This window comes from Nicotiana tabacum, chromosome 1 (assembly GCF_000715075.1).
Source record: "Nicotiana tabacum cultivar K326 chromosome 1, ASM71507v2, whole genome shotgun sequence".
Taxonomy (NCBI): Eukaryota; Viridiplantae; Streptophyta; class Magnoliopsida; order Solanales; family Solanaceae; genus Nicotiana; species Nicotiana tabacum.
In genome coordinates this window covers 91,084,303-91,156,391 of record NC_134080.1, presented here as the reverse complement: position 1 = coordinate 91,156,391, position 72,089 = coordinate 91,084,303, and positions in this window count along the sequence as shown.

Here is a 72,089-nt window from a genome sequence, read left to right as displayed (position 1 = left end):
TTACAAAAATAACATACGTAAAGGAAACCTGCCATCAAGGCATAAGTACGTATACGTGCAAAATACAGTGGGCAAGCCGGCAAGGCTGCTATAGAAAATTATACATCCAAAACTGAAAGACTAAAAGGCCACATAAAACCCAACTAGACACACTGTCTACAGACCTCTAATAGAAACATAACTGTACAAAGACGGGACTGAGCCACGTCATACCCATATACATATATATGTCCAAACGCATTGTACCAATATCAAAAGCAGCTCCAGATAAAATAGAGCACGCCAACTCTAGTTGATCAAGGATCCTAAGAATGGGGACCGTCAACTTGCCTACCTGCACCTGCGGGCATGAAACGCAGGCCCCGTCGAATAGGGCATCAGTACTAAAAATGTACTGAGTATGTAAGTCATAGAAATTAGTACGTAAAAGACATAGATGAAATATGGAATACTTAAACACATCTTTAAATCTGAATAACTTTGTAAATTCTGAAACATTTATAACATCATGCACGTGCGTGTAAATGTCATGACATGCATAGGTATGGGTGTACATAGTATCATCAAGCCACTAAGGGCATCCCATCATATCATCTTGGCCACTGTGGGCAATATCATCAACATATACCAGCTAATCAGGTGGTGGTGCGTATATAATGTCGTAACCTTTTCCCATATCCCATATACATATATATACGTATATAATGTCGTTTGAATCATTTTTCAGCCACTGTGGGCAACATCATCGTCATACACCAGCTTATCAGGTGGTGGTGCATATATAACGCCTTAACCTTTTCCCATATCCCCTATACATGTACTTACATATATACACGTATATAATGACATCTGGTCATGGGTCAATGCATATGTATAAATGAGTGAAATTCATGAAAAATACATAATAATCTCGATATTCCTTGCGGATAAACTTTTCCAACTGCATATTATTCTTAAACCCATGAACAGAAGATAATAATAATTCTCATGGGAAATCAAAAGTGTAGACACCTCTACTATTTCTATGAATAGAGTAATTTATATAAACTGTGTATTTGTTCGTTTCTTCAGTATAATTTGGACCATGCCAAAAGAAAGAAGGGAGGGTCTTAACATACCTGTTTCCTTGAAATTGGAACGAACTTGTTCTGCTTCTAACATTTTTTGTATACCAAAAGCAAATATGGATTAAATCTTAAACGTTGAACTTGAACGTTTGCTTCAGCTTCTTTTGTTTTTTGAATCAAAATGGCTTTAAGGCAAATCTTTGTCCCAACGTTGGTTTTGAAGCTTCTGTTTCTCGTTTGATCAGAATGTAACATTTAAAATCTTGTCTTTTAAATGAAATATGTTTTCTCATTTTTTTGATTAATAAGGTCTTGATAATACTTTGATCTTTAAGCTTTTTTTGACACATGGAAAGCTTAATCAATGACTCATTTCAAGAAGGGGGGTGCCACGTTCCTCCTTGGGGGTGTGATTTTAATTTATCCACTTATTAGTTAACCGGGTAATATTTCGTTACCCGGTAATTAATCTATTACCCGCAAAATTTAAAAATTATTACAAATTACTTAAAATTCTATTTATTTTCAAAATACTTCATATATACTTTATATATTACACTATCATGGTCATATAGTACCTTGCATGGTACTAATTTATAATTATCGGATATTATCGTTCGACCCGTATTTTATTCCAAATTGGCCATTCCCAACGGAACTCGCTTTTGTTAATCCGTGTACCCCTTTATCCTTCATAACGCTTATTCATCACTTGTTATAAATAGCGTAAGTACGTTGATGTCAAGATGACCTCATCCCCGAGTCTATGTCAATTAACTGAAGACAAAACATTATACGTACGAGAACGTGAGATGTAACATCCCTCCCCCTTAGAAACATTCGTCCTCGAATGTTTAACTCTCCAGGATTTATATAACCTCGGTAGAGTTGCCTTTGTAGCAACACTACTAGCAATTCTCCTTGTAGAAGCTTAATAACACAACGACATAGGACCACAATTATAAATAACGACCATGGCCTCACATGACCAACGACAATAACCAACATAAGAATTTATACATGTACCTTATAATTATGATGTCTCTGTCGGACCCTTCTTTGGAGGAGAAAATAAGTAGGGATATCTAGACTTCATGTTTTCCTTGGCCTCCCAAGTCATCTCTTCCACATTGTTGTTTCTCCAAAGCACTTTCACGAAGGCTACCTCTTTATTTCGTAGCTTGCGGATTTGTCGGTCCAGAATGACAACTAGAATTTCCTCGTATGAGAAGTCCTCTGTAATCTGTACATCATTCTTGGGCACCACTCGTGTAGGATCGCCAATGCACTTTCGTGACATAGATACGTGAAAAACTGGATGGACAGACTCCAATTTCGAGAGCAATTCTAACTCTTAAGCTATTTGGCCCACTCTCCGAATGATCCTATAAGGCCCAATATACCGTGGGCTAAGTTTGCCTTTCTTGCCAAATCTCATCACACCCTTCATAGGCGATACCTTTAAGAATACCCAGTCATCAACCCCGAACTCTAAATCTCGAGGTCGCACGTCAGAATATGACTTCTGACAACTCAGAGCCGTCAATTGTCGATCCTGGATAAGCTTTACTTTTTCTATGGCTTGCTGAACTAGGTCTGGCCCGTGTAATCTAGATTCTCCAACGTTGAACCACACTATAGGCGACCTACACTTTCATCCATAAAGAGCTTCGTATGGAGGCATCTGAATGCTAGAATGGTAGCTATTATTATATGCGAACTCAATAAGCGGCAAATGATCATCCCAGCTACGTTTGAAGTATAGTAAACAAGCTAGTAACATATCCTCCAGTGTTTGAATAGTACGCTCAGCCTGTCCATCTGTCTGGGGGTGAAATGTTGTACTAAGACTTACTTGAGTCCCCAATCCCTTTTGGAAGGATCTCCAGAAGTTAGATGTAAATTGAGTTCCTCTATCCGAGATAATAGATACAGGGACACCATACAGTCGTACTATCTTCTTGATATAAAGTCTCGCATAATGTTCTGAGGAATATGTAGTTCTAACGGGCAGAAAATGGGCTGACTTAGTGAGCCTATCAACAATCACCCATATCGAATCGAACTTACGCTGGGTACGAGGTAAGCCTATGATGAAGTCCATATTGATTATTTCCCATTTCAAAGTCAGAATCTCCATATCCTGCAATAATCCACCAGGTTTTTGATGCTCAATCTTAACCTGCTAACAGTTAGGGCACTAAGCAACAAATTCTGCTATATCCATTTTCATTTCGTCCCACCAATATATTTCCCTGATGTCATGATACATCTTTGTCGCTCCAAGATGGATAGAATAACGGGAATAGTGAGTTTCTCCCATGACCTATTGACGTAGCCCTGCAACATTAGGTACACATAATTGTCCTCGATATTTGAGAACCCCATCTTCTGTAATTTCAAACGGTGTCTTCTCCTTCTGAAGGGTGGTATCCCTATAATGAACTAACACAGGATCCTCGTACTTGCGTTCCTTTACTTCAGTTACTAAAGAGGATGTTGTCGTATCCTAAAGAGTAATTCCAATGTCACCTGAGTCTAGTAACCGAACTCCAATTCTAGCTAGCTGATGAACTTCATGGGCTATTCCCCTCTTTTTTGGCTGCAAATACGACAGGCTACCCATAGATCTACGGCTGAGAGCATCGGCAACTACGTTCGCCTTCCGCGGATGATATAAAATATCAACGTCATAGTCTTTAAGTAGCTCCAACCATCTCCTTTGACGAAGATTCAATTCCTTTTTCTTGAAGATGTACTGGAGGCTCTTATGATCTGTACAGATATCAACATGAATGCCATACAAATAGTGCCTCCACATCTTTAGTGCATGTAATCACCGCAACTAACTCTAAATATTGGGTGGGTAGTTTTTCTCATGCTTTCTTAGTTGTCTAGAAGCATAAGCCACAACCTTACCATGCTGCATCAGCACACAACCCAATCAAACGCCTGAAGCGTCGCAATAGATAACATAACATTGGTCCCTTCTGGGAGTGTTAGAACCGGTGCTAAAGTTAACCTGTCCTTTAATGACTCGAAACTCTATTCACAAGCATCAGTCCATTAAAACTTTGCTCCCTTCTGAGTCAACTTTGTTAAAGGTGCTGAAAGGGAAGAAAATCCTTCCACAAATCTCCTGTAATATCTTGCCAAACCAAGAAAGCTACGAACCTCCATCAGTGTTGTAGGCCTAGGACATGTCTTCACTGCCTCAGTCTTTTGTGTATCCTCCCGGATGCCTTCACCCGAAATGATATGCCCATGGAAAGTTACAGAGTTCAACCAGAATTTGAAAATTTTGCATATAACTTCCTTTCTTATAGAACTCTGAGCACAGTATGCAGATGACTAGCATGCTCATCCTCTGAATGAGGATATACCAATATATCATAAATAAATACAATTAGAAACAGATCTAAGAAAGGCCTGAACACACGGTTCATCAAATCCATGAATACTGTTAGGGCATTTGTCAGACCGAACGACATAACCCGAAACTCAAAGAGCCCATATCTAGTCCTGAAGGCTGTCTTCGGAATATCTTCATCCTTAACCCTTACCTGTTGGTACCCGGACCTTAAGTCTATCTTTGAAAAACACTTGGCACCTTGCAACTGATCAAATAAGTCATCAATCCTCGGGATCGGGCACTTATTCTTGATCGTCACCTTATTCAATTGCCTATAATCAATACACATTCGTAAGGAACCATCTTTCTTCCTTATGAACAACACAGGTGCTCCCCAAGGAGACGTACTAGGTCTGATAAAACCTTTTTCAAGCAAGTCCTTTAGTTGTTCTTTCAACTCTTTCAGCTCTATGGGGGGCATTCTATAGGGAGGAATAGATATTGGGTGATTATATGGTAGTAGGTCAATAGAAAACTCAATTTCTCGATCTGGTGGGAGACCCAGAAGCTCATCAGGAAAAACATCGAGAAACTCATTCACCACAGGGATGGACTGAATGGTTGGTGACTCCACTTCCACATCCTGAACTCGAACTAAGTGATAAATACAGCCCTTTTTGATCATCTTCCTTGCCTTGAGATAGGAAATGAATCTTCCTTTCGGCGATGCTGTATTACCTTTCCACTCCAAAATAGGCTCCCCCAAAAATTGAAATTGGACTATCTTTGATCTGCAATCAACGTTGGCATGACAAGAAGCCAACCAATCCATACCCATTATAAGACCAAATTCTACCATATCTAACTTGATTAAGTCTGCTACGGTAGGTTTGACCATGAACTATTATTATACAACACCTATATACCTGCTTAGCTATCACCGAGTCCCTAACAGGTGTAGACACCTCAAAAGGTTTAACCAATTCAGGTTTTATTTCAAACTTACTAGCAACCAATGGAGTAACGTATGATAAGGTGAAACCTAGATCAATCAGTGCATATACATCATAGGAGGAGACTGATAATATACCTATAACAACATCAGGTGATGACTCTTGGTCCTGTCGTCCTGCCAACGCATAAATGCAGTTCTGAGGGTTGCTCGAGCTAGATACTCTGCCTCTGCCTCTACCACGACTCATTGGTGCTTGGGGACCTTGCCTAGGGGCATACTGATGATGACGATCCAGCTACAGATCCCGCTGGCTGAGCTATGCTTGCATCACCTCTTATCATACAATGCCTCATAATGTGGCCCGGATAACCACAAGTATAACAAACACCTAATACCACACGGCACTGCCCGGTATGCTTCTTACCACATTGAGTACATTGTGGCAAGCGTGGCCTCATCTGATTTGACTCACCCCTATACTGAGAACCTAAGGCCCTAAAATTCTGACCATGCCCTGAATATGTAGAATGATCAAATCTCTTACCGCCAAACTGAGGGGGCGCACTAGCCGAGGGTTGGGATGGATATCTTGAACACCGCTGCCTCTAACCACCGCGAAACTCACCAGAAGGACCCAAAGACCTTACTCTCTTATTATTGGCCCTATCATGCTCATGATCGGCCCTCTATTTCTATGTACGCTCCTCTAAACCCTGAGCGTATGCCTAAATACGAGAAATATCCATGTCTGGATTAAGTGAAACCGACATACAATCGTTAAGCAAGTAGGGCTCTAATCCCATCATGAATTGGTGAACCCGATTCTCCATCTTAGAGATAATAGTAGGAGCATACCTAGCCAACGAATCAAAGTGAAGACTGTACTCCCGAACACTCATGTTTCCCTGCCGAAGGGTCAAGAACCTATCTACTCGGGCTCGCCTAAGCTCTGGTGGCAGATAATGACGAAAAAGAGCTTCTGTAAACTCCTGCCATACCGCTTGAGGGGCATTCTCACCTCTGGACAATTCCCAAGACTCGTACCAATTAACAACAACATCTCAGAGTATCTAGGAAGCTAGATCAACTGACTCAATCGCAGTGGCATTCATTACCTGTAACGTCCTTTGCACTCTATCAATAAATACCTGAGGGTCCTCATTCGGGTCCGCTCCAGTGAATACCAGAGGGTCTAAATTAATAAAGTCACGAACCCTCGCACTCACGGACCTATCTTCATGACCAATACCTGTTTCCTAACGTCGAGCATGTGCAACTACTAATCAGGTCAATAACTGAACAACATCTCTTATCTCCTGACCCGACGTATCTGACTGAGGTGCTAAATATACAGGGACAGATGCTGAAGCTGGTGCCCTTCAAAACTCTTCTGGAAAAGGTGGGGTATGTGAAGTCTGAGATGGAACCTCACCATGAGATTCACCCCGAGCCCTAGTAACTCGTAGCGCTCGACTAGTAGTCTCACCAGCCACGAACTTTCCCTTCTGGGCGGTCGTATTCTTTGGAGGCATTGCTGAAAATATAATGTATCGTTGGAACATGAATTCTTGTATTGCACGATCTGAGATAAAAAGAGAGGATTACATCCTATATGTCATATAGCCTCCTGTTTATAAGTGTGGTGCACGACACACCCATAAACAAAACTCTACTAGACACGGTTTAGAGACAACCCTAGGACAAAACTGCTCTGATACCACTTTTATCACGACCCAAATAGATGGGCCGCGACGGGTGACTAAGTCCTATCTTTTAAACACCCCTAAGCATGCATCTAAGATAAGAACCTGTATAACATCTGCTATATTAAAAAAATAACATACGTGAAGGAAACCTGCCACCAAGGCATATGTACGTATACGTGTAGAATACAGTGGGCAAGCCGGCAAGGCTACTATAGACTATTATACATCGAAAACTGAAAGCCGACAAGGCCACAAACAACCCAACTAGACACACTGTCTACAGACCTCTAACAGAAACATAACTGTACAAATATAGGACTGAGCCATGTCATACCCATATACATATATATCTACAAACGTATCGTACGAATATCAAAAGCAGCTCTAGATCAATTGGAGCACGCCAACTTTAGCTGATCAGGGATCCTAAGAAGGGGGAACGTCAGCTTGCCTACATTCACCTGCGGGCATGAAACGCAGGCCCCGTGGAATAGGGCATTAGTACGAAAAATGTACTGAGTATGTAAGGCATGGAAATTAGCACGTAAAAGACATAGATGAAACATGGAATACTGAAACACATCTTTAAATCTGAATAACTTTGTAAATTCTGAAACGTTTATAACATCATGCACATGCGTGTAAATGTCATGCCATGCATAGGTATGGGTGTACATAGAATCATCAAGCCACTGAGGGCATCCCATCATATCATTTTGATCACTGTGGGCAATATCATCAATATATACCAGTTGATCAGGTGGTGGTAAATATATAATGCCGTAACCTTTTCTCATATCCCATATACATATAGATACATATATATGCATATATAACGCTATTTGAATCATATTTCAGCCACTATGGGTAACATCATCATCATATACCAGCTGATAAGGTGGTGGTGCGTATATAACACCATAACCTTTTCCCATATCCCATATACATATATTTATATATACACGCGTATATAACACCATCTGGTCATAGGTCAATGCATATGTATAAATGGGTGAAAAATACATAATAATCTTGATATTCCGTCCGGATAAACTTTTCCAACTGCGTATTATTCTGAGACCCATGAACAGAAGATAATAATAATTCTTATGGGGAATTAAGAATCTAGACACCCCTACTATTTATATGAATAGAGTAATTTATAGAAACTGTGTATTTGTTCGTTTCTTCAGTATAATTTGGACCATACCAAAAGAAAGAAGGGAGGGCATTAACATACATGTTTCCTTGAAATTGGAACGAACATGTTCTGCTTCTAATGTTTTTTGTATACTAAAAGTAAAGATGGATTAAATCTTAAACGTTGAACTTGAACGTTTGCTTCAGCTTCTTTTGTCTTGTGAATTATAATGGGTTTAAGCCAAATCTTTGTCCCAACATTGGTTTTGAAGCTTCTGTTTCTCGCTTTATCAGAATGTAACATTTGAACTCTTGTCTTTTAAATGAAATTGGTTATCTCATTTTTTTGAATTAATAAGGTCTTGATAATACTTTGATCTTTAAGCTTTTTTTGACACATGGAAAGCTTAATCAATGACTCATTTCAAGAAGGGGGGTGCCACGTTCCTCCTTGGGGGTGTGATTTTAATTTATCCACTTATTAGTTAACCGAGTAATGTTTAGTTACCCGGTAATTAATCTATTACCCGCATAATTTAAAAATTATTATAAATTACTTAAAATTTTATTTATTTTCAAAATACTTCGTATATACTTTATATATTACACTACCATGGTCATATGGTACCTTGCATGGTACTAATTTATAATTATCAGATGTTATCGATCGACCCGTATTTTATTCCAAATAGGCCATTTTCAACGAAACTCGTTTTCATTAATCCATGTACCCCTTTATCCTTCATAACACTTATTCATCACTTGTTATAAATAGCGTAAGTATGTTGACATCAAGATGACCTCATCCCTGAGTCTATGTCAATTAACTGAAGACAACTTTTAACGTACGAGAACACGAGATGTAACAGTATACCCAAGCAAGCTCCTGGCAAAGGAGCCAAAACCAAATAAAGAAAGATATAAGCCGTACATCAAAGACAGGAGGAACTCCCCGAGGCGCAACCCACCTCATAATGATCGAAGGATAGACTGAGGATAGGATCGTCGGGGACTCACCAACAGAGCCAGATTCGATAGGAACGCAGAGACAACAGGGGTACCTCACTTGTCAGAATACATTTTCAACGTCGATGTATTGGACATCGTGTTCGCCATCAGTAAAATCAGAGATGCCAGATGGCTCATACCTGTACAATCGGGTCCTTCTCAAAGTAATCACAACTTAGTGTGCGAGTTTCACAACACGCACGGCCACAGGACTGAGGACTGCCACCAACTCCGAGAAGAGGTAGCTCGGCTACTTAACAAAGGTCATCTCCAAGAATTCCTTAGTGACCGAGCCAAAAATCAGTTCCGGGAAAGAGAGCAGCCAAGAAGAACGAAGCAAACAATTCACAACATGTCATCCACATGATCTTGGGAGGCGTCGATGCCCCGCAGGAACCCGTAATGAGAAGGACAAAAATATCCATCACCAGAGAAAAGAGAACCCGGGATATATTCCCGAGGATGCCCTCACCTTCAGCGAAAAGGACATTGAGACCTTATCTCATCCTCATAACGACACACTGGTAATCTCTTTCCTTATGAATTCTTTTCAAATAAAATGTGTACTCGTAGATCCAGGTAGTTCGACCAACATTATCAGGTCGAGGGTGATAGAGCAGCTCGGCCTACTTGACCAAAGCGTGCCTACCACCCGAGTCCTCAACAGATTCAATACGGCAAGTGAATCAAAAAAAGGAGAAATCACCCTCCCGGTCATCGTGACCGGCATGACCCAACACGCCAAATTCCATGTAATTGAAAGAGACATGAGGTATAACACCTTATTCGAACATCCATGGATACATTACATGAGGGCAGTACCGTCCACTCTACACCAATTGATGAAATTCCCGACAAAGGATGGGATTAAAACCATCTATGGGGAATAGCATGCGGCAAGGGAAATGTTTGTGGTGCACGACGTGGCACCGGTACCCGTACCTCCACTTGCAAAAGAGCCAAAGGGTATCAAGCCACACCCCCAATTAAGCCCAGTTAAACGAAGTAAAGGATCGTACTGCGTCCTTATCTCGAGTGATTGGAACATATCAGTCCTCAAAACATCGCCAACACCTCACACTAAGGTATAATCATCTGCCTTTTCATTTCATATTTCAGACTAACCATTATGCTGGAGCTCGATCGAAGCAGTCAGAACGTTAACCCAGCTCGAAGACCTTGAGGTTTTAAAGCATCTGTTGCACTCTTTTCCTTCGACCGAGTTTTTATCCTGAAAAGGGTTTTACCCGCAAGGTTTTTAACGAGGCAACATCTGCATGCTACTTAAGGGAGACTCAACAAGTGTCCAAGGCTTATTTTGCAATCAACCTCGAACACTGAGGGGTATCCCCCCCTCTCCCAAAGGTCATCCGCTCGAAAAAGCCAAGAGACGCCGAATCCGGTCCCTATAGGAAAATGATGTATCGGGCTAAACCGAATGAATTGTGTCCGTATAGCTGGGCCCCCGATGGCGAAAACATGTGCACTTATACCAAATAATTGAAGAATATTTTTTATCAAATCATCTCGCGCTCCAAAATAGTCTCAGCGCCTTCGCATAAATAACTCCTCTGCCGAAAACGTCCCGAATACTCAGGGACTAGCGTCAACAATTCAACACCTAAACGACCTCCGGATCGGGACTCCAAAATCATAAGCCCTCAAATAAGGCAACGCGGAAATCGCGAAATGTCTCCAATGCCGAAAGTACCCTGAATACTCGGGGACTGGCGTCAATATCTCAAAACAAAATGCCCGATCTCAGGGTCGGGATCTCCAAAATCATAAGCCCTCGACGAGGCAATGCAAAGTTTATGAAAAATGGCTCCCGAGTCAAGAAACTCTCAACGACTCGGGGATTGCCGTCAAACACCACCTCCATCAACTTATCAAAACCCGAGGCCATAAGACCCCTAGTGGGTAGACTCAATCTCGTAAGACCTACATAAGGCAGCGATCATATTTGTAAGACGTCAAGCAAGGCATGAACAATACTTGTACCAAGTATCCAAAACTGTAAGACCTCAAAAACATGAAAAACTTGTAAGACCTGACTAAAGGTGTAAACCCCATCTCAAAGTTTCGGCTATATATCGAATTTGTAAAACCCATAAAAGGCATACCCTCGATATAGATGCCGAAACTATCTCATTCAGGATAAAAAAATGGCTCCGACCAAACACAAGTGAATCCGGTCACGTGGTTGTACCAGCCGAACTAATGCGACTCGGGGACGCCCGACTGTCGCTACAAAATCACAGGCCATTACTTTGAATCTACTTCGAAAAAAACCGGTTAAACAGGCTACCCTCGGCATAGGCAAAAGAGCTTCGACCATGTCAGCTCCAAATCACAGGATTCGAGCTACTCAACCTCCGAGCCAAACCTTCCGAGGTGCTTGAGCATCGCCGCAAGTTGCTCGAAATCGAGGTTCTTCCCGAACCGACGGCAAGCCAGGAAAAAATTACTTTAAAAGTCCTTAACAAGAGGAAAATAAAGCCTACATAAAAGGTCGCATCGACCAAGTGCGTAAGAGCCATAGTTGCCAGCCTAATGAGCCTCAGGGCCACACACACAAAAGGCCGCATCGACCAAGTGCATAAGTGCCACTGTTGCCAGCCTAAAATCTGAAAACATGAGGGTCAAAATGAGCTCGAGTCGTAACCCAATTCGAAGATTGGATCAAAAATAATTAAATATATATGCCTAAGGGCAAGGCGTAAGATCCACTGTTGCAAGCCCTCTCACATTAAAAGGCTGCATCGTCCAAAGGCGTAAGCGCCACTGTTGCCAGCCTAAAATTTGGCCATTCGAAGGTCAAATAAGCTCGAGTCGATGCCCGAATCGGGGACTAAGCCCAAAACAGGTGGCCTAAGTATGCCTAAGAGCGAAAGTACGTAAGAGCCTACGGGTCAGTCCAATGAGCCCCAGGCCACATAACTATTTTGAGGATTCCTAACAATGCAAAAACTAGCTCGCCTGGTCAAACTCAAGATAGAAAAAGATACAAAAAGAGTAAAGCCGCAAGGTTTTCTTTCATACAAATGCAGGAATCACAACTTCCAGCGACAAACATGCTTTGAAAATGCTATATATAGATGACAAAATCTATGCCCCTAGGGGTTACGACCGGCAGGTCTCATCCTCGCTTTCCTCGGCATTGAGCAAAAGCAACCGAGCATCATGCTTATCCGCTCTTTCTAGAGCCAATTGTTTCGAGAGGGAAAAACCCCTATCACAGATCTCCTCGAGGGTTTTTCTACGAGACTTGAAGCGAGCATATTCTTCAATCTTTCCTTCGCCGTCGAGGATCCTTCTCAGCTCGGCTTGAGAATTGGCCTCATCCTTTGAGTAGATCTCAATCTCCTGGTCAGCCTTAGTCCGGCTCTTTGCAGTTTCTAATCGGGCATCAACGATCTCAGCCCTGACTTTTGAATGTTCGGACTCGAGCTTTGCAATCATTTCTATCTGAACCAAAGCATTGTCATGAGCTAGGCGAAGTTAAGCTTCAAAAGCAGGAACTTTGGCCATAGCATCCTTCCCCCTAGAGCCTGAGCCTCCGCCTTAGCCTCCTCCTGGGCCTCCGCCCGAGCTTTCAATTCATCATGTTCATGCCAGGCCCGCCCAACTACATCTCGAAGGCGTTCCAAAGCCTCCATCTTTTTCTGCAACTGAAATAAACTATGTATTAGCCCAGGAGCCAGGAGGCGGAATGCACACTCACCTGGAACAGAAGACTACCTGCTCCTTCAGGTGGTTTACGTAATTCAAGCTCCGTCCTATATCATACTGCAAATGTACGAATGAGACTTGTTTTTCATCACACAGGAGCCTGAGGGATCTTTCCTCATCCAGAGCTTTCCACAACCTGGCTTCACAGCGAAGCAACCCGGACAAAAGTTTGTCAATGCCTGTAAAAGAAAACTCAATAAGGAAGGAAAGGCACAAAGCTTGAAAAACCTGCACCGAAACTCACTGCAAAGTGAAGCCGTTGGGCTTCCTCAAAGGCCGAACGCACACCTGCCAATCCAGTCCCTTAGTCCCTAAAAGAGCCTACTCCGGTCGAAACGCGGTCGCTCGGTGTATGCGACCCCGGGTTTCTAGTATCTCCCAAAATGCTATCGACGGAAAAATAAGGTGACAACAATGGAGAAACACTCTTTCCAGATCCAGGAGTCGTGGACACGACAGGCTTAGATGATGCTTACACTTCGAAACCACGGTCCCGCTCCGCCTTACTTAGACCACCATCGCCCTATGAAAGCGCCTCTCGTTCATTGTTACCGTTCTTCAGCCCGGGAGTTGGAAACCCTTCCCCCTCTCCGAAGGAGCATGGCCTCTCCTCAAAAGGCTCTCCAATTCCTACAATGGTGATATTAATGTGCATAAAAGGGATATGCTTCTGCACATTAAAGAAGAGAAACGAAAGAATAGCATAGCATTCACCATGGTATTCTGCTTCCCATCAGCCCCGGGACAGAGCGTTCCACTTGCACTAATCACAGGTCGAGTGGATCGCCAATTCTTTATGAAATCAGTTCTCGCTATAGGCAAAACTGAGAAAGTGCGAAATGCACCACTTACGTGTATAATTCCATTTCTCAGGGAATGGCATAAGCTCTGCGGGGATAATGTCAGCAGTCCGCACTCGGATGAAATGACTTATCCATCCCCGATGTCCATCCTCCTCATCATCAACAACGAAGGGCGTGATCGATCGACATCGCAAGGTTCGCAGACCTTGATGGTGAAACGGCCGGTATAGCCTAATGAGATGACTGAGCGAAAATTCAAGCCCCGCCTTCTCTGCAAAAAACCTCACCATCAACACCGTTTTCCAAAACGATGGATGGACCTGTGCCAAGGTAACCCGATAAGCTAAGCAAAAGTCGAGCAAAACCCTATCAAGGGGGCCTAGTGTGAAAGGATACGTGTACACATTCAATAACCCTTCGGCACGATCCATGATGCCTTCACCTGGGGAAAATGCATGTAACATCACTTTCGCCCCCCTCCGCAGTCTTTTCTCACTAACTCAAGATGCTCATCTCCTATTAATGAAGTAGTCTTCAAGGCGCACTCTCATTGATCCCAAAGTCCGGAGGTGGAGCTTTCCCCTCCCTATTAGACAGACCCCAACATAGCGGCCATGGCGATGGCGAAATTAGAGAACTAAAAGGCAGGAATATGTGTAAATGTGTTAGTGCTAAAGTGACAAAAGGCTGATGCAGAAAAATAAGGGCAACTACTTAAAAGGGCAGAGCCTCCGAAAAGGCAGAAACAACCCTATTTATATATGGAAAAAATGGCGATGATTTACCTACCTCGAAGCCTGTCGAAGAACGCTGACCAATAATGCCTTCTCCAGTCCCAAGGTAGTACCTGACCTCGAAGAACTTGGTCAGAACACGGTTAGGCTCCATGAAGCCAATAACGCTTTCTCAAGTTTCGAGGTAGTACCTGACCTCGAGGACCTCCGTCAAAACAAGGTTAGGCTCCACGAAGCAAATAATGCTTTCTCCAGTCCCGAGGTATTACCTAACCTCGAGGATCTCCATCAATAAGATGTTAAGCTCTAAAAGGCCAACAATATCATCGTTAATCCCGAGGTAGTACCCGACCTCGAGGGCTTTTTGTCAAAAGGGAATCAGGATCCAAGGAAAGAAGCATTTAAACTCCACCCCTATATGCTTGGTCATGGGGTACCGTCCGATATCGGAGAAACCCTGTTTCAAGATCCATCTACAGCGCCTGAAGGCTGTTTACACTAAGCCCAAAGCAAGTTTCCAGGTGGTCCAGATTTGAGCGAACCTCCGCTCGGAGACTACCCTCGAAAGATCAAAGGCAGTCCCTATTCACAAGCCTTCGAGAAGATTTCTTCTCAAAGGTTACCATAGAGTTTAAGTAATAAATCATGGTTTCAAGGCCTAAAATGTCACTTCTGTTCTACTCGAAGTCAAGGTCCCATCGATCCAAAATCATCGGTCCGATCCGGGTTCGATCCAAGGGATGGCAAAAGGTTTCGTGTGAGGCCATACTAATTAATTGAAGGACAAAAATAATGCTCACACGTGGGCTTGATATTAGCAACAACGGACATAGTCATGCATTCAGAGTCTCTACAAACATAAAAGAATATAGCAATCATCGAAGGCAAATTGGATAAATATATTTGTATTCATGAAACATTCGATTACAAAAGCCCACGATGGGTCCTTACAAATAAATAAAGAAGCAGAAAGGTGTACATATAATAAAAGCCTAAGAGCCTAGCCTATTCTCAAAGGTGTGTCCTCGATAGCATCATTTTCGGGCATCATCTCCTTAGGCAGGCGTCCTAAAAGACAATATCTTCCAAGAACAATCCCCTCAGGAGTCTTATCTCGATTCCCCTGAATGGCATCTTCAAAAGGGGAGACGACGAAGAGGAAAACGATGGAGAAGAGCAAAGTGACGTAGAAGAGGTAGGATGGAACGAAAGAGTGGCTGGGTGAAAAATCTGGCTAGTATGGATTTCGCCAGGCCATTACTGTAAAGCCACTTCTTGAGACGTTGCCCCCGTACAGGATGCAACAGTTAGTAGATAGTACCACCTCACTCCATGGAAAGCGAAGGGAGCGAGGCGTCGCACCGAATAATCATGGGAGGTGAGAAGCTGTTTATAATCCGAGCCCCCTCTTAAGCAGTGGTGTATAATCCAAATATTTCCTCGGGTCAGAGGAAATCAGTCCTCTGCTTTTTCGTCCCGAGCCAACAGCGACAACAACAACAACAACATAAAAACAAAGTAACCTCGCTCGGCCAGAGAAGGTCCAGGAGATAGGATGTAGCATGCCTGATAAAAGTACCGCCATACAATCTTGAGGCCATGGGCCTCAAACATGGTGAACGACAAAGAATAAAGATAGCGAGAAAGGAGGAATGGATAGGTACAGGAAGATACTTAGGTAAAAGGCTGATCCTAGGTGCCCCAAGCCAGAGTAGGCCAAAGTGAGGCTTAGAGTGAGATGTCGCCTCATACCTCAAATACTCCGTCTCCTCCAAAGGATATTATGAGGCACCTAGCACCATCAGTTCCTCTGTTTGGCACTACAGACCATGATATGCAGAATGCGGTGCAGTTGTTGACTAGCTTGTGTATATGGTCAAATCGGAGGAACTAATTTCTCGTTAATAAGGTGTCTCGGAAGGTCACCTCGAAGGCTCGAGACCATGAACCGAGTACCCTATCTCGAGGTATATCGACACCCGACCTAGGGATAATGTTGGCCGTGACCCAAATAGGCATGGGGAGTTTCCGAAAAGTGCAGCCGAGGCCGGCAAATTCTGTCAGGCTAGTTTGAAGCTAGTCTGAGCGTGCATCATGAAGTTAGTCACCTGTCCCATCCCGTTTTCTTTATCATTAATGTATTTTAATTATGTTGGGATTTCCCCTCCTATATAAGGGGGGTCTTTGGCACTTTGTAAACTCTATTGCTTCAGCTACTACACACAAAAAATACATGAACATTATCTTTGCTCTCTTATACACATTCTCTTGATATTATTTCTTTTATTTATTGTCTTCATATTTGTTCATCATTTATTATCTATCATTGGCCATAAAGATCCTTCACTGATTATCTCATATCTGTTAGCCCTACCGTGATCACCCACGATAGCTCTAGTTCGAGCCCCGGAATCGACCTCGAGGACCCAAATCGGCGAGCTCGAGGCCCCTAATATTTCACTTAGCAGTTTGATTGTAGCTTTCTCCTTGACTTCATTTCTCCTCTAAATCTCATATACTCAACATAAACTGTTTAACAAACTAGCATAAAAATAGATCCCGTATTTTTAGAGTCCCGTCAACAAATTTAATTGTTATTACCATTTTCATGGTAAAAAGCTTGGTAGTTGCTCAGGCTCAGAGGCAGAATACTGGTGTTGTTGATAAATAAATTAGAATGAGAGCTAGTAATTTTATTAATCTAGACCCTCCAATGTTTACCGGATCAGAACCCAAGGAGGACCCACAGACTTTTATTGATAAAGTTCATCGTACATTGCGGGTTATGCATACTAGTGATATAGAGGCATTAGAGTTGGCTTCTTATCAACTATGGGATTTAGCAATTTTCTAGCATGATAGTTTGGAGAGATCCAGGGGTCCGAACGCTCCTCCAGCTATGTGGAAGGTATTTTCCGAGGCTTTTCTTCGTCATTACTTTCCAGTTGAGATACAACGAGCTAGAGCTGATAAGTTCTTGAACCTTCGACAAGGTAATATGAGTGTGCGAGAGTGTAGTATGCAGTTTGATTCTTTAGCAATGTATGCTCCCCATAGGGTGCATCTGCTCGTGAACGGGTTGGGACCACATTTGATAAATGAGTGCACATTAGCCTCCTTGGTGAAAGGCATGAATATTTCGCGTATTCAGGATTATGCCCAGACCTTAGAGGATCGCAAGCACCAACAAAGAGCAGATAGGGAGCAGGATAGGGGCCAACATAAGAGGGTGAGATTTGTAGGGTATTCTGATGACTTTAGCGGAAGTGTTAGGCCCAGTCTTTGAGGAGTTCGGTGCCACCTGTAGCTAGCCCTTCTCTATAGTTTCAGAGGCCTCGGTATGATCAATTTACCTATTCTGGTCTAGGTTAGAGTTTGCGAGCATCAGGCTCGCAATATCACAGGGAAACTAGTCAAATGAGACCCCCAACACCACGTTGTTATTAGTGCGGCAAGGCCCACTTTGGACTGTGCCATCGAGGTTCTGATGCGTGCTATTCTTGCGGACAGCCTGGACATATGATGCGGGATTGTCCTAACAGAGGAGTTGGTGGTATAGCTCAGACGACTAGATCTATGTCTGGTTTTTCCTCATCAGTTCGACCTCTGACACGAGGTTTTCAGCAGTTGACATGTCGTGGTAGAGGTAGAGGTGCAATGCCGAGTTTGAGTGGTGCTCAAAATCAAACCTATGCACTAGTATGTCGACAAGATCTTGAGTCGTCTCTGGATGTTGTTACAGGCATATTGTCTATGTTTTCTTAAGATGTATATGCGTTGATTGATCTGGGATCTACATTATCATATGTTACACCCTTTGTGGCTAATAAGTTTGGCGTTAAACCTGAATTGATAAGTAAACCACTTGTTGTATCTTTTCCGATAGGAGATTCTGTGATTGCTAGAAAGGTATATAGAGGTTGCATAGTGATGTTTTGTAGTCGTCAAACCTCAGCGAATTTATTTGAGTTAGAAAATGGTTGATTTCGATGTGATAATGGGGATGGACTGGTTGGCCTCATGCTTTGCAAATGTTAACTGTCGTACGAAGATGGTTAGGTTTTAGTTTCTTGGTGAACCCGTCATTGAATGGAAGGGGAACTTTGCTACACCGAAAGGAGGGTTTAAAAGTGTTACACTTCGTAAGTTTAACAACATTAACACCGTTATATGCGTTTGATATGATATTTTAAGTGGAATATTTTTGTAAAATAGTTTGAAAAAATTTAATTTTATATAGTTATTAATATTACTACGACCCAAGCTGATGGGCCGTGATATACACCCGGTACCTTACTCAACCGAGTACCAACGTAAAGTATCTTTATTATTATATTATCATATACACATGACATATGGGCCTAATAGGCCAACGTGATTATTAATAAACTCAAAACATAGGACGACAAGGTCATACAATCTTTCACGTACATGACATATGTCTATAAGCTTCTAAGAGTAAATAAATGTCATAAAGGTCGGGTCAGAGTCCCGCCATACCAAACAATACAAGCCTAAATCATACTAACCAAATGAGAAACTCCGAAGCAAATGTAGCACATCAACATCTTTCGCTGAGCTGATAGCCCATTTTGAGGGCTCTCGACCCGTCTATCGGGACCTGCAGGCATGAAACGTAGCATCCCCATGCAAAAGGGACGTCGGTACAAATAATGTACTAAGTATGTAAGGCACATAAATAAATACATAAGACACATGGACGAAGTATAGAGTGCATGACTCAACCTGTAAGTCTGAACAACTTTGTAAATCATAAATTACTTTTAGCGTCATGTATATACGTATGAATGTCATGTCATGCATAGGTACATGTTTCATAACATCATCAGCCTCTGAGGGCATCCCATCATATCATATTGGCCACTGTGGGCAAAATCATCATCATATACTAGTTGATCAGGTGGTGGTGCGTGTATAACACCATAACCTTTCCTATATACCATATACATATTTATACATACATATATACGCGTATATAACACCGTTTGAATCATATTTATATACATATATATACATACATATATACGCGTATATAACGTCATTTCATCATGGGTCAATGCACATGAATTCAATGCATGAAAAGTACGTTAATAAAATCTTTCGGAGCTTCAAAAAACCATTTTTCCTTTGAGTAATATCATAAGGTAAACTCTTTTCAACTTTCATATTTTTCTGAGACCCATGAACAGATGATAAAATATTATGACACACGAAAATTCAAGAACATATATATCTCTAATACTTCTATGAACAGAGTCATTCATGGAAGTTGTGCATTTGCACGTTTCATTTGTATCGTATGGATCATGCCAAAAGAAAGAAGCGATAGCCTTAACATACCTGTTTCTTAAATTATTTTAACGAATTAGCTTCTACAAAATATGGACAAAATTACACTTTGATTGAAATGAAACTTTTCTGCTTCTAACGTTTTTTTTGGCTTGAATATCTTTTGAAATTGAAAGATTTGCTTTCCTCTTCCCCTCATGTTTTTGTTATTCCTTAACATAATATTTAATCAAACTTGGATTGAAGTTGGAATTTAGATGAAATACTTGCTGGCCAACGTTCTTGGTCTCAAAACCAAGAATGAATTTTGATGTCTTGAATTCCTTTTTTCAACAAATGATGCCCAATTCTTGTAGTCTTTAATTTCCACATACTACAATGATTTATAGAGTCATCAAGGATGTTGATGGGTGCTGCCACGTTTACCTTTCATCCTTATCCAAGTTTCTCAATTAATTTAATTAGATAATATCCTGCTACCCGGTAATTAATCAATTACCCGCATAATTTAAAAATTACCCCAAATTACTTAAAATATTACTCACTTTCCACATACCTTATACACCTTACTATCATGCCCATGTAGTACTTTGTATGACACTAGTCCATAAATACTGGGTATTTTAGCTCGGGCCGTATTTTATCCCAAAATGCCAAACTTTGACAAAATTTATTTTCTTAGACCTGCTCCCCATTTCACCTTTATGAATTTACTAATCATTTGTGAAATAGCATAATCCTTATAATCCCCAAATAATCTTTTCCTTGGACTGATGTCAATTACCTTACAACAAATTCAATGTATATTACTGCAGGGTGCAACATCATCATAACTTATTATTGTGAATCATAACACCACTGTAATGTAATAATGTTGGGTACAACACTGTCGTAACTTAAAACTGCAGCATCAATCGTAATATATTACTGCAGGACCTAACACTATCGTAATATATTACTGCAGAGGGTAATATCCTCGTAATATATTAATGCAGAGCATAACATTGTCGTAATATGATACTACCGAATGTAATATCGACGTAATATTGCGGGGCATAACATCATTCCCCCCTTTGGAACATTCGTCCTCGAATGTTGACTGATGCTCTTATCATTTTCGTAACTTATAGATCTTGTGAATACCTTAATACTCTTATTACCATTTAAGCAGTTGCTTTGTAAATAAATCCAAAGTCTAGGGTATTTCCCCCCTTTAGTCTTTTTGCTTATATCATGACTTGTGGTCGAAATCTTCCTAATCTTGCGACTTTTGTTACCTCCTGTCATGCAGCCTGTATGACCCTAGCTTTGTAGGTGCACTTATGCGATTCATCTTTTCTTGTTCCTTTTATCTTTTAGTCAATCTCTAGGCCTTTCTTTGTATATACAAGGCTTAATAGGATGCCTCTCTAGGACTCTATAGGTATACTGAAGTCCTTTGCTCGATACTTTGTAGAACTTGCGAATATGGCCATATCTTATTTCGTAGATCTGGTTGCCCATTCATATGACTTTACTGCATTTACATGGGTTATACTATACCATAATTGTTTTTGCTTCAATCTACCTTTACTGAGGTATGCTTACCAAGTTCCCAGTTACTTTTGTTGCCTACCCTTTAGGTATAAATCTTAGTCCTTTAATGCCCCTTCATTACCGTTCGTCTTAAGAATCATGGCTTAATCACATGTCATACTTTGTAACTTATATCTGACCGTTGTTGATTCGCCTCAATGTTGATCTATAATCCTTTATTTGATGACTTGAAACTTCTTACATAATACATTACCGCTAGGCTTACATTGCATTGAGGAACATGTGAAGTGATTTTCATAATCATATTTCATAGTGTCTCAATGTGATTCACCTTATGGGGGTATCCTAATTTCATGCCGCCAACGAAATCTTTTCTCCTTCTCTTCTTCTATTTTTTTTATTCATGTCACTATTCAAACTAAGACCCAAACGTCATCCTTTATCTGTCACAATTATACCCTCATTTTATTACCAGTTAGCATTTCATTCCTTGTAAATGTTATTAATCTTAGACTCCTTTGAGTTCATTCAGGCTATACTGAACTTTCATTAACTTAGAGAAACCATTATCTCTCTTGTTTTCATGGACATAATCTCGAGGACTTATCCATTTTCGTCACTTTTTCACTTGCCTTTCCTCATCCTTACTCATGTTCTCTTAAAACATTGTCGCTCTACCATACTTTAGCTTGCGACCTATAAATATCCATTTATAATACTCGCAACTTTCCGTTAACTTGCTTGCACCATATATTTCCTTATATTATTCTGGAATGTCAAGCGATACATCATACCGTCTCCAACTCTTCTCTATTCTCTTAACTAGATCTCTCAGTACTTAGAAACAATATATTAGAAGACATGTCGCTGACGATACCGTTATCATTCCCGATTACTGGATACCCATGCTTATAGCCATCTATACGAAGTATGGACTATTCACGATGTTCTGACTTTAGGTATCTCGTATGTTGTTCACCTTTACTTTACTTACCTTAAAATCTAGTATCGTATCTTCTATCTCTTTTCTGACCTCCCTTCAACCTAGGTGTAATTCACATCCATAACTTGAAGCTCTATTATAGTACTCGCACCTTTAGTACATACACAATTCGATGGGAGCTTCGTACCGACTTCTTATGAGGCTGGTACTTCTTCTAACTGGCTTCCTTGTAGAGCCATTATAGATTATAGTTGTTGTGTTATTTCTCTTCAACATCTGATATTAATAGTGCTTTTGCCATGTTCTCAAGCATAAGTTCTATAATTTTTCTATGTCCAATAATCAGACTCCTGCTATACTTAGGTGATGTAATCCTTTAGTTTCCTCTTCCTTCTGATCAGCCTTTACGTAGGCTTAAGCTATCTTCTGATTCGTGGCTCATGGTATCAGTTATTACCTTAGCCTTTCATGGGCATTATGGAATATCCATGATACAATCTCCTAACAATTCAATCCTTTGTCTATGTCCTGGCCTCAATTCTTTCTTTTAACTTATACCAAAGTTTTTTATGGCTGTATGATTGTCAACAAATATGCTGCCTAGAAAATGTTCCAAAATCTTGAGTGTATCCATAACGTACTAACTCTGGATCATTGATCAAATATTTCTTTCGTTCCGTCTTAGCTTTCTTTCAATCGTAAGCTATTACTTTCCCTGGTTTTTCTGCCCCCTTTTTGCGTCCATACTTAGCTTATCTTCGTACCCACACTTGCCAGAGTATTCATACAACTCATATGATCTCAAATATTACTTTTAATTCTTACTTCTCGTTCATTAGCCGCGGTAGGTGCCATTTTCCTTTGGAATGCTTACAATGTTGTTACGAGATTGTTGTTACATGACTATTTCCTCTTTAGGTTGTTGTGCTTAGGTTGAAGACTTCTTTCTTATCTTCTCAGCTAGTCTTTCGTTATAGTATTTAAGGAGAAACCTTGACTCTTGTAAAGCTGTAAGCTTATCACAGACCTTTTTTTTATGTCCTTACTTGCCTATAATCATCTATAGTTGCTTACTTCCATGTACTTGAGCTTGTATGGTTGCTTCTGAAGTGATATTTTGACTGTCTTCCTAGTGGCACTTTCTTTTATCCCCGTAACACTCATATGATACCTTTAACTACCCCAAATCCTACTTGAATATTTTTTGCAAGTGTTACAATGTCATAATTGTGGGGATAAATTCACTATATTGTGTTTTACTATATTTATCTTGCAAGACCTGCTGTCTTGTTCTGTATCCTCTTAACTAGCCATAGCTAGGCTCTTTTTGGATCAACTACTAACTACTTGTTGGTCCAGCCTCATGTCAATATTTCGCGAAATCTTTCTTGTGTTATATCACGACCTCGGTTCTCCCTTTGTGAACCATCGTGACGGCACCAAGTCTCTACGACTAGGTAAGCCTAAACTTGCGGAAGATAACCAAAATTTGTGTAAGTAAAACAATTTAAAAACAGAAATAAGGCAATAACAGTGTTAAATGTGTCGTTCGACATACACCATATTTATATAGATCTCAAAACCAATATCTAAATCCAAGACCCGAAAACCCACAAATCACATGCTAAGAAAAAGAAATGCTACATAGCTCTAACTCCGGAATCGTCTAATAAGAACAGAAAGTACATAAGGGCTAAATACTAGAAAGCAGGAATCAAAAGGACTCCTCGGTCTGTGGACGTGGAAGATATACCTCGAAGTCTCTAAGTAGTGGCCTACGTCAAGGATGGTAGACCTGAGTAGAAGTACCTGGATCTGCACATGAAAAACATGCGTAGGAGAGGCATGAGTACACCACAAAAGTACTCAGTAAGTGACAAGCCAAACCTCGGTTGGGTAGTGACGAGGAAGGTTAGGGCCCTACTAAGGTTAAATACAATATAAGGGTTAATAATGTGGAATAAAATAGTATAAATAAGTGCAACAGTAAGAAATAGCATAGAACTGACAAAACAACAACAACTAGAACAGGGACAAAACAAACCATGGAAAGAAATACAACTCAACACAGAGACAACAACTGGGGAACCTTCCAGGATACTGTCTTGTAGTCCCAATTACAACTGTCCAGTGGATCTCCGGGGATACCATCCCGTAGTCCATCATATATATGTCCGAAGGATCTCCCGGGATCCCGTCCCGTAGTCCAACTATCAATGCGCGGGGATCTACCGGAAACCCGATCCGTAGACCCAAATGTAAATAACCAGTACTGGGGGAATCTACCAGGTGCATTCCCGGAGTTCCATGTGCAGGGGGATCTATCGGATATCTAACCTGCATTCCCAAAGTAAATGTGCAGGGGGATCTATTGAGAATCTAACCCGCAGTCCCAAAGTAAACAGACAAAGGGGAGCTACCGGAATCCCACATCCATAGTCCCAATGTAAATACACAATAGCCGCAAGAAAATATTCAGATAAGGGAAATTTATGTTAAGGCAACAAATAATTCTTGCCTAGCATGTTGCACAGAGTTCAGGTAAATGGATTGAACAATTAAATCACTTAGATATGTTTTCCTAAGCTAACAACAGGCTTAATAGTATAAGTAATAAAAGCAGGAGAGGGAACATACTAATAAGTACTTAAAGAAAATCGGATTTCCAACAATTTGCACAAGTACGCACTTGTCACCTCACGTACAAGGCATTTCAATTACCAAGTATATCAATCCTAAGGGGAAGGTACCCCACACAAGGTTAGACAAGCCACTTACCTCGAATCATTTCAAAATCAATCTAAAACCACGCTTTTGCCACGAGTATCCGACTCCAAATGGCCCAAATCTAGTTAATTCAATTTCATAATGTAAATAACACTTGAAGTAACTGATTCTACAATTAAATTCTAAGTTAATACGCGAAATTATTTAAAATGACCCTCGGGCCCACGTCTCGAAATTGGGTAAAATTTACATTTTCAGAATCCTCATACCCTCACGAGTCTAACCATACAAAAATTAACCAATTCCGATATCATTTGGTCCTTCAAATCATCATTTTATATTTTTGAAAGATTTCACAAGTTTTCTCCCCAAATTCCATCCCAAATCACGAATTAAATGATGAATTCAATGATAGATTCATGTACTCTAGCTAAATCTGAGTTAGAATCACTTACCCCGATGAATTTCTTGAAAAATATGAAATAAAACCCAAAACCTCGTATTTATAGGGCACCTCACCCCCCCCACCCACCCCCGAATTTCCACCACTGCGGACCGCACAAAAATGAGTATTGTCCGCACAAAACCAGTGCTATCCGCACAGGTTTTGACTGTAGTGACAGGCTTTAGTATGTTGGCCATAACTTTCTCTACATATGTCCAAATTGTGATTTCTTTACTTTTCAGGAAACTACACACGAAGGACTACAACTTTTATTTTTGAATCATCTCAAAAATACTTGTAGATCAAATGATATGAGCTTCCAAAATAGGACCAGTGAAAATTTTCCTCAACGCGGACCGCACTGCATTTTGTGCGGCCGCACAGCCCCCACCGTGGATGCACTGGACTTTGTGCGGACCGCACTGGTGGGTTCCGAGGCCTGCAACTCTTCTGGACCTGCAACAACTATGATTTTCGGCCTAAAACATCCCAAAACTGTCACGACCCAAATCCCGGTCGTGATGGCGCCCAGCACACTACTAGGCTAGCCCGACCATTATTCAACACTTAACCCAATTTATCAAAAATAGCGGAAAGATATATCAATTAAGCAAGATTAAAGTACTGAAGAATTTAACAAAATACACAATATAATCTCACTAGGACCCGGTGTCACGAATCTGAGCCTCTAGAATACAGAATATCATCCTAATACATGGTATATCCAAAGTCTGATAATGCGAAAATAAAGAGATAGGATAAGAGGGAGAAGATCAATGGCTGCGAACGCCGTGCAGCTACCTCGATACTCCTAGAAGCTGGATCTGCTGATCAACTGGATCTACTGAGCCTGAGACTGCCCTAGATCTGCACACAAGGTGCAGGGAGAAAAGTGAGTACTCTGACCCAGTGAGTAATAAAAGTAACTACAGTCCGAAGATAAAAAAATCCAGTAAATACACAAAGTAAGCTAAAATCCAAATATACAGCAACATATGGAACTGAGCAGCTAAACACCAGTATAAATACAAATACATGAATGCAATGCAATGCATATGATGGTACATTCCAGTACCCACTGCGGTGTGCAGCCCGAGCCATCCATATTTATTTATCGTCGACGGCGCTCACTGGGGGTGTGTACAGACTCCGGAGGGGCTCCTACAGCCCAAGCGCAATATCTTGGTCAGTCATTGTTACCTGACCGGTCAGCCATTGTTACCTGACCAATTTATATCATACAGTGCCATTGTTACCACTGTTCAAGTATATCACACAGTGTCATTGTTACCACTGTTTCAAGTATATCACACAGTGTCATTGTTACCACTGTTTCAAGTATATCACACAGTGTCATTGTTACCACTATTTCAAGTCACTTTATAATCAGTCCAGAAAATAATATAATAAGCCCCTTGGGCATTTACAAAACAGAAGTTCACAGCCCGGAATACATTTAAAAATATCATTTAAGTTTTCAACACTTAGAATTATGGCTGACTTTGCAAAACAACATTTAAAACCTTGGACTGAAATTAAATGATATGCAAATCATGCTAAGCAGTAATATCAATCCTCAAAGGATTTTACAAATCGGCACAAGGCCCAAAACATGGCATCAAGCCCCGTAATATCAATGAAGTATGTGTATCAATCACCAGTATAGTATAAACATCACACGGGATGGATCAAGTCACAATCCCCAATAGTATCTGACCCCGCACTCGCCATGGAGTGCGTGTCATGCCTCAATATAGCGTTACGATGTGAAAGTCCGGGGTTTCAAACCCTCAGAACAGCATTTACATCTATTACTCACCTCAAGACGGCCAAAAGTCTACTCCGCGATGCCCTTTCCTTTCGATTCGACCTCCTCGCGCGTCGAATCTTGCCAAAACCACAAGGAATAAATTAAAATAGGCTAAGGGAATATAACCCAATCGAAAAGACTCGAAAAATATCGAAAATCACGAAATTTGCAAAACCCGAGCCCCGGGCCCACTTCTCGAAAAAATTACGAAAGTCGCATCACCGGATTCCTCGTCTCGCCACGAGTCCGTACATATAAAATTTACCAAAACCGGAGTTCAAATGACCCCTCAAATCTTCATTTTAGAATTTCAATCTCAAGCCCTAATTTCTTATAATTTGGCTATGTTTTCATGGATTTCAAAGATGATTCTTCAATAAAATCATGTATTTAACTCATAAAACTTACCTCCAATCGATCTCAGTTGAAACTCCCTTCAATCCCCGTCCAAAAGCTCTCAAAATGACTGAAAATGGTGGAAAAATGGCCCAAAATCGGATATAAAATCACTGCCCAGATTTTTCGCAATTACTGTTCACCCGCGCGGTACTGTTCACGCGCGGGTTACTGTTCACTGCTGCTAAAAAAATGCACCAGCAGCCAATTTAAATTGCAGCACAGCCATTTTTCACTAAAATGGCTCCAACTCCATCATACAAACTCGGAATTAGACGATTCTTGTTCCTGTGAGTCACAAATAATAATACAAACACAACCCTTCAATCGAAACTCAATTCAGAGCTCATTTTCCTAGTGCGATATCCATTTCGCTCTTTAAACAATTACTCATGCTTCGCGTCAAAAACCCAATCGCGACTTGATAAAATTAGACCCAAATTTCCAGATCAGTCCTATAATTCATTATCAAAATTCCAGAAGTCTCGGAATCAAATTTGAATATCTAGAAATAATGAACCTTTAGATCATTACATTTATGCTCAAAACGGCAAAAATCTTCCAAAAACTCTTCCAAAATTTGTCCGAGCCTCATGGGATCCCAACAAAGTATACTAACAAGTCCCATAATATGACACAAACTTAGTTGTTCCTTCGAATCACCAAAAACAACGCAAAAATACTAAATTCACTATGGATTCAAGCCTATGAACTTTGAAACATCAAATTTTCACATCCGATGTCGAAACACGCCAAACTAGTCCGAATGATCTCAAATTTTGCAGACAAGTCCAAAATGACATAACGAAGCTACAGCAACTCTCGGAATTCCATTCCGAGCCTCGGATCAAAATCTTACCTATCAATCGGAATTCGCCAAAATACTAACTTTGCCGATTCAAGCTTAATTCTACACCGGTCATCACAAAAATATTCCGGACACACTCCTAAGTCCCAAATAACATAACAAAGCTATCTGAACCATAAAATTCGCATTTCGAGCACTCTAACACATAAGTCAATATCCGGTTGACTTTTCCAACTTAAGCTTCCTTAAAAGAGACTAAGTGTCTCAAACCTTACCAAAATCATTCAGGAATGAATTCAAAATTTGCACACAAGTCACATTCGACATTATGGAATTGCCCCAACTTTCGAAATCGCATTCCAACCCCGATATCAAAATTTCCACTTCCGGTCGAATTTTCTCAAAAACCTTCAAATTTCTATATTTAGCCAAACGGCTCCAAAATGACCTACGGACCTCCGAATTCACTTCAGATCGCGCTCCCAAATCCAGAATCACCATACGGAGCTACTCCTAGTCTCGAAATTTCAAACGGACATCAATAACACTGAAATGCATTTTAAGCCAAACTGATGCAATTTCTTCTAAAATGTTATCTTCCACAATAGGCGCCAAAACGCTCCCGGGTTATCCAAAACCCGATCCGGGCATACGCCCAAGTACGAAATCATCATACGAACCTTCTGGAACCATCGGATCCCAATTCCGAGGTCTTTTACTCAAAATTCCAATCCTAGTTCATTTCTTCAATTTTAAGCTTTCAAAATGAGAATTTCCATTTAGATTTGACTCCAAACTTCCTGAATTTTAATTCTGACCATACACTCAAGTCAATATACCTGAGATGAAGCTGCTCATGGCCTCAAACTGCTGAATGACACGCCGGAGCTCAAAACGACCAATCGGGTCGTTACAAAAACTCACCCGAGTCCCCGGGGCTTCAAACCAATTGTACCAACATGTCCCATGACATCGTTCAAACTTGTTCAAAACATCGGAACACTCACAACAATATCAAATCACCAATTTAATATAGGATTCAAGCCTAAGAACTCCATGAACTCTTAACTTATGCTTTCGATAATAAGGTCTATCAAATCTCGTCCGAATGACCTGAAATTTTGCAAGCACATCACAATCAACACTACGGAGCTACTCCAATTTTTGGAATTCCATTCCGACCCTTAGATCAAAATCTCACTATCGGCCCAGAAACTTCAAAAAGTCGACTTTCGCCATTTCAAGCCTAAATTAGCTATGGACCTCCAAAACACAATCCGAGCATGCCCCTAAGCCCGAAATCACCTAGCGGAGCTAACAGAACCGTCGGATTTCCATTCTGAGGCCGTCTACACACTGTTCCAACTACAGTCAACTTTCCAACACTTAACCTCTCATTCTGGGGCTAAGTGTCCCAAAACTCCCCGAAACTCAAAATCGAACATCCCGGCAAATCGAAATAGCAGAAATAAACTCAGAAAAGCAATTAATAAGGGATCAGGGCATTAATTCTTAAGACGACCAGCCGGGTCGTCACAGGTTATTTTCTTGGTCTTAACTTACGTCTCGTACTGGCTCCTTAATTATCAATAACATCTCGAGTAGGAACCCTTACTTCTTCTCCTTGACATCGTGTTTTCATAATGTTCTGGAATCATAGCATATCTGTAGCATTTGGATAAGTGTAATCTCAGCCCTTTCTTATTTTTATCGCATTCTTCCTTTTATCATTCCATTTTCCCCTCTTTAGGGGAGTACTAAGAGTTGGAGCTACGATGACCTGCCTATAGATGTTTCATCCTTTCATCTTTGTTGTTCTTTTACATCATCGATGGCCCTTACTCGCCTTGCAGTAATCCTTATGTACCAAGGATATAAAATTCTTTACTCACAATGGTGACACTTAGTGTAACTAGCACATACATTCTCTTAAGCTTAACTTTGTTCCCCTTGCTTGCTTTAGGGAAACGTCTTCCTGAATGACCATTCTCTGAATATACCATGAATCTTATTTTATTATCCATTCAATTATCGCCGGAACGCGATTTGAAATTCTCATGACGTCAACCGTTATATAATCACTCAGTCCCTAATTCATGTTTAGTTTATCTTGCTCACCTGCCCATACTGATTTCTATTACTCTGGGGTCTAACTTTTCCTCTTGGTAATTGCGTTATAGTTGCGAACTTATTTCTCTAAATGGGGATATGACTTTATGACCTATATTCTTTTATTGTCTCAAGGCCTGTCATCTTTTGTCTTTTCCTTCACTTGACTGTAAACATTGTAAAACTATCATCATTTTTTACCTACTGTTATCATCCGTTATCACATCTTACTCATAATGCTTCATTAGCTCTCTTCTCATCTCCCGCTAATTATCTATGTCTACTACTTTACTCTGAATACTCGAATAAGACATTCTTCTGCTTTTGGATCCCCTTGCTCCATCCCTTGGCTCTTTCAATTGCCTAACATTCTTTCTTTACTGGGGGCGGGAGCCATACTAAGGTAATATTTATTCCTTTAAGGCTTCCAGTGCTCATATCTAGCTTTAATATTTTAGGCTGCACCAACTAGGTGTCTCACAAGGAGATCTACTAGCATAATTGCAATATCCTTCGGAAATGTCAACTAACACGAACAATCCATTCACCATTTTGGTTTACTCTAACCAATCCAGGTCCTGATGTTCCATCCTTTTCTTAAACTACACCCGTTAGCCCCCACAGGGCATAACTGAAATGGGTGTGACCAACTATACATACCTCTGTTACTATTGAATATAACAGAAAAAGTTTATGTTCCTCTGCCTCAATTATAAACGTTGTTAATCTTCATTAACTAGGCGCCTTGTACCCTTCTTCATCTATCTTCATTTTCTTGTTGAAAATTGTATTTATCTTTTGAATCTCTCGTTGTCTTTCACTACAAAGGTGGATAGGCATTCTTGCCTTAAGGCTCCTTATCAAGAGGCTTACACCTTTGAATATGCACATGATCTGCTGAAGATCTCATATTTACTTATCATAAGCATGATACAAAGTCAAGTTCCTCTAATTCAACACTTCCATAGCTATATCTCTTATCGATCATCTTTCTGAACATAGGCATCGTCTTATTACGAATAAAAATAGAAGCTCGAGACTTGAATTCTTATAAGTGGGCTCTACCACACGATCTAAAGTAAGAAGAAAGAGTGACAATCCTAAATGCCCTGTAGACTCCTGCTTACAAGTGTGGTGTATAACACACCCATAAACAAGACTCTACTAGACATGGCTTGTAGACATCCCTAGGAAAGAACTACTCTGATACCACTTTTGTCACGACCCAAACCAATGGACCGTGACGGGTACCCGGTACCTTACTCAACCGAGTACCAACGTAACGTATCTTTCTTATTACATCATCATATACACGTGACATATGGGCCTAATAGGCCAACATGATTATTAATAAACTCAAAACATAGGCCGACAAGGCCGTACAATCTTTCACGTACATGACATATGTCTACAAGCCTCGAAGAGTACATAAATGTCATAAAGGTTGGGACAGAGTCCCGCCATACCAAACAATACACGTCTAACTTATACTAACCAAACGAGCAACTCCGAAGCAAATAGAGCGCACCAACATCTTCCGCTTAGCTGATAGCCTATTTGGAGGGCTCTCGACCTGTCTATCGGGACCTGCGAGCATGAAATGCAGCGTACCCAAGCAAAAGGGACATCAGTACGAATAATGTACTGACTATGTAAGGCTCATAAATAAATACATAAGAGACATGGAAGAAATATAGAGTACATGACTCAACCTGTAAGTCTGAACAACTTTGTAAATCATAAATTACTTTTAGCATCATACATATGCGTATGAATGCCATGTCATGCATAGGTACATGTTTCATAACATCATCAACCTCTGAGGGCATCCCGTCATATCATATCAGCCATTGTGGGCAAAATTATCATCGTATACCAGCTGATCAGGTGGTGATGCGTATATAACTCCATAACCTTTCTCATATCCCATATACATATATATACATACATATATACGCGTATATAATGCCGTTTGAATCATATTAATATACATATATATACATATATATATATACACACATATATAATGCCGTTTGAATCATATTTTAGCCACTGTGGGCAACATCATCATCATATACCAGCTGATCATGAGGTGGTGCGTATATAGCGTTGTAACCTTTTCCATATCCCATATACATATATATGCGTATATAACGCTATCTCGTCATGGGTCAATGCACATGAATGCAATGCATGAAAAGTACGTTAATAAAATCTTTTGAAGCTTCATAAGACCATATTGCCTTTGAGTAATATCATAAGGTAAACTCTTTTCAACTTTCATATTTTTCTGACACCCATGAACAGATGATAAAATATTATGACCCACGAAAATTCAAGAACATAGATATCTCTAATACTTCTATGAATAGAGTCATTCATGAAATTTGTGCATTTGCACGTTTCGTTTGTATCGTATAGATCACGCTAAAAGAAAGAAGGGATAGCCTTAACATACCTGTTTCTTGAATTATTTGAACGAATCCGCTTCTACGAAATATGGACGAAATTACACTAGGATTGAAATGAAACTTTTCTACTTCTAATGTTTGTTTTTTCGCTTGAATTTCTTTTTAAATTGAAAGATTTGCTTGCCTCTTCCCCCTCATGTTTCTGCTATTCCTTAACATAATTTTCAATCAAATTTGGATTGAAGTTGGAATTTGGATGAAATACTTGCTGACCAACGTTCTTGGTCTCAAAACCAAGAATGAATTTTGTTGTCTTGAATTCCTTTTTTCAAGAAATGATGCCCAAGTTTTGTAGTCTTTAATTGCCACATACTACAATAATTTAAAGAGTCATCACGGATGTTGATGGTGCTTCCACGTTACCCTTTCATCCTTATCCAAGTTTCTCAATTAATTTAATTAGGTATTATCCTGCTACCCGGTAATTAATCAATTGCCCGCATAATTTAAAAATTATCCCAAATTACATAAAATATTACTCTTTCCACATACCTTATACACATTACTATCATGGCCATGTAATACTTTGTATGACACTAGTTCATAAATACCAGGCATTTTAGCTCGGGCCGTATTTTATCCTAAAATGCCAAAATATGACAAAATTCGTTGTCTTAGACTTGCTCCCCCTTTCACCTTTATGAATTTACTAATCACTTGTGAAATAGCATAATCCTTATAATCCCCAAATAATCTTTTCCTTGGACTGATGTCAATTACCTTACGACAAATTCAATGTAAAATACTGCAGGGTGCAACATTGGCGTAACTTATTACTTCGAAGCGTAACATCACTGTAATTTAATACTGATGGGTACAACACTGTCGTAACTTAATACTGCAGGACGTAACACCATCGTAATATATTACTGCAGAGGGTAACATCCTCGTAATATATTACTGCAGAGCATAACATTGTCGTAATATAATACTGCCGAACGTAATATCGACGTAATATTGTGGGGCGTAACATATTACTACTTTTAATTATACACAAAATACAAGAAAGCTTATGAGATTTTCTTTATTGTAAAGATAGAGATTTTTGCACAAGAAAATAAGGTTATCTTTTTACCATTTTAAGAATTAAGTTGACAAAAATCTATACTCTTTATATGAGATTAAGAAAATTATAAGTTGAAAAAAATATGTATTTTTACATAGATATTTTAATGAAATAATAGTGTATGAATTTATTTTAAATGTCACCACATGACCGTAATAGTACGGTGTATAAAGTGTATTAAAAATAAGTAGAATTTTAAGTAATTTGAAAAAATTCTTAATTATCCGAGTAATTGGCTAATTATCGGGTAACAGGTCATTACCTAATTAATTAATAGTTAAGGAATAAAATTAAGCAACCCTCCCTTAACATGGCAACCCCCCACATATTCTATTGGCGACTCTTAACAAAGAGTGATAGGTGGCATCATTTTATGCTTGGGCTATAGGTTTGACATTTAACTGCTTTTTTTCTATGTCTGATGGTAGGTACTTTATACTTAATCAAAAGTGAAACGCACAGGAGATAGCTCGCGTCCTTGTTCAATATTTTGATGCTTTTTTTATCATCCACACCATAAGAGTTTGTTCTAGTGTAAATACGGCCTTTAATTTTCTTCTATCTTGGCATTCAGTTATATTAGTTCTTATTTCCACTACTCCTTTCTGTAAGATATTAATACTGGTAGAAACAGAACCACTATGTCCACTTAAATTGATAGAGTTTGGTGAACGTGTGTATTAAAAAGATGAAAGTACAAAAGTTCATATTTCCAATTTGCCTTAGGATTACTAAAGCATAGAGAGGAGAAAAGAATGTTCTTCAAATTGCTTCTTTATGATTCTAAAAAGAAAATTTTATGTTTTAAGTTCATGTAGTATCTGATTGTTACTTCATTATGTTGATCTTTAAGTTCTTCCTCTTCCTTCATTCTGTTAGAAATGATTTGTGGATTAGTAAGTGTGAACAGCAATTGGAATAAATTAATGGAAATTATCGGCTTTTAGAATTTTCAAAAAGATTTATCTCGAACGAACTCTTTAATTTAGAGAAAGATATCATAAATTGACACCTAGGATTTGGTTTTGATATAATTTTTAGAAAAAAATATTTAGAAAGATATTTTTTTAAGAAAAAAATAAAAGTTGTACGGTTGGATTACTTTATAAAATTGGAGTTTAAAATACACCATAATATTTGGTTGTTTAGTATGTACCATGTAATACAACTAGCATTGGAGTTTTATGGCATGGAAAGAGATAATACTTGTGTGAGGACAAATGGAGTTGGACGTTGGAAGAGTATCACTGAATGACTTCTACAGCAATGTCACTTTGGGGTGGACAATGGTATTCTTATAAGATTTTTGAAGGACATGGTTAAGAGGAACATCACTAAGAAACGAATTCCTAAGTTTGCATCTTATAGCATCACATCCAGACTCAAACATTGCACAAAAATAGATTAGGCAACACATAGGACGTGAGTTTCTGGAGAAACATGTAAGAGGGATTGTCATGGTTCAGGTATATTAAGGCTAAGCCCTTGCTTCATGTTCGCATGATTCAAGTAACGACACGTAAACATAATGCTATTTCATAAGTGTTTTTATTCTTAGTAGTTAAGGATGCCTACGTTATTCATTCCTATAAAATAATAATACTCGAATGTATAATGGTCTTATGACGTTACAAGACGTTTTATTAATGTACTTTTCATGCATTGCATTCATTTACATGTGCATTTACCCATGACTCAGACGGCGTTATACACACACACACACACACATATATATATATATATATATATGGGATATGGAAAACGTTTACGGCGTTATATACACACCACCACCTGATCAGTTGGTATACGATGATGATTTTTCCCATATATATATATGGGATATGGAAAAAGTTTACAGCGTTATATATGCACCACCACTTGATAAGTTGGTATACGATGATGATTTTGATCCGTGACCAGATGACGTTATATACGCGTATATATATAAATATATGTATATGGGATATGAGAAAAGGTTACGGTGTTATATACACACCACCACCTGATCAGCTGGTATACGTTGATGATTTACCCACAGTGGCCGAGATGATATGATGGGATGGCCCTCAGAGGCTTAATGATGTTATGAACGCATATACCTATGCATGGTATGACATTTATATGCATATGCATGATATTATAAGTATTTCATGATTTATAGAGTTATCTAGACTTACAGGTTGATTCTTATATGTCTTTAAATAAATATTAACTTGTTATATTTCAGTTCTACCTTACATACTCAGTACATTATTTGTAAAGACATCCTTTTCTTAGGGACGCTGCATTCATTCCTGTAGGTATAGATAATCAGCTTGACGAGCCCTCATAGTAAACGAGATTGACATTCAACGAAAGATCGGTAAGGCTCCACCTCATTCGGAGTACAGCCATGTCTATGAGTCATCGTGTCAGAGTTTTGCTACAGACTTATTGGTAGGCCAGTACCTTGTCCCATTTAATGTCGAATAATCTTAGAGGCTTTGTAGACAAAGGTTCATTTTGTACAGTGTGTCAGAGGCCTTGACGGCCCATATATATTCATGTTTTAAGAAAAATGGTTCAGTGATACAATGTTGTCTATTTACAATTGTACATTACGAGTTGTGGCCATATTGGCCCATGGTAGTTACAAAAGGAATGAACGAGTTTTAGAGTGGTTCGCTCGGGCCAGTGCGGCACCAGGTGCCAGCCACGCCTTCCAAGGTAGGGGCATGACAATTTCCTATCTTAAGGCAAGGAAGATGATCTCAAACGGTTATATTTGTCATCTCGTTTTCGTTAGGGATGCGAAGGCGAAGCTGCCTACTCTACAATAAATCCATGTGGTCAATGAATTTCCAGATGTTTTCCCAGATGAACTCCCAGGCCTTCCTCCTGAAAGAGATATTCAATTTTGCATTGATGTGTTTCCTACACTCAACCCATATCTATTCCTCCATACAGGATGGCCCCGGCAGAGTTGTGAGAGTTGAAGGCGCAGTTGAATGACTTGTTGGATAAGGGCTTCATTAGGCCTAGCACTACACCTTAGGGTGCGCCAGTTCTTATGTGTATCGATTATCGACCGTTTAATAAGTTTACTATAATGAATAAGTATCCACTTCCAAGGATTGACGACCTATTTGACCAACTCTAGGGTGCCAAGTATTTCTCCAAGATAGACTTATGTTCAGGGTATCATTAGGTGAGGGTTAAGGAGAAGGATATTCCAAAGACGACCTTTCGGAAAATATATGGGCACTTTGAGTTCTTAGTAATGTCGTTCGGACTAACAAATGCCCCATCAGCTTTTATGGATCTCATGAATACTGTATTCAAGCCCTATCTTGATGTGTTTGTGATCATATTCATTGATGACATTCTTGTGTATTCTCTTTCAGAGGCGGAACATGCAGGCCAATTACGGATAGTATTACAAATGCTTCAGGATTGTAAGTTATATGCTAAGCTCTCCAAATGTGAATTCTGGATGAAGTCAATAGCATTGTTTGGCCATGTGATGTCTGACGAGGTTATTAGTGTCGACACTTAGAAGATCGATGTAGTAAAGAATTGGGCAAGACCTAAAACACCATCAGGAGTCCGCAGCTTCCTAGGGCTAGCAGGATATTATAGGCTATTTGTAGAAGGGTTTTCCTCTATATCAGCACCATTGACTAAGTTAACACAGAAAGCTACTAAGTTCCAGTTGTCTTATGCTTGCGAATGAAGTTTTCAGGAGCTAAAGAATCGATTGACTTTTGCGCTAGTGCTCATTCTCCCAGAAGGAACAGAAGGTTATGTGGTATATTATGATACCTCAGGTATAGGTTTGGGGTGCATATTGATGCAACGTGAGAAGGTGATTACTTATGCATAAAGACTATTGAAGAAGCATGAAAATAATTACCCGACCCATGATTTGGAATTGGCTGCAGTAATATATGCTTTGAAGATATGGTGGCACTACTTATATGGCGTTGTTTACCGGGCAAATGGTAATAATAATTAAATTTGATTTAGTGGTTCTAAAAATATGTGATCTATTTTGATGCTAGTTGTTAAGAAGTTGATGCTATATGGAAGGCTTGGAATCAAGAAAAGAACTTTGAAACAAGATGTTAACCAAATAGTATCGTTGTCGATCGGGGCCTCGAGCTTGCCTATTCGAGGGCCTCGGGGTCGAATATGAAGCTCGGATGGGAGCTATCGAGGGTGGTCGATGGAGACTAATAGTTACAAATAAATAAATGGCGTCTCTTTATGACCAATAATAACCAATAAATGAAGAACAATGAATGTAAGCAATGAATATTAGCAATAAATGGAATAATGAAATCAAGAGAATGTGTTAGAGAGCAGAGAGAATGTTCTTGTATATTTAGTATGGAGCAACATATGTTTACAAAATGATAAGGATCCCCTTATATAAGAGGGGGAATCCGAACATAGTACAAGTGTATTTATTACAAAGATATGGAGATGGGATAGCTAGTTAATGCCACGATGCGTGCTCAGACTAGCCTGACAGACTTTGTCGGCTCTAGCTTGATGCCTTGGGAACTCCCCACTTTCTTTTCGTAACCGTCGATCTCATATTGTCCCGAGGTCGAGCGTTGATGGCCCTCGAGGGATGAAACTCGACCGTGATTTCGAGTCTTCGAGGTGTTATGACGATAGAAAATTGGATCCTGCGATTTTACTGCATATAGATAGTCCTGGCATTTCTTAGAGTAGAACGATAAGAAACGACCTTGATAACCATCTTTTCGAATTTCCGCGATAATGTTATATTGATGACGTCATACTCATGACATAGGCTTTTATGGAAATTGCGGCGTCCTGCTGATTGTCTTTTCAGCGCCTTTCAATGCACTATCGATCCTCGTCCTTTTAAGCGATAATATCGTCGCCGATTCAGTTCCAAATATGCATTAATTACACCTACTGATACGTCTTTCAAGGACATTGATGGTGCCGTCGGTTACATTTTTCAAAAGAGTATTAATTGTTCTCACCGGTTACTCTGCCCTTTCTCTATAAATGGGGGTTTTCTGGAAACAATGCTTTATTCAAGTATTCTTCAATCAGCCTTTCTCCCATTTCTTCTCTCCATCCTTATCCACTTTCATTTCCCATGCCTGAGGCTCGTGCCTCGAAGTTTCCTGGTGGCGTTCTCATCAGCTATGCCATGGCTTTTTCCCGGGGCTTTTCCTTTTGGAACGAGATCTCACCAGCTTGTTGTTGTTATTGTTGTTGTTGTTATTGTTGATACTGCTATCGCTATTGGCTCGAGACGAGGAGATAGGGAGGCCAATCTCTTCCGTCTTGGGAAGGTATTTGGACTCTACACCGCTGCTCACGAGGGTGTTCGGACTACACTGCTGCTCACCTTCCTACCCTAGCCTGGTATGGCACTTCACCCCTTTTGCTTTTCGTGGGGTGAAGTGGTACCTCTGGCCAGTAGCTTACACGGAACAATGTCCCAAGAAGTGGACTCAAAGTAGCCATGAAAGCGAGGACGACGCCCGCCAAGCCTTCTACCGGGCTGTGATCTTCTTGGCTTGGTGAAAACCTTTTCTCTTTGGTAGGCTATGGTGTTTTTTCATCTCTTTCTGCCTCTTAACTTTCCTCTTCTCCATATTCCCACTTTCCTCTTCTTCAACTTCTCCATTTCCTCTTCTTCATCTTCTCCCTTGGAGATACCATTTTGGAGGATCGAGATGAGACCCCCAAGGAGGTGGCGGTCGAAGATACTGTCGCCGAGGATGAATACCCGAGAGGATGGTGCTCGAAGATATTTTCGTCGATGATGAACCCTCGAGAATAGATTAGGCTCCTAGCTTTTATTACATGTATACTTTTACTTTTTTGTTTTTGTATAAGGACCTCTCGTGGGCTTTTGTAATCATATGTAAGGACCCCTCGCGCGCATTTGTAATCAAGTAAATATAAAAATGTTTCTTCAGGTTTTCTCTAATGTATGCTATTTTCCCTTAATCCATGTGATGTTCTAAATGTCAATACCACACAAGAGGGGGGGTGATTTGTATGGTACCCAATTTTTTAATCTAGAAGAACTAGTTCTTCTAGGTGTTGTAACTACTACTATAGTAATCATAGTTTGATTGAGACTCAATTATTGATATTCCATCGAAGTTGAGTCCTTGTACAATACAAACTTCAACCCTATCCTTTATCAGGATTGTGTCCTCTTCCCATAAGGAGACTTTCTCTCCTTATCCAATATGCAACTTTTTCGATCAGTTCAGGAGATATTGCTGCTTGATTACTGAGACTTATCTCCTTCACGTGTATCTCACATGTCTAGGTTGATAAACACTGTGCCTCACATGCTGGACCTGGTCCATGACTGAGTTCATTTGTCATTCTTCAAAACTTCACCTGAACTTGGGCCAACAAATTCCCCCTTTTTGATGATGACAAACTCTGTGCTTTTACTAATCAAAGAACCTGTAGGAACTCAGGTTGATCATCAATACATTAACTTAGAATTTTAACTTATCATCAAGGACCAGGTTTAATTAGGTTATAAATATCACATTATTCAGAATAAAGAGTAAAGCACAATATCTCTTTCCCCTTTTGGCATCATCAAAAAGTTGCATACATTGTGAATCCTAGATTTTAGTAATTACTCATGGCCACTTGGGCAACTGCAAGTGAAAACATGGATGAAATTATCAATAATCAACAAACATATTCAAACTATTAAGATCAGAATCTTCATAGAACAAGAGAACAGCAGTTGTCATTGATAAGATATGTTTCCACCAACAAACCACAAAAAGAAAGAAAAACTTCCAAAACATGAGCAAAAAAATAGAAAAAGTCCCTAATCTGGGTCATTAGGGGTACTAGACTGGTTCAAAAAACAACAACTTGACATCCTAAGGGTTGGAGGAACTAGAGGGCTGGGTTTGGAGAAGGTTGAGCATATTCTGAAGCATCCCATCACTCTTCTCCTTTTCTTTTGCTAGCTCAGTTCTAAGGCCATCTCTTTCAGTTTTCAATTCAGCAACACGAGCCTGGAGCCTAGCAATTTCAGCATCCTTAGATCCACACTCTTGAACCAAAGCCCTAACCTTGCTGTTCACATGTATCTTCAGAGATGAACCAGGTTCAACTGGGGTGGCATTGACTGGATAGTCACAAGCCAGAAGGGTCTTGATGCCAAAGTGTTCCTTGTTTGATGTCATCTCCCATTTCTTCAAAGGCAAATTCATCCTGTCCAAAACAGTAGTCAATATGAACCCATATAGGGTGGCATGAGTCTTGGATCCATTTATGACCCTGTCCAGTAATTTGACAATAAAGGCAGGCCAATTGATCTGCATTCCTCTCACAAGGCACTCCATAAGAACTAGGTCCATGTAGTTGGCAGTGTGCCTCCTCTCCTGTCTGGGCAACAGGCACTTGTTAACAAATTCAAACAGGACCTTGTGCTCAGGCCTCATCTCACTTTTTTGCACGAACCTGGCTTCAGGCACATCTTCAGCAGTTGTGGTATCACAAAAATTCCTAGTGATTTGAAGAGCACTAGGGAGAGAATCTAGACATGGCCACCTTTGCCTTGTATAATCATCATACCCCTCACTAGGTATGTCTAGAATCTTACCCAATTTGAGTGCATCAAACTGCACCCTTTCTCCTTTCACCAGACTGGTGACTACCCCATTCTTCATTATGGCATTGGCCATAAACTCAATCAATTCTTTCCTAGCCAGCCTCCTATCCATTTCAAGGACCATGTCCTTCCAACCTTGTGCAGCTAGGGCATCCACCAGTCTTCTCATTCGTGGCTCATCCAGGTCTCTCGAAATTTTTCTTCTACCAAAGATGGCAAACCTATCTTGTTCCTTTTCAGATTCCTCTTCTTTTTCTTCTCCACTCCATTCATCTTCTTCCTCAGTAATTTTTACCTGCTTACTTTTCACTGCAGATCTTGTTCTTTTGGCTAAAAAAGGTTCAGCAGATACAAGTTCAGAGGAAGACTTCTTGGAAGAAGCCTTGGCCCTTTTTGGTTTGGATGTAGGAACTTCCACAGTTGTTCCCCTTTCATGATGGACCAGTTCCATCTCCTCCTGTTCTTCTTCTGCAACCTCAGAACTCTCCACAACCTTTGTTTTTCCCTTCTCTTCTTTTTATTCTTGCTTTCTTCCAGAGGTTTCTGTAACTCAGCTTCACTTTGTTTGACCCTGCTTCTAATGGCTCTTCCCTTATGTACTGAAGGTACAGTAGGTTTTGGGGATGACATTTTGCTTTTCTTTGTTGGCTTGGAAGCAGTTGGAGCCTTTTGTGTGGAAGCTTTCTGCTTATTTGGATCATAACTGGCCCAACCCTCTTCAGAAGATCAGCCAGTGTTTCCTCGGTAGATGAACCAGGTTCATCTTGTTGCTTGCTTAGATGCACAAGCCCTTCAGCCGCCTCCCCAGAACCACTTCCCCCTGACTTGTTGCCACCTTCTTCAACACCTCCACAGATAGCCAGAAAGTTTTCTTTCCCATTTCCCCTCTCATCACCACTTGCTCCTTCTCTCTCTTTTTCTTTCTTTTTACCTCCACTTCTACTAGATTCAGCCCCCTTTACATCTTTGATAGGACCAACCAAGACAAACCTATTTTCTATATTTTGAACCACAATAGAGAATACCACACAAGAACTTACCTTACCAGGGGTTTCTTGAATTTTGTCAGTGACAGAAGACCCATGTTCTTCACCTTCGCTGGCAGAAATAAAAGCTTCAGACTCAGAGCTTGAGTCAGATTCTTGAGTAGGACTTTCCTTCCTCTGGCTAGCCTTCAAATTCTCATTTAGAACTTTTCTTAGATCTCCAGAAGCTACAGTTTTTCTGGCCAACATTTTCTGCCTACGAAACCTAGGTTTTAGGGTTTCACTAGGGGGTGTAGATGAGGATGTATTAGAAGGGGATACTGGTGGGGGAGTGCCAGGATTGTCTTGGGGGTTAGTCATGGTGGATTGTTTCTAGAGAAAAATTTGGGAATTTTTGGAGAGAAGAAGGGCGATCAGAACTTGAGAAGAGTTTTGACGGTTATGGACTAATGAATAATAGGTGTGGTGTATATTTAAAGATGATTAGAATTAAATGCAGTAATGACAGCTTTTTCAGAGGTCAATTAGAAGTCTAATCAAGGTATAATTCCGGTCTCTTAGTGATTAATAGGCATCGCTAGATTTTAGGCAAAAATCTCAGTTTTTAGAGTTCTATGGGAACGAAACTGGTTCAATGCTCAATAGATAGAATTTTTGGGAATTTGATGAATGTACGACTTCTGCTCATGATTGGAAAAATAATCTTTCTAATTGTGTAGAGTATAGAAAATATACCTGAGCTTTTCATATGAACACATACTGATGAACCAGGTTCTTTATATAAAACTTTCTTGAACATGCCTCAAATGCCAAAATAGAAGAAACTTTGTAAGAGATCAGTGAGTCACATGTAACAGGAGTATACTAATTAAAGTATGAAACTGAGTAAGAATTGATCTAGATATTTATACAAAGTTAGAAATCCTAACCAAAAATTAATTTTTTCTATTTTTAATATTGTGCATTCTGAACTGGACCTATTAGGTGATCTTAATCATCCCTAATTCCAACCTGTTCCTCTCAAAGTTTTCTCTACTTAGTGCTTTAGTGAAAATGTCAGCTATTTGTTTATAAGTAGCATAGAATTCTATTGAAATCAATCTTTTCTCATAGTTATCTCTTAAGAAGTGGTGTCTAACATCTATGTGCTTAGTCCTCTTATGATGAACAAGGTTCTTTGTCATACTTATAGCACCAGTGTTATCACAGAATATTGGAATACATCCCACTTCAATTCCAAAATCTACCAGCTGTTGTTTGATCCATAGCAATTGAGCACAACAAGAAGTAGCAGCAACATACTCAGCTTCAGTAGTAGATAGGGCCACAGAATTTTGCTTTTTGGTAGCCCATGACACAAGACATGAACCAAGGAAGTGTGGCATACCTGAGGTGCTTTTCCTGTCCACTAAGAAACCTGCAAAATTAGAATCAGCATATCCTACTAGATCAAAATTACTACCTTTAGGATACCAAAGACATAGATGAGTGGTGCCTTTCAGATATCTCAGTATCCTCTTTACAACAGTCAAATGGGACTCTTTTGGATTTGCCTGAAAACGAGCACAAAGCCCTACACTAAAAACAATGTCAAGTCTTCTTGCAGTAAGATACAAGAGTGAACCAATCATACCCCTATACAACTTTTTATCAACTGATGAACCAGGTTCATCAATATCTAATTTAGTGGCAGTTGCAATGGGTGTGTCTATTTCTTTAGAATCCTCCATTTTAAACTTTTTGATTAGCTCTTTTGTATATATCTGCTGATGAATCATGGTTCGATTTGGACTTTATTTGATCTGCAAGCCTAAAAAGAAGTTAAGCTCACCCATCATGCTCATTTCAAACTCACTCCCCATTAGTTTTGCAAAGTCCTTACTCAGCCTATCAGTGGTAGCCCCAAATATGATGTCATCTACATATATTTGCACAACAAGGAGATCTTTACCTTTTTCCCTTAAAAATAAGGTACTGTCAATTTTACCTCTTTTGTAACTATGATCCAATAGGAATTTGGATAGTCGTTCATACCAAGCTCTTGGGGCCTGCTTGAGCCCATAGAGAGCCTTGTCTAACTTGTACACATGCTCAGGACATTCCTTGCTCTCAAACCCTGGAGTTTGTTTCACAAACACTTCTTCCTTTAGGTAGTCATTCAGGAAGGCACTTTTTACATCCATATGATGAAAAGTGAATTCCATGTTTGCTGCAAAGGCTCTGAGGAGTCTAATTGCCTCTAGTCTTGCAACTGGAGCAAATGTCTCATCATAGTCTATGCCCTTCTCTTGGATGTATCCTTATACCACCAATCTTGCTTTGTTTCTTGTAACTGTTCCATATTCATCAAGTTTGTTTCTGAAGACCCATTTTGTACCAATGACTGATCTGTCCTTGGGTCTCGAAACTAGATGGAAAACTTGATTTCTTTCAAATTGGTTTAGTTCATCCTGCATTGTATTCACCCAATCTGCATCCTGCAAAGCCTCAACAACATTTTTAGGTTCAATAAGAGATAGGAAAAAATCAAAAGCACAGAGATTCTTTAGCTGTGATCTAGTTTTGACTCCAGATATTGGATCAGTAATAATGTTCTCAATAGGATGAGAACTTTGATACTTTTAAGGTTTCACAACCAACTGGTTTCTGCTAGATGTCTCTTCCATGCTCTATTGCTGCGGAACAGGTTCATAAACAGGTTCCTCTAGGGGGTTTGATTCAATTTCTCCTTGATTAGTTCCCCCTATCAAGTTGCCCTGATTTGAAGGACCTGTTTCATCACCTGTTCCTTCTTTTGATGCCACTTTGACTTGTGCTGGGGATTCAGTCAATTCCTTTACCAATTCAATGGCTTCATCTTCATGTTCCTGTCTCTTAGAAAGAATGTTAGTTTCATCAAATACTACTTGTACACTTTCTTCTACACATAGAGTTCTTTTATTAAACACTTTATATGCTTTTCTATGTGAAGAATATCCCAAGAACACTCCTTCATCACTTTTGGGATAAAACTTACCTAGGGAGTCTTTTCAATTATTGTGCACATAGAACTTGTAACCAAATGCCCTAAGATGGGATATGTTTAGTTTTCTCCCTTTATAGGGAGTCTTCTCTACCAGAGGTCTGGTCATGCATCTATTGATTATGTAACATGCAGTGTTTACAGCCTCTGCCCAGAAACTGTGGGGCAATTTACTAGAAAGCAACATGGTTCTAACCATGTCCTCAAGAGTTTTATTCTTCCTTTCAACTACTCCATTTTGTTGAGGGGTCCTAGGGGCAGAGAAATTATGTTCTATACCATTTTCATCATAGAATTCAGCAATCTTTGAATTTTTAAATTCAGTTCCATGATCAGACCTAATGGATGCAAGTTGATTTCCTAATTGTTTCTGAGTTTTTCTAACAAATACAATAAACATGTCAAATGCTTCATCTTTGGAGGTTAGAAATAGAACCCAAGTAAATCTAGAATAATCATCAACAAGCACCATTAAATATTTCTTTCCACCCCGCTCATGGTTCTCATTGGACCACATAGATCCATATGGACCAGTTCCAACGACTTGGTTGTATTTACCATTTTCTTGCTTTTGAAAGATGATCTTACCTGCTTCCTCCTTGCACATGCCTCACAAACTTTGTCTTCCTTGAATTTGATATTAGGTAACCCTATCACCAAGTCGTTGGAGACTAATTGTTTTAGCTGATTTAGACTTGCATAACCAAGTCTTTTGTTCCATAGGAGGGGATCATTAAACAACACACTTAAGCAAGTGAGTTCATTTTTTGAGAGAGTAGACAAATCTACAATGTAAATATTGTTAACTCTTTTTCCCTGCAAAACAATCTTATCAATGGTAAGGTTAATCACAAAGCATTTGGTAGAGGTAAAAGCTACAAGATTACCTCTGTCACACAATTGTGACACACTTATTAGGCTATATTTCAAACCATCTATCAGGTAAACATTCTCTATGGAATGAGAATCTGTTTTGCCTACCTTTCCAACCCCAATGATCTCACCTTTCTTTCCATTACTAAAGGAGACATTACCTCCTTTTAAGTCCTCAAGTGAAAGGAACTAGTCCTTGTGCCCAGTCATATGTTTTGAGCAATCACTATCCATATACCATATTTGGCTCCTCCCTTTCACTTGGACCTGCAAAAAGAAATCAGGGGTTAGTCTTAGGAACCCAAACTAGTTTGGGTCCCTTTCTATAGGCAAAAGGATGAATCAAATTTCTTCTTGCCCACCCAGGCAGCTTGTTTTTCTCTTGAACAAAGACTTTATTCTTTTGACTAGCCTTTTCTTTTGCATTACATTCATTTTTGTAATGGCCAGTCTTACTACAGTGTGTGCAGATTTTATCTTTGGGAAGAGTGAGGTACTTGCTTTTAGGGTCCCATTTTGGAGCTTGAGTCCCATAGCCAAGTCCTCTTTTATTGCTATTGTGATGCTCTTGCAGCCAAGAGAGTGCATCAGAAGCCTTGTTCCACTTGCAAGTTCTTTCTAGTTCATGTTTCACCTTTCCTAGATCTTCCTTTAGGACTTTTATGAATTCATATTTCTTATACAATTCATCTTTCATTTTTCCCAAATTTTATTCTAGAGTGAGATATGTGTGATCAGCTTTCATCTTTCCTTTTCCTAGTTTCAGTTTTAAGTTTTCGGACCTAAGTTATAGGACACTCTTATCAAGTTCAAGAACCTAGTTCTTGAACTCAGCATTTATGTTATCACTCTCATTAGCCCTACACTCTAGACTTTTGCATTTTACTTTTTGGATCACACATTCCCTAGAAAAAACTTCCTTCTCATTGATAATTATCTCAGACTCATCAATGAATTCTAGTAATAGCTCAGCCAACTTTTCTTTAGACAAAAATTTAATCTTGTCTTTGAGATGAACGATGCTTACCTCTTGTTCATCATCTGATTCTCCGATGGCCATCAGTGCTTGCTCTTCTTCAGCTTCATCGTCTGAGTCTTCATCTGAAGATTCTCCCCAAGCAGCAACCATAGCCTTGGTTGAACCTTTGTTCCTTTTTGGTTGAACTTGCTCCATCTTCCCGTTCCTTCATTCAGCCCTTTCTTTCTTCCACTCGATTTCCCATTGAGGGCAGTTCTTGATCATGTGATCAGTCTTACCACACTTTTAGAAACCCTCATTAGTCTGTTTCTCATGAGCTCTTGACTTGTTGAATGTTGTACCTCTTGAAGAACCCTTTCCTCTCATCAGGTACTTTTTGAAATCTCTAGTGATCATAGCCATCTCATCATCTTCCAGATCTGAACTTTCAGCAATTCTGAGAGCTAGGCTTCTCTCCTTCTTGGGTGTATCCATCTTCATGGTTTGCCTTATCAGTTCATAAGCAGTAAGATTTTCCAATCAGTTCATCCAGTCAGAGAGTAGCAATATTCTTGGATTCCTGAATGGCAGTAATTTTGCTTTCCCATGAGACTGGCAGAACCCTTGTCAGGATTTTCTCAACCTTGTTTTCTTTAAGAATAATCCTTCCAAGAGACTTAAGTTCATTTGTCAGTGTAATGAACCTAGTATACATCTCTTGGATAGTTTCTCCTTCCTTCATAGTAAAATTCTCATATTGAGAATACAGTAGTGTTCCTCTGGATCTTTTCACTTGAGGTGTTCCTTTATGAGCCACTTCCAAAGTGTCCCATATCTTCATAGCAGTGGTACAGCTTTGGATCCTACTGTACTCATCTTGACCTAGTCCACACACAAGCCATTTCTTGGCCTTAGCATTTTTTCCCACTTCTTTAGGTCTTCAACAGTAGAGTCAACCCTTGTCTTTGGCACATCCACTCCTTCCTCATTTTTTATTGTAGTTGCCAAAGGGCCATCAGTGACTATGTCCCAGAGTTCATAGTCTTCTCCTATGATGTGATTCTTCATCCTGTTCTTCCACCAAGAGTAGTACTGTCCATTGAACAGTGGAGGCCTAGCAGTGGATTGCCCTTCCCAGTTCCCAGGTGGTGCACTCATGTTAATATTTTCCTAAGGTGTTAGCCTCTTCAAGGATAACATGCTCTGATACCAATTGATGTTCTAAACATCAATACCACACAAGAGGGGGGGTGATTTGTATGGTACCCAATTTTTTGATCTAGAAGAACCTGGTTCTTCTAGGTATTCTAACTACTATTGTTGCAGAATTAAAAATACAGAAAATAAAGAACACAGAGATTTTTACATAGAAAATACCTGGCCCAAAAGGTGAAAAAACCATGACCCACTACTCAGTAGGATTTTTCCAAACATCTACTAAAATCACTGAGCCAAAACAACATTTACAAAACCTTTTTGTAAATCTAAGGATTAACTCTAATCCCTGTGTAGCACATAGCCTCAACTGTTGCGACACCATCAAGTTAGCCTATAACTTGAACACTCAAAGTACCTATTACAAATGCTTCTATGAAAGCTGAAAAGGTACAACTTTAAACCACCTACTACAATTGAACTAGAATAAGAGTAAACACAACGTAACTGGTTCTTCTATCTCGTTCAAGTAGCTTCAGTGTGCACACTTAAATCTCACATAAATCGCTCATAAAATTGCCTTGCTCGTTTGCTCTCAATTTAGTTTAACTTCTGTGTATGTGCAACACCTGTAAAAGAGAACAATCACTATTATTTAATGAGTTAGTAATCAGAGTTTGATTGAGACTCAATTGTTGATCTTCCATCGAAGTTGAGTCCTTGTACAATACAAACCCTAACCCTATCTTTTATCTGGATTGTGTCCTCTTCCCATAAGGAGACTTTCTCTCCTCATTCAATAAGTAACCTTTTCGATCAGTTCAGGAGATATTGCTGCTTGATCATTGAGACTTATCTCCTTCATGTGTATCAGACATGTCTAGGTTGATAAATACTGTGCCTCACATGATGGACCTGGTCCATGGCTGAGTTTATTTGTCATTCTTCAAAACTTCACCTGAACATGGGCCAACACCATGCTTGTGAAGAATCTGAGTGTGTTACTCCATTAGTTGGTGCAAATATCAAGCCCATGTGTGATTATTTTTTCGACCTTTGATTGTTTAACACGTCTCCCTTGGAACCCTTAAACATTCCTTGTACCAAGCCCAGGTTGGACTGATAAACTCGGGTCGTCGGGACCCTGACTTCGAGTTGAATAAGAGTACGACTTCGAACTCCCAAATCGAGACTTAGACTTTAGACCCTATGTTAATCATCGAGGGGGGATTTTCTCGGAAGCTCGAGAATGGAGACTGCCTTTAGGCTTTCGAGAACAGACCCCGAGTTGGGGTTTGCTCGAACTTGGGCCATCTGGAGACTTACTTAAATTTAGTGTAGATAGCCTTAAGGTGTTGTAGGTAGATCCCGGATGAGGGACTATCTGGATTTAGATGGTACCCCAAGGCCAAGCCTATATGAGTAGAGTTTAAGCGCTTATTTTCTTCTTAATAAGAGCCTTCAAAACCGGGTACCCTCTCGAGTCTTGCGATGATATAGATGACTCCTTGGAGAGATCCTCGAGATCAGGTACCATCTAGGAAATGGCGATAATGCCGATAGCTTCCTGGAGCTTAACTTCTTTTTTATGGAGGTCCTCGAGATCGAGTACCATCTTGGGACTTGTTTGGTGCGGGGGTATCTGACCCAAAAATGTCACACGGCTCTCGTCAAATAGACAACACGGCTGCAAAGTGATCGAGGCGATCCCGGCGACACATCTTCCCAGGGTGATTTTGAATAGTATTTTAATCGGCCTTTAAGGCAGGCGGATCGTCACCACTTTTCCATATATAGGGATGTTTCTGCCCCTTTGGAGATTCCACCATTCCGAGTAGTTACACCTTTTTCCTGCGTTAGGCCTTTCACTATTTCATCATTAATGCTCTTGTCTAAATTCCTGCTCTAGTTCTCTAATTTTGTTGCAGTCATGACTACTACATCAGGATCCGTTCAGTAGGGAGGAAAGAGTTCTGCCTCCGATTCTTGCTCTATTGGCGGAGCGTCGATGATGCCAGGAGGGCTTGACTTAGGGCATTTTGCTTCGGGAGGGGACTTTTCCTCAGAAAAGTACCCTGATGCTCAGGATCAAAGGGAGAATACCTTGAAGTTTACTTCTTCGATAGGAGAGGGGCACCTTGAGCTTGTGAGGAAAGACTGTGGATGGAGGGAAAAGGTAGTACTGTAGGTACCTTCCCCGGATGAGTATATTATGGACCGTGACAAGGGGTTTTTGAATGTGTTCACGTATCATTTCACGCTGGGCCCCCTTGATAGGGTCGTGCTTGATTTCTGTCGAAAGTATCATGTTACCTTGGTGTAGATTCACCCGACATTTTGGCATACAATGTTGATGATGAGGTTCTTTGCGGAGAAGGCAAGGCTTGAATTCATGCTCAATCGTCTTATCAGGTTGTACCAGCCTTTGCATCATTGAGGTCTTCTAACCTTACGATGTCGGTTCGACCACGCCTATCATCGTTGATGATGAATAAGATGGAGATCGAGAGTGGATGAGTCGATTCGTCCGAGTACGGACCATTGATATTATCCCCGTGGAGTTTATGCCATTCCCTTAGGAGTGAAATTGTACACGTAAGTGGTACACTCGTGCCTTCTTAGTTTTGTTTATGGCGAAGGTTGGCTTCGTGAATGTGCCCTCTTTTCTTTTTCTACAGCGATTTCGTGGATGCCAGGCGAGGTTCCTAATCTGCCGGATTGGGTTCAAAAGTTGGCGGCCCACTCGACTTACAATGAGGGTAAGTGGCGAGCTTTATCTAAGAATAGGTGGGAGGCAAAACATCACGGTATATGCTTGTGCAATCTGTTACCATCCCTTCTTTTAGTTGGAAAAGCACTTTCTCTTTCTACGTACTAACCCGGCTATTGTAGGCATCGGGGAGACTTCTGATGCAAGGCCATTCCCCCTTGGAGACGGAGAAGGATCGCTAGCTTCTATGCTAAATAATGATAACAATAAGCAAGAGATACCTTTGCAGTGCGACGGTGCTCAAAGCAAGGCAAACCTGGACCGGGGGCCTGGAGTGGAAGTGTTGACTGAGCTAGCCGCACCCTTGATTTCTGGTTTTGGAAAGGTGGTTTCTCCTCCGTTGTCATCTTGTTTTTCCGTCGGAGGTACTTCAAGGGATACTCGAAACCCGTGGTCGTATTGTCACGCCCCAAACCTAGGGATGCATGGCTGGCACCCGATGTCTCATTGGCCCAAGCGAACCACTCTGCAACTTTTTTATCTTTGTAACTATCACGGGCCAACATGGCTACAACTCGTAATGTACAATTATAAGTAGACAATATTGTATCACTGAACTATTTTTCTTAAAACATGAATACATATGGGCCGTCAAGGCCTCTGACATACTGTACAAAATGAACCTCTATTTACAAAGCCTCTAAGATTATTTGACATCAAATGGGATAGGGTACCGGCCTACCCATAAGTCTGTAGGAAAATTCTAATACGATGACTCACAGACTTGGCTGCACTCCGAATGAGGTAGAGTCTTACCGATCCTTCGCTGAATGCCAATCTCGATTACTATGAGGGCTCGCCAAATTGATTATCTATATATATATAATGCTTCTCTTTGAGACTATTATCCATATGTATGATGCATGACTGACCAACTGATCAGTGGTAACTGCCAGACCGGCTGCCGCACGGTGGTAAATGAATGACTGCCCAACTGGTGGTAAATAATGATACCTAACTACCCATTCGGTGGTAACTGCCCGACCGGCCGTAGCCTGATGGTAAATGCATGTCTGTCTGACCGGCCGTAGCACAGTGGTAAATAAGTATGCATGAATGCCCAACCGGTCGTAGCACGGTGGTAAATGCATGATTGCCCGACCAGCCGTAGCTCGGTAGTAAATACATATGCATGAAGATGCATGTATTACTATATTATAAACATTTACATCTTTATCAAATGCCTCAATAGGGAACTAGATACATACTTAGACATGCTTGAATATCATTTTACATGAATGAATAACATAGACACACTGAACTGCTAAGAGTTGAACAACTTATGGAATATCATTATGTTTACGTATCTTTACTTGGATCATACCAAAAGAAGAAAGGATTAGCCTTAACATACCTAGACAACCCAGAAACACCTATTGCTCATTTCTGCCCTCCTTTTTAAAGCTACTCCCCGGAGAACCTGCCGGAATATTTGCCAGCGGAGGCGGTACTTGAAGGTCAGTTTTAGAAGGTTTATTATAACAAAAACCCCGGTAAGTTAAATTGGTGGCTCTGCTACATCGCCATTTTACCACTGTGCGACTCCAAACCGTCATAATTAATTAATTAATAAATCCAAACAATCCTAACAGATCGTAAGAAGGAGCAAAGTAGCACGAGGAATCTATCAATAGGATTAGTGAAATTCTACTGCATAGTCCAGTTACCCTCCAATAACAAATCTGTACACCAAGCAGCTAACACAACGATTCCTCAGCTATATTTTGATTCTTTCGAGTATTCCACTTACAAACCTTTTAAACATTCTGTAACCTAACATACAATCGACCAAGAGAATAGAAGTTAGAAGTACTTTATTGATACAAGCCAAAATCCCTCAATGCCAATGAAGGAAAGGATAGCAGAAATAATTGAATTGAATTTGATACACAACAAAGAGATGGGTTCTGAAAGTCATTGGAGAAATGAAACACGTGGGTGGAAAAATGAAAAAGGAAAATTTATGTTTGAAAATAGTAATGTCCATTTCTCCCTTTTCAGGAGCTACCGCATCTATCTCAAAGAGTTGGACACCCAACAACTTAATTCTTTAACCTTTGACTTATTGACCATATAAGCTGGCCAAATTATAAAAGTTTACTCATTACTATAAAACTTAACCTTGTTCATTGTGTCAATATATGCTGCTCGAACCTCAAGATACACCTCTTTGCCATGCTCCTTGAGAAAGGCAAGGATATACCCGTAGACAAGAACTCATCCTTTTTTTAATCCTCCCTCATTTCCAATATTATCTCATATTTCTGCAAGAGCCAGAAATCTTCAAAAGCAGACTCCTTTGAAAAGAAAGGTTTCCGATTGTGATCTTCAGGTACTTGTTTCATATCGTTGTTGACATTAATCTCTTTTGTACCATTTTCCAAGTTATATTATTATTACTACTATATAGTACTGCTGGCTTTTGTTGTTTCTGTCATTACCGAATATATATATCTTAGCAAGAAACTTGAGTGTGTGAAATTTAGTACCAAGTTTAGCCCATGTTGGTTCATAATTTAAGGTATGACTTGGCTTAACATAATCTATAAAATGCCAACTTATCCAACATATTAAGAGTCATCATATGACTATTTGCATGTCTGCCAGGTGATGTTCTTATCCAAAATAATTTTTGGATAATTACTAATTATCCACATAATTACGAATTATCTCAACTTACTTAAAATACTACTTATTTTAAATACACTTTATATAACTTATTATCATGGCCATGTGGTACCATAAAAAATAAATATATACACTATTATTTTATTAAAATATCCATGTAAAAAAATAAATACATATATTTTCTCTACTTATAATTTTCTAATCTAGTATAAAGAGTAAAAATTTTAGTATGCTTAATTCTTAAAATGAAAAAAAAATAACTTTCTCTTTTTTGTTTAACAGTATAATTTATCTTCTTATATGTTATTTTCCTAGGCACCCCAAAAATTACACTTAACATAACTTAAAATAAAATTTCTCTTTTTTTTCAACATTAATTTCCTAGGTAGCATTAAAAAAAAAAAATAGGTATCCCAAATTATACCAAACAATAAGGCCTTGGAGGAAATAATGCATTTCTCTTCAATCGGCTAAATAATGTGCAGACTACAACTTTTTTGTTTCCTTTGGTTTTATGAAAAAATCAGACATATTATTCCGAGCAGATGAAAACCTACTACTATAGTACTATTGAAATCAAGAGACTAGAGTAGGGAAGTAAGAAAATTTCTTAAAATGTTTACTTTTAGAATTTAGTATTGTCAAATCATATTAAACTGAAATACCAAATTTTAAAGAAACTATGGTCTTTTAACTCTTGTTTGCTCTCCTTTTTATTATATCTGTTACACATTTCTGACTTATATTATCTAAAATTATACTTATAAAGCTTTTATTAAATACTTTACTTAAAAGAAAATACCACACTAACGTAATATCTAACGGTATTAAGGTTGTTAAATTTACGGAGTGTAACATCCTTCCCCCATTTAGAACATTCGTCCTCGAATGTTAACTCTTAGAGATTTGAAAAAATTTTCATTAGGGTCTCCTCTGTAAATTAATGTAACCTTTATCTGAAATCTGGACTATACGCAACTTTTGTACTTGTGTATCTCGTATCTTCTTCACCTTTACCTTATTTACTTTTCAATCTCGCATCGTATCTTCTGTTTCTTTCATAACCTTCCTTCCATAATACTCCTTAAAGCTCTACTGTGATACATGTACCTCTGGTGCATATAAATCTCGGGACAACTTGATACTGACTTCTTACGACTCAGCTCTATGACACGATCTGGAAACAAAAGAAATGTAACATTTCCTAAATGCCCTATAGTTTCTCAATTATAAATGTGGCGCGCAACATAACCATAAGTGAGACTCTACTAGGCACGGCTTTGTACACTCCCTAGGACACGACCCGGTCTGATACCACTTTGTCACGCCCCAAACCTAGGGATGTGTGGCTGGCCCCCGGTGCCGCAGTGGCCCGAGCGAACCACTTTGCAAAATTTTTTTCTTTGTAACAATCACGGGCCAACATGGCCACAACTCGTAATGTACAATTATAAGTAGACAATATTGTATCACTGAACTAGTTTTCTTAAAACATGAATACATATGGGCTGTCAAGGCCTCTGACATACTGTACAAAATGAACCTCTATCTACAAAGCCTCTAAGATTATTTGAAATCAAATGGGATAGGGTACCGACCTACCCATAAATTTGTAGAAAACTTCTGACACGATGACTCACAGACTCGGCTGCACTCCGAATGAGGTAGAGTCTTACCGATCCTTCGCTGAATGCCAATCTTATTTACTATGAGGGCTCGTCAAATTTATTATCTATACCTGCAGGCATGAATGCAGTGTCCCCAACAAAAGGACGTCAGTACGAATAATGTACTGAGTATGTAAGGCATAACTAAAACATAACAATTATTCAACATTAATTAAATACATATAAGAATCAACCTGAATCTTTGAAGTACCATCGTATATGCATACTTATTATACTTATATATATATATATATATATATAATGCTTCTATTTGAGACTATTATCCATATGTATGATGCATGACTGCCCAACTGATCAGTAGTAACTGTCCGACAGGCCACCGCACGGTGGTAAATGAATGACTGCCCAACCGGTGGTAAATAATGATACATAACTACCCAACTGGTGGTAATTGCCTGACCGGCCGTAGCCCGGTGGTAAATGCATGTCTGCCCGACCGGCCGTAGCACGGTGGTAAATGAATAGTCATGAATGCCCAACCGGCCGTAGCATGCTGGTAAATATGTAACTGCCCAACCGGTCGTAGCACGGTGGTAAATGCATGACTGCCCGACCTGCCGTAGCTCGGTGGTAAATACATATGCATGAAGATGCATGTATTACTATATTATAAACATTGACATCTTTATCAAATACCTCAGTAGGGAACTAGATACATACTTCGACATGCTTGAATATCATTTTACATGAATGAATAACATAGACATCCTGAACTGCTAAAAGTAGAACAACTTATGGAGTATCATTATGTTTACGTATCGTTACTTGGATCATGCCAAAAGAAGAAAGGATTAGCCTTAACATACCTAGACAACCCAGAAACACCTATTGCACATTTCTGCCCTCCTCTTTAAAGCTACTCCCCGGAGATCCTGTCGGAAAATTTGCCGGTAGAGGCGGTACTTGAAAGTCAGTTTTAGAAGATTTATTATAACAAAAACCCCGGTAGGTTAAATTGGTGGCTCTGCTACATCGTCGTTTTACCACTGCGCGACTCCAAACCGTCATAATTAATTAATTAATAAATCCAAACAATCCTAACAGATCGTAAGAAGGAGCAAAGCAGCACGAGGAATCTATCATTAGAATTAGTGAACTTCTACTGCATAGTCCAGTTACCCTCCAATAACAAATCTGAACACCAAGCAGCTAACACAACGATTCGTCAGCTATATTTCCATTCTTTCGAGTATTTCACTTACAAACCTTTTAATTTCTGTAACCTAACATAAAATCAACCAAGAAAATAGAAGTTAGAAGTACTTTATCGATGCAAGCCAAAATCCCTTAATGCCAATGAAGGAACGGATAGCAGAAATAATTGAATTGAATTTGATACGCAACAAAGAGATGGGTTCTGAAAGTCTTTGGAGAAATGAAACACGTGGGTGGAAAATGAGAAAGGAAAATTTATGTTTGAAAATAGTACTAACCATTTCTCCCTTTTCAGGAGCTATCGCATCTATCCCAAAGAGTTAGACATCCAACAACTTAATTGTTTAACCTTTGACTCATTGACCATATAAGCTCGCCAAATTATAAAAATTTACTCATTACTATAAAACTTAACCTTGTTCATTGTGTCAATATATGCTGCTCGAACCTCAAGATACACCTCTTTGCCATGCTCCTTGAAAAAGGCAAGGATATACCTGTAGACAAGAACTCATCCTTTTTTTATCCTCCCTCGTTTCCAATATTATCTCATATTGCTGCAAAAGTTCAAGCAACAGCCATAAATCTTCAGAAGCATACTCCTTTGAAAGCATACTCGTTGTTTCATACCAAACAATAAGGCGTTGGAGGAAATAATGCAGTTCTCTTCAATCGGCTAAATAATGTGCAGACTACAACTTTTTTGTTTCCTTTGGTTTTATGAAAAAATCAGACGTATTATTCCGAGCAGATGAAAACCTACAACTATAGTACTATTGGCATCAAGAGACTAGAGTAGGGAAGTAAGAAAATGTATTAAAATTTTTACTTTTAGAATTACTATTGTCAAATCATATTAAACTGAAATACCAAATTTTAAAGAATCTATGGTCTTTTAACTCTTGTTTGCTCTCATTTTTATTATATCTGTTACATGCTTCTGACTTATATTATTCAAAATTATACATATAAAGCTTTTACTAAATACTTTACGTAAAAAAAATACCACACTAACATAATATCTAACGGTATTAAGGTTGATAAATTTACGCGGTGTAATACGTATGCACCGAGCGACCGAGTCCCGACCGGGGTCGACTCTTTCCGAGCTGTGGGAGCTAGGTTAGCAGATGTGCGCTCGACCTTCGTGGAAGGCCACCGGCTTCACTCTATGGTGAGTTTTGGCACAGGCCTTTCGAGTTTCGTGCCTTTTCTACCTTACTGAGTTTTCTTTTGCAGGCTTTCGACAAGCTTAGGTCTGAGCTGCTTCACCGTGAGGCCAGGACACGGAAAGCTTTGGATGAGGAGAAATCCCTTAGGCTCCTTTGCGATGAGAAGGAAGTTGAGTTAGCACGCTTACAGTATGAGGCGAGTCAGAGCTTTAATTATGAGTGCTATTTGAAGGAGCCGGTACTTTTTGTTACAAGTGGGTGTATGTTCTTTTTTCTAGATCCTGAGGCTAATGTTTCATTTATTTCAGTTGCAGAATAAAGCGGAGGACTTGGAGCGCCTTCGGGACGAGGTTGGCCAAGCCAAGCTCAAGTATGATAAGTTAAAGGCTCAGGCAGACGCTTAGGCTTCGACGGAGAAGGGTGCTCTAGCTATACCTTCCGCCCTTGAGGTTCAACTTCGCTTAACTCATGACAATAACTTGGTTCGAGTAGATATGATTATGAAGCTCGAGTCTGAGCTCTTGAAGATAAAGGCTAAGGTTGTGGATGCCCGGGCTGAAGCTGTAATGAGCCAAACTAAGGCTGACCAGAAAATGGCGGTCTAGTTGAAGGACGTTGCCGATGCTCAAGTTAAGCTGAGAAAGATCCTTGACTATGAAGATTGGAGTAAAAAATACGCTCGGTGTAAGTCTCGGAGGAAAACCCTCGAATAGATCCATGCTAGGGGATTTCATCTCTCGAAAATGTTGGCGCGGGTGAGGGCGGATGAGCGTCGTGCTCGGTTACTTCTTTTCGACGCCGAGGATAGTGAAGATGAGGTCGACGGGCCATAGCCCAGTTACATCTCGCATTTTCGTACGTTAAAAGTTTTGTATTCAGTTAATCGACGTAGTCTCGTGGATAAAATATGGTTCGAGCAATAATACCCGATAATTATGGACTAGTACCATGCAAGGTACCATATGACCATGGTAGTACGATGTATAAAGTATATTAAAATTGAGTAGTATTTTTAAGTAATTTGAGATAATTTTTAAATTATGAGGGTAATTGATTAATTACCGTATAACAGGACATTACCCAATTAACTAATAAGTGAATAAAAACTTAATAACTTACCCCCCAAGTGGCGTGGCAGCATAAGGTGACTCTTAGTCCCTCTATGTATTAGGTGGCAACCTAGGCATCCAGAGCAAGACTTAAGTCTTGATTGCAATTCATTATGGGTCAAAAGAAGAGAACAAATAACATTAAAGGGCTTCTTTCTTGGTTTGAAAATTGAAGAACAGAAACAAAATCATTCATCACTTCATCAAAGTAAGGATCTTGAAATTTTGTTCTATTTATTCAAAGAAACGTGAAAGATCAGAAGTTAGCATTCTTGATTTGGACAAAAGGGACTAACGTCCCAAAATCTAGACAAGCAGAAACAATTTCATTTCAATTTTATAGAATCCAAGCATCAATTTCGTTCAAGTTCAAAGAAGCAGAAGTTTCATTCTTTCGTTCAAGCAGAAGCTTCATTTCATGCAAATAATTCAAGGACAGGTATGTCAAGGCCATCCCTTCTTTCTTTTGGCATGGTCCAAATTATACCGAAGAAACGAGCAAATGCATAGTTTCCATAAATTACTCTACTCATAAAAATATTAGGGGTGCCTATATTCTTGATACCCCATGAAAATTATTATTATCTTATGTTCATGGGACTCAGAATAATACGCAATTGAAAAAGTTTATACGGAAGGAATATTGAGATTATTATGAATTTTTCATGCATTTCACTCATTTATACATGTGCATTGACCCATGACCAGATAGCGTTATATATCAGTATATTTCTAAATATATGTATATGGGATATAGAAAAAGGTTACGGTGTTATATACACACCACCACCCATACCTATGAATGACACGATATTTATACGCATGTGCATGACATTATAAACTTTTCAAAATTTACAAAGTTATTCAGAATTAAAGATGTGTTCCTTATTCCATGTTTTATCAATGTCTTTTACGTACTAATTTTCATGTCTTACATACTCAGTACATTTTTCGTACTGACGCCCTATTTCACGGGGCCTGTTTTTCATGCCTGTAGGTGCAGGTAGGCAAGCTGATGGTCCCCCTTCTTAGGATCCTTGATCAACTAGAGTTGGCGTGCTCCACTTAACCTGAAGCTGCTTTTGATTTTGATACGATACGTTTGTGTGTGTGTGTGTGTGTGTGTATAAATATATATATGGGTATGTATGCGGTAAATCCGGGGGCCCGATTTCCCCGTCATTAAGTCATCTCGCGGTCATGCTCCTCGAGGCTCGAAGCCAAGGTTGAGACCCACCCTCGGGGGTCGTCGGTTACCGGCCCCGCGGGGCATTGTGTACTAACGGCTATAGTATGAGAGAGGGGAATTCCTAAGGCACGCGGCTAAATCTGACAAAGCTGACCTACCCGGAGCCTGTCTCATGGTGTCACATCCAGCCGCCCCATCTCCATGCCTTTATAGTTAATGCATTTTGTGCTATAACGGGATTCCCCTCCTATACAAAGGGGATCCCCATCACTTTGTAACCCTCGGCTGTTGCTCCTACTATTTTACATAAGATCAATAATATCTCTCTCTTTTCTCTCTAACTTACACGCTCGAGACTACCTCTCTCATTCATTGCTTTCATACTTGTTCTTCATTTATTGCTTGATATTGGCCATAAACAGCCTCCTTTAATTGTATTCTAACTGTTATTCCCTTCCCAGTTACCCCCGATAGCTTGAACTTGAGCCCAGGCATCGACCTCGAGGCCTTTCACCGGTTAACCCGAGGCCCGGACGACTAGCTCCTCAGTTTGATTACTACCCTATTTTAGTTCGTATTTCATCGCTAAGCTTCACATACCTAGCATCCATTGCTCTAACAACTAGCATAAAAATAGATCACGTATTTTTAGAGTCCCATTAACAAATCTATTTGTTATTACCATTTTTACGGTAAACAGTTTAGTGCCTACCGTGGGGCTAAAAATAATAGTGATTATTTTCTTGTTGGTTTCATTGCACAATGCAGGTTATCTTTCACACTTTTTCTTGTCCAAGATCTTTTGATTTCAGGACAAAATGTCTGGCTTAGTAAACAGAGTTGAGAAACAGAACCTCGAAAATAGCAAAGAGAAGGACACGACTACTCCAGATGTCGCTACACCACATAACTCAACCCGAGCGGAAGGGGAGGCTCTCCATCATGGCATCCACATGATTATTGGAGGAACCGACGTTCCCCAAGGACCCATGTTCAAATGAACGAGAACGTCCACCATGGAAGAGGGACTGACCCAAAACCATATGCCCGAAGACTCCCTCATATTCAGCGAAGAGGACCTCGATGCCATGATAGAACCGCACAACGACGCGCTGGTGATCTTGTTTCTTTTAAAAAATACAACGATAAAGCGCGTGCTCGTGGATCCACACAACTCGGCCAACATAATTAGATCAGAGGTAGTAGAACAGTTGGGTCTGCTCAATCGAGTCATTCCCATCCCTCGAATCCTCCACGGCTTTAACATGACCGGAGAAGTAACGAAAGGAGAGATCACCCTCCCGATCAATATGTCTGGCATGATTCAGAACACTGAGTTCCAAGTCATCGACGGTGAGATGAGGTACAATGCATTACTCGGCAGGCCTTGGATACACAACATGAGGGCAATACCCCCAACCTTGCATCAGGTGATAAATTTTCCCACGAGAGACGACATCACGACCATACATGGAGAACAGCGGGCAGTGAAAGAAATATTTGCAGTCCACCATGAGGTGCCGATCCCCACATCCCCGATCTCGGACGAGGATAGAAACACAAAGGCCCCCAAGGATGACGAGGAATATTTCTTCGCTCCCCGAACAATCGTCGCCCCCGAAGAATCGGACGCGACTAAATCGATAGTCGAAGAGTTGGAGCATACCATTTTAATCGAGCACCTCCTGGATCGCAAGGTATACCTGGGAACGGGGTTGACCCCCGAACTCAAGACAGGGTTCATTAAATTTCTTAGTAACAAAATCGACTATTTCGCCTGGTCCCACCTATATATGACAGGAATCCCGCCGGAAATAACCTCCCATAGGCTAAGCGTCGATCCCAAATTTAAACCCGTGAAGCAGAAGAGAGGACCACAGTTTGTGATAAAACATGCCTTCATAAAAGAAGAGGTAATGAAAATTCTTAAAATCGAATCCATTAGAGAGGTAAAGTACCCTGAATGGCTGGCCAACGTAGTAGTAGTGCCCAGAAAGGGAAACAAGCTAAGAATGTGCGTAGATTATAAAGACTTGAATAAGGCGTGCACCAAAGATTCCTTCCCATTGCCTAATATCGACCGTCTGATTGATGTTATGGCCGGCCACGAGACCCTCAGCTTTCTAGAGGCCTACTCGGGGTATAATCAAATCCAGATGAACTCCGAGGACAGAGAAAAAATCATTCATCACAAAGTATGGTACATACTACTACAACGTAATGCCCTTCGGGCTAAAAAATGCAGGGGCAATGTACCAATGCCTAGTTAATAAAATATTTGAGAATCAAGTAGTCAAATCAATGGAGGTACATATCGATGATATGCTAGTTAAGTCCTTGCACGCAGAGGACCATTTGACCCATTTGCAGGAAACTTTCGACATCCTCAGAAGCTACAACATGAAGCTCAACCTTGGGAAGTGCGCCTTCGTAGTGGGTTCGGGCAAATTCCTGGGCTTCATGGTCTCAAACAGGGGGATCGAGATCAATCCCGACAAAATAAAGGCCATCAAAGAAATACGGTGGTGAACAATGTAAAGGCCGTCCAACGACTAACAGGGCGGATCGCGGCCTTGGGAAGATTCATATCAAGATCATCAAACAAAAGCCATAATTTCTTCTCTTTACTCAAAAGAAAGAGCAACTTAGAATGGACTCCAGAATGCCAACACACCCTAGAAAAATTGAAACAATACCTGACAAGCCCACTTTTGCTAAACACACCCAAGGAGGAAATGTTATACCTGTACCTAGCAGTGTCTGAAATAGCGGTAAGCGGCATACTGGTTCGAGAGGAGAAGGTTACACAATTTCCTGTTTATCATCGTATCTGCGTTATGTCAACGTACCCCCTCCGGAGCATACTGCATAAACCCGAGCTATCGGGCCGATTGGCCAAATGGGCCATCAGACTCAGAGGTCATGATATCGAATATCAACCACAAACGGCCATCAAGACCCAAATTATGCTAGACTTCTTGGCCGATTTCTCGCCACCCCTCGTACCCGAGGTAGAGAAGGAACTTTTATTAAAATTAGGCACGTCCTCCGGGGTATGGACTCTGTAACACAGACGATGCCACAAATATAAGAGAATCCGGGCTCGGTATAGTCCTAAAGCCACCCATTGGCGGCGTAATCAGATAATCCATAAAAACGACAAAATTGACTAACAATGAAGTCGAGTACGAGTCCATGATTGCAGGTTTAGAATTGGCCAAAAGCTTGGGAGCCAAGACCGTCAAGGCGAAATGTGATTCGCTCCTCGTAGTGAGCCAGGTGAATGGGAGCTACGAAGCTCAAGAAGACAGGATATAGAGGTACTTCGATTGCAGAATAGTGAGGTTGATGCCCTCGTGAATCTGTGATCTTCTGTTAAAGAAGAAGACCTACTCCCCGGAGCTGTTGTCCAATTGTTTAAATCAATGATCGAAGAAGGTCACGCAGATATTAACCTCACTAGTCTAACATGGGATTGGAGAAATAAATATATCGATTATTTAAAAGAGGGGAAGCTGCCCGCAGATCCAGAAGAATCGAGTGCCCTGCAAACCAAAGCAGCCCGATTCTCGCTCGACGAAAATGGGACACTGTACAGGAGAACTTTCTATGGTCCCCTGGCGGTATGCTTAGGACTAGGTGACACAGATTATGTACTCCGAGAGATCCACGAGGGTACCTGTGGAAATCATTCTGGCGTCGATTCCTTTTTCGCGAAGGTGATTAGAGTAGGCTACTATTGGGATAGAATTGAAAAAGGCATTAGAGAATTCTTCCAAAAGTGCGACAAATGACAGAGATTCGCTCCCATGATCCACCAATCCGGCGAGCAACTGCATTCCGTTTTATCACCATGGTCGTTCATGAAATGGGGAATGGACATCGTCGGCCCTTTGCCGACGGCACCAGGTAAGGCTAGATTTATTTTCTTTATGACTGACTACTTTTCAAAATGGGTGGAAGCACAGGCCTTCGAGAAAATAAGAGAAAAGGAAGTTATCAATTTTATATGGGATCACATCATATGTCGGTTCGGGATCACATACAAAATAACATGCGACAACGGGAGGCAGTTCATCGGGAGTAAGGTAACAGAGTTCCTTGAGGATAAAAAATAAAGAGAATTCTGTCGACGCCTTACCATCCATGTGCAAACGGCCAGGATGAATCCATGAATAAAACCATCATTCAGAACTTAAAAAAGAAACTGGAGAACGCCAAGGGAAAATGGAGAGACGCTGCCCGATGTGCTATGGGCATATCGAACAACTTCAAAATCAAGCACCGGGGAAACACCTTTCTCTCTAGTATACGGAGCTGAGGCTTTAATACTAGTGGAAGTTGGGGAGCCGAGCACCAGATTCCAACACACTAATGAGGGCTCAAACAACGAGACCATGACAATGGCTCTCGTGCTACTCGATGAAAAGCGTGAAGCCTCACTGATCCAGATGGATACCAAGAAGCAGAGAATCGAAAGATACTATAACAGGAGAACAAATCTCCGGTATTTTGAGATAGGGGACCTAGTCCTAAGGAAGGTTAATCTCAAAACCCAAAACCTTAATGAAGGAAAGTTGGGCCATAACTGGGAAGGACCGTACCGTGTCGTCGGAATAGTCGGCAAGGGATCCTATAAGCTTGGCACCATGGAGGGCGAACAGCTTCCGAACAACTAGAATATATCGATGCTTAAACAGTATTACTGCTTGGGCTCCCGATCGGAAAATTCTACAAAAGATCCTCGAGCAAACGTTGCACTCTTTTCCTCCGACCAAGTTTTTATCCCGAAATGGGTTTTTTCCGGCAAGGTTTTTAACGAGGCAACTTCCACACGCCACCTAAGAAGGACCCAAAAAGGTTACAGGGTTTCTTTTACAATCAACCCTGTACCAGGAAATAATGTACCTGGCCAAACGGTCGAGCTAACCATGTCTGTATAAGTCGGGCTTACGGCAACACAACAACATGTACTTATGCCAAGCAATGAAAGAATATCTTTCGCCAAAAGTATCTCATACTCCAAAGTAAATTCTGAATGTTCACAGCAAGGATCCCTCCATCGAGTACGTCCCAAAATACTCGGAGACTAGCATCAACAATTTGATACCCGCATGACCTCATGGTCGGAACTCCATGCTCATAAGTCCTCAATGAGGCAATTCTGAGCTCATGAGTAACGTCCTTTGAGCCTAAGCAAACTTGATGACTCGGAGACTGTCGCCAATTACCATTCACTAAAATACTAGAGGCAGTAAGACCACGAGCGGGCAAACTCGGTCTAGCAAGATCTATTTTACATAACAACAAAAACTGTAAGACCTCAACAAGCATAAAAAAGTTGTAACACCTCAACAGGCATGAAAAAGCTATAAGACCTCAACAGGCATGAAAAAGCTGTAAGACCTCAGCAGGAATGAAAATTTTGTAAGACTTTACTACAGACATAAAACTCGATCCCGAAGTTTAGGCGATATGTTGCGTTTGTAAGACTCCTGAAAGGGCATACCCTCGATGTAGACGCCTAAACTACCACACTCGAGATCACAAGTGGCTCCGGCCAAACACAAATGACTATGGTCAATACGGCTGTACTAACCAAATTAACGTGACTCAGGGATGCCAAACTGTCTCTACAAAATCATAGGCCACTACATCGAATCTACTTCGAAAATAACCGGTTAAACAAGCTACCCTTGATACGAAATGATCTTCGACCATGTCAGCTCCAAATCAGAAGGCTTAAAGCTATTCAGCGTACGAGCTAAACCTTCCGAGATGCTGGGACATCGCCGCAAAAGACTTGAAATCGAGGTTTTCCCTAACCGACGACCGCTCAGACAAAATTATTTCAAAAAGTCCTTAACGAGAGGAAAACAAAGCCTACATATGCCTAAGGGCAAAAGCATAAGAGCCATTGTCGCCAGCCTAATGAGCCTCAGGGCCACACACACTAAACAGTCACAACAACCAAAAGCGTAAGTGTTACAACCCATGTTTTCATACGTGAGAGTACGTCGTAAGTCATTGATGTAAGCTCGGAAATGAGATTATATTTAGAAGCAAATAAAGTAAGTTAATCATGTTACCTTGGAGGTTACAAATATTTAAGATCATGAATAACGAGTACCAAGAGGGTTGGAAATCTTAGAAGCTAAACCAATTGAAGAAAATAAGTTTCGTCAAAAGTCGACAAGTTTGGAATATTATAACATGTACTTTGGGGTGAGACTAGGGTTCTTAACATGATAAGGAGGTTATTATATGAGTTATTTTAGTCGTATGATAATTATTTTCTACAATTTGAAGGCAAGCAAGTTGTGGAACAAGAGTTGGCAAAGGTCATCACAAGTTACATTCATAAATTTGCTGAAATTTAGGTCAAATGATCTGTGAATTTATCCAAATATTCTTGGAATAATGGGGTGTTCTACCTACCAAATTGAAGATCTACGAGTCTAGTTTCTAACGCACTAAACTTTTAGTCAATACGACATCGGAGTAGAGAGATATTCGTGTTTTTGCGAGACCACGCAAGCAGCTCCCAATGGGACCCACTTAGGCGGTGGTTGACCTACTTCAATTTATAAACGATTTGAACGCCTATTTTTGCTCATTTTTCAGCTACAATTCGTCCCCAAACTTCTCCTAATCCTCCTAAACATATACCACAAGGGTTTGAAGTGATTCCAAAGTGATTACACCATATTTCAACATCAAAACTTAGTTCTAGTGAAGAACAACACCTCTTTGAGGTTGTGTTGTCATTGAGGATTGTTGTGGGCAGTATTTGGATGAAATTCCAAGTTGTTGCTCCTTTTTATGGTGAGTATAACAGTCTACTAATTGTGCTTAAGCTTTCTTGTATGTTGGTTAAGTTGTTAGGATGATAAACCACAAGATAATACTTGGACTAGCTTAAGTCACTTCTATGGTGTTGTATTGCTATTAAGGGTTGTTGTAAAATGAATATAACTTGGATTTTGACTTGAAGTTACTGTAGGAGGTATGTATATTGTGTTCTTGCTTTTTCCTAAGGTTATCTTTATATTGATTAAGTTAAATGGATGGGCTAGACATGAACTAGTGAATAAAATTGCTAGTTGGGGATAGTTGAAGTTGTGGATTATTTTCGTTGTTATAAATATATGGTATAAGGCAGGAATCATTGATTAATGACTTCATTATCATGTTAATGATACTTTTATGTTGAATTAAGAAGTCTATAAGGATTGATAAGGGGTATACAGATTCTAATCGGAGCTTGCCGCTCGTCGTAATGTAGTTGTGACTTGTTGTTGTTATATGGTGTCTTGATATTGATAATTATGTATTTATGGATTGCTATGGTCATTCTTGTTTGTATATGGTATTGGAGGAGGCCGTTGTTACAAGGGAGATGCTGCCAAAATTTACGTAAATGAGCTACTAGCTTAAGTTATAGACTTAGCCTTTGCTCAGCACTGATTTTGAATCTCCTTATACTATGATAGATTGAGTTGACTTGTTTGAAGAGTTGCTTGGAAGTTATTAAGGACTCAACGGGTTTAAGGTATGTTAAGGCACTTTCTTATTTCTTTTGGATTGATCTAAATTGACATGAACATAAACGGTACGCTAATTCATAACGGATCTACTCCTAGAAACTAAGGTTGTCCATGTTGTTCTTTCCTTATAAAGTTATTCTAAACTAGTGTGTATGATCCTTAAATCCCACTAAGGTTCATATTGATGGTAGGGATGTACATAATGTTAATCGAAGATGCAATGACCTTACATCACTCCGAAAGGGTTAGAACGTGATTCCATGAGTCGAGCTTGCATTATATATATGTATCTATTTTACTCTACCGAGCCGCGCTATAGTCGGCCGGGTATGGCACCTATTGTGCAACCACTGATCAGTTGGGTTTTACCGAGCTCCACGTGGTCGGGTACGATTCTACCGAACCTTATGATGATCGGGTACGCTTTTACCTAGTCCTCTTTGAGGCCGGGTACGATATGATGATGATGATGCCCACAGAGGCAAATGTTTTAAAAAGTTTATGTATATATATGTATTATGCATTTCATATCAGTAACCCCCAGAGGCACTCAGATGTTACAGGTTGTATCTCCTCTATCTCTCTCTTTACATTACTGTTCTTGTTTAAGCTTCCTGCCTAACATACTCGGTACTTTATTCGTACTGACGTCCCTTTTGCCTAGGGACGCTGAATTTCATGCCCACAGGTCCCGATTGATAGGTTGACAGTCCTCCTAGTAGGCTATCAGCTCAGCAAAGGTGTTGGTGCACTCCACTTGCTCCGGAGTTGCCTATTTGGTCAATATGCTTTGGATATGTATCGATTGGTATGGCGGGGCCCTGTCCCGACCTTTATGATTTTATACACTCTTAGAGGCTTGTAGACAGATGTCAGGTGTATGGATAATTGTATGGCCTTGTCGGCCTATGTTTCGAGTTTACTAATGGTCATGTCGGCCTTATAGGCCCGTATGTCACATATATTAGTTTGTATATCATGTTGGGTCTTCATATGTTGAGTATTCCCTTATGTTTTATTCTTGTTATCTCATGACGGGTTTTCTAGCTCATTTACTCATGATAACATGTTAAGAAAGATATGTTACGTTGGTACTCGGTTGAGTAAGGCACCGGGTGCCCGTCGCGGCCCTTCAGTTTGGGTCGTGATAGTAAGAGCCACTATCGCCAGCTTTAAAATTTTCTGAAAGCTTGAGGGTCAAAGTGATCTCGAGTCGTAACCCGATTCGGAGACCGGATCCAAAATAGTTAACTATACATGCCTAAGGGCACAGCGTAAGAGCCATCGTCGCCAGATTCATGAGCCTCAGGATCACATATATAAAAGGTCGCTTTGACCCAAAGCATAATATCCATTGTCGCCAGCCTACGAAAACACAAAATCTTGAGGGTCGAGTAGGCTCGTGTCGAAGCCCGACTCGGAGACTAAACCCAAAACAGTTGAGCAAAAGTATAAGAGCTCCAATGCCGTTTTACATTAAAGGTCGCATAGACCAGGCGCGTGAAAGCCCCTGATCTTGCCTAACAAGCCCCAGGGCCATATCATGAATCTAAAAACTGGAACATCTGGCCGAATTCCGGACAAAAAAGAGGAGTGGAAGAAACAAAGCCGTAGGGTTCACTTTATACATATGCCAGTATGAAAATGCTATATACAAACAGGAAAATTGATAGGAAAATCAACAGGATCCTAATCTATTACCGAGCCCACATCCTCGATGGCTCCCCTAAAGATTGCACCCTGACAACTACGAGTCCCCTAACGGCCCCTTCTCAACGGAATCTTCCCTCTACGGGGATCCGTCCTCAATTTTAGCACCACCCGAGCTGCCACCCGACACACCTCCAACAGTATGATTTCAGGAAATCGGCCAGGCACGATCTGCAGCTCGAGGTAAATTCGGGCTAGCCCCCTCAGATGCTCTCTCAACACAAGCATCTGCGACAATAGCTTCCTCCCCGTGTGAGGATATAAGCGCCTCAGCTTCAGCTTTGATCCGAGAAAATGCAGCCACCAATTAGGAATGGAGACCTCTATACTTGTCACTCTCCTCCTTTTCACCCTGGAGCTGACACTTGACTAAGGTCACTTTCCCCTAGAGGGCATCCCTCTCGGAAGTCATTTCATTTATGTATCGACAGAGCTCGGAAATTTCAGCATCTATGGCCCGAAGCTCCCCTCTCAGTAGGGCATTCTCCTTCTGAAACTACACAAATCAGGTCCAAGAAGTTAAAAGCAATAGAATCTCAAAAGGATTCAAATAATAGTAAAACGGGGGATGAGTAACCTGCTCGGTAAGATTGGCTTTCTCACGCTCGTGGCGGTTTACCTCATCCTGATACTAATTGAAAGCTTGGTTGTAGAGCACTTTAGCCTGAAGCCACGTAAAAGGACAAGTTAGAAAAACACAGACCGAAGTAGCCTAGAGCAGCGGACGAGGTTAGCAAAAATTACCCGCTCGCAAAGTCTGCCCATCTCGCCAAAAATGAATGAAGCATCAACCTCGAGACCTCTCTCGAGAATGGTGGCGACCTCTCGAGTGCATCTATGCCTTTGGTTAGTGCCCCTGCTTTAGAAGGCTCTCCACGCGGGGCATCTTGCACTCCATGCGTCAGTAGGATCACTCCCTGAGGAGAACCAACAACAATCAAAGGGTTAACAGGATCAGTCAAAGTCTTCGTCCCTTGTTCACCCTAGACCCCAGATATAGGCCCCTCCGAACTGCCCACCAAGGGCGCCTCAACTCGGGAAGAATTTCAGCCACTAGCCAACTCGGGGGTAGTGCTCGATACTCCATCCATTGCCTCGCCACCACAAAGCTGGGCCACAGCAGCATCAAACTCCGATCCAGGAGCATCCATCCCCACGACCTGAGGATCTGCCGAGTCTATACGCTTTTCGAGGGCCGTTAAGAAGCTACTTTCTCCCTCACCTTCAGCTCGAGGTTTTCCCGCCGTTTCGGGGGTCAGAGCTTCCAGGTCAACCTTGGAATCATCCGCATTAACCCTCTTGAGCTATGGAGGCCCAACTGACAGACTCCCCTACCTTCTCTTCTTCTCGCCAAGCACTAGGGTGTTCCTTCCAACGGGTGGTGCCTCCTACGCGAATGCAGAAGTTAAACACAAACTATGTAAAATGCTACTAATAGAGATCTACATCAAAGTATGTGGATGCAACAAGGTTCGGTGCTCACCATAGTCTTTGGCCTCCCACTGTGCTCGGGATAAATCTTGCCACACTCGTTCGGCATATGGGCAAATCGAGTATAAGCGGCCGACCTAATCTTGGAGATCCAAAATCGCACCAGGGTAGATCGCTACGGCTAAAAACACAAGAAAAATAAAGTTAGATGCTTGAAAAAATATCGCCCAAAAGAAACAAAAGAATGACCCGACAACACTTTTACTTACGCCCAACATTCCACTTTTCAGGGAATAACATCTTATCCGCTGGAATCAGGTCAGACGTCCTCACTCAGACGAATTGGCTTACCCATCCCTCATCCCCGAGCTCCTTGGTGCAGGAAAAAAGGGATCTCGGGGCTCGACAGCAAATCTTGATTAAGCCCCCCGGAGAAGACGGGGACTATACATCCTGATCTGATAGTTGATGGTTAAGGGCATCTCCTCTATCATGTTCGAGTAATACCTGATCATATAAACCATGCACCCGAACGAAGGATGAATTTGGCACAGAGTCACTTGATATCTCCGGTAGAAGTCGAGAATCACGGGGTCGATCGGGGGAGAGGATGGCCCCACCGGCCCCAAGGTAAATGGATAGGTGTATACACTCAGAAAGCCGGTTTTATGAGCCATAATATCTTCCTCTCGAGAAGGAATCTCCACAAGCACGGTATCCCCCCAACGACAGTCAGCCCTCACTCTCCTGATGTCCGTTATAGAGCTGATATACCGAGTTACAAGCTCGCGATGCTCTGGCTTCATGGAAGGTCTATTGACCTTGAAATTAGAGGTCATCGCAAAGCATCCTAGGATGCATTCCTCAGCACAAGGAGGTGTAGCGACTTTGCCTTGAGAGAAAAGCAAAGACGATGAGCCCGCAACCTCCTGGGAAGCAGAAGTGGAA